General features: G+C 37.5%; 2 protein-coding genes and 2 long non-coding RNA genes across 16 annotated transcripts; 3 read left to right on the forward strand and 1 right to left on the reverse strand.

Annotated features, from left to right (window-relative positions):
- Window positions 1-20321: 20321 nt before the first annotated feature.
- Window positions 20322-22451, forward strand: LOC113308564 (3-oxoacyl-[acyl-carrier-protein] synthase, mitochondrial-like). 2 transcript variants are annotated; one of them, XR_003339905.1, is made up of 5 exons: window positions 20322-20704; window positions 21057-21211; window positions 21565-21692; window positions 21822-21893; window positions 22028-22451. XR_003339905.1 is itself a non-coding variant. In XM_026557027.1 (4 exons), exons 2-4 carry the CDS (start codon window positions 21648-21650, stop codon window positions 22178-22180), a joined length of 270 nt encoding a protein of 89 aa, XP_026412812.1. In that variant the 5' UTR covers window positions 20997-21211; window positions 21565-21647; the 3' UTR covers window positions 22181-22451. The 2 variants fall into 2 exon arrangements, 1 of the variants encoding a protein (XP_026412812.1); XM_026557027.1 differs by lacking the exon at window positions 20322-20704 and having other exon boundaries at window positions 20997-21211.
- A 1236-nt stretch (window positions 22452-23687) lies between these two features.
- On the forward strand, window positions 23688-28580 carry LOC113308413. Of its 12 annotated transcripts, none has more exons than XR_003339781.1 (12): window positions 23688-23993; window positions 24075-24139; window positions 24596-24716; window positions 24867-24940; window positions 25017-25503; window positions 25627-25687; window positions 25770-26243; window positions 26413-26764; window positions 26846-26934; window positions 27024-27234; window positions 27867-27920; window positions 28268-28580. It is a non-coding gene; the product is annotated as an uncharacterized LOC113308413 (long non-coding RNA). The 12 variants fall into 12 exon arrangements; XR_003339782.1 differs by having other exon boundaries at window positions 28248-28573; XR_003339777.1 differs by lacking the exon at window positions 28268-28580 and having other exon boundaries at window positions 26413-26498; window positions 26595-26764; window positions 27867-28104.
- Window positions 28581-30725: 2145 nt separating this feature from the next.
- On the reverse strand, window positions 30726-32829 carry LOC113308144. The gene is made up of 4 exons (XR_003339525.1): window positions 32563-32829; window positions 32053-32207; window positions 31372-31681; window positions 30726-31220 (listed from the first exon to the last, which is right to left on the reverse strand). It is a non-coding gene; the product is annotated as an uncharacterized LOC113308144 (long non-coding RNA).
- Window positions 32830-68420: 35591 nt separating this feature from the next.
- Window positions 68421-69634, forward strand: LOC113310421 (non-symbiotic hemoglobin 2-like). The gene is made up of 4 exons (XM_026559105.1): window positions 68421-68603; window positions 68698-68812; window positions 68901-69017; window positions 69102-69634. The coding sequence occupies exons 1-4, from the start codon at window positions 68503-68505 to the stop codon at window positions 69252-69254; spliced, it is 486 nt and encodes a 161-aa protein (XP_026414890.1). The 5' UTR covers window positions 68421-68502; the 3' UTR covers window positions 69255-69634.
- The last annotated feature ends 2455 nt before the right edge of the window (window positions 69635-72089 follow it).

The following is a 72089-nucleotide window of genomic DNA, read 5'->3' on the forward strand; positions in this document are numbered from 1 at the left end:
AGTTAGGTGAAAGAGAATTCTTATCCATCTCCATACACTTCCATTCCCACTGTTTTCATTTTCTTCACTACTTTTTCCACTTTGTTTCTTTGTCACTGCCTTTGGCTCACTGCCACTGAATTTTCTTGTTCACTGTCACTTGTTTCATCACTTCAATTCACACCCAAGTCTCTGTGGTTCGACCCTGCCTTGCACACTCACTACAACAGACCCTGTGCACTTGCAGGTATCGTTTCTGTGACTCTTTTAGGGAGCCACCAAGTTTTTGGCGCCCCTGCCGGGGACTTGGCGTTGTGTGTTAAGTTTTTCTTGTGTCTTGCATCATTTTTGCATTGCATTCTAGTATAAGCATCTTAGTATAAGCATTTTTGCATTTCTTGCATCATCCTGCATTCTTTGCTTTCTTCCCTGTTCACTGCCTCTGCTGCTGCTGGTGCTCTTGTGCTGCTGTGGTGCTCCTGCTTGTGCCAGGCCAAGACTCCTGTGAGCTGCTGGGCTTGTTGCTGTGCTGCTAAGGCTGAAACTTGCTGAACCAAAGCTGCAGCTAGAACCCAAGCCCTGAACTGGTGAAGCTGCTGAGCCTTGATTGCTGCTGCTGGTGCCAGAACTGCTGCCTGAAGCCTACCTGTGCTTCCTGGTGTGCTGCTGTTTCCTGCCAGGCCAAGCCTATTGCTGAGTTGATCTGGTGTTGTTGTCTGCTGCTGCTGTAGCTAGACCAAAACACAACTGGGCTACACAAGCCAAAGAAGAAAGACCAAAGCCCAACTGGGCCTTGAGTGTTGAAGCCAAAGCTTAGGATGATCCAAAGCCCAACTGGGCTTTTGCAACCAAACTGAACAGCTGGGCTGTGCTTCAAAGGTAAGCTTAAACCCATTAAGAGAACCCAACCTGTGGGCTTCCATTTTTAATTTGTGGGCTTGTAATAATTTTTTCCATTTTTTTGTTGGGCTTGTAATTTAAGTTAACTTTTGGGTTTGTATTTGAGCTTAACTGTGGGATTGTCCCTATCAAAATTTTGGGTTTCAAAAACCCAACAAACAACCTAAACAAGTTTAACTGAACCTGCCAAGACAAAAATGGGCCAAAACTAAATTTCAAAAACAAGGCTGTGCTTAGTTTTAAAAACAAATTTTTGGCTTCACCAACAGTGGGCCTACAAAATTCAAAGTTTTAAAAAAACTCCCAAACCCAACAGCTAGGGCCTCGATCTTTGGCTAACTGAGAGCCCAACAATCAAAAAACTCGCAGCTGGGCCTCGTCTCACTGATTTCAACTCGTTAGTTGGGCTTCGTACAAACTTCTCAGCTGGGCCGTGCATCCTCCATCAATGTGGGCTTTGCTCCCTTTAAAAAACCAAATTTTTTCTAAAACCCATTAAAAACCAAATTTCTTTTTCAAACCCGACAAAACCAAATGTTACCCATAAAAACCAAATTTTTCCCAAAAATCCAAACCCATTAAAAACCAAATTTTGGGCTTTGTAACATAGTTACTTAGCTTTTGAGCCCAATCATGTCTAGATCTTGGTCTACAGTTGGGGAATACAACAAATCCCTTAGAGAACTTGCGTGTGGACATACTTCACGTTATGAACCTCCCATAGACCATGATGTCAATAGTCATAGGAATTATTATGGACATTTTCAAAGTCCCGAGCCTCAATACATGAACCCTAATGACTATTCACACATGCATCATCCTCCACAACGTGAAAATGAACATTTTGCTAATACCTCACTCACACAATCATCTCTTGTGGATCAATTAGAAGCTCGAATCGCAGCTTTAGAAATGCAATCACATGAGGAATCTGTCACATCTAATTTTCTTAGGCAACCTGAAATCTATGCATGTCCCGCATGTGGTAGTTTAGACCACCCTGTTGAGAATTGTATATTTTGCATAATTTTAGGCAATCTAGAGAAAATCCAAGGTATGAAATGTCCATAAATTGTGAGGCTGGTAGTCATTGGGACCATAATCAAACCTTTGAGGTTGCGATCAATTTTATAAACCCTAATGACCATGCACACATGTACCATCACCACAATTTGAACATGAAGAATTTTGTACTCCCATGAACTTAGACTCCACCATAGAAGCACTAGTGAGCAAAACTTCGATAGATCTACATCACGAATTCAGGCATATTTAGATCAGATTTTGCTTCACCTACAAAAGGAGGAAATTCATGAGGAAATGTATGTTGTCCCTAATGAAGTGTCTAGTCCCATTCATGTAAATGATGTTGAATATGAACCTAATTTAGAGGAACATGAATCGACTAATGACACCACCACTGTTAATGAGGACCAATATGCATGCTACCATGATGATGATTATGATGATATGTTAGAAGAACATGAAAATATTGTGGAACCTGTTGGTTCAATAACATATGGCTTCTCGCCCTCGACCTTCATGAATGTTGTTTTTTCTAATACTCATTGTAATTCATATGATTTTGATATTGACATGGGATTCGTACAATTATTCTGTGAAGATGACATGACATAGGAGAAGTTGAATCTTCTGTAGACACTAATGTTATTATGCATGAAAATATAATTGATGTGTCTGATTCTCTACCTAGGTCACATTGTGATATTTCTCCTGATTTGCCGATGCATGAGAATAAATCTGTTGATGATGTTGATGACTCTGATTGTGATCTTGCCAATTTGTTTGATGATTGTGAGCATGTTGTGACACGTGTAGAAGACTTAGGAGATGTTGATGTGATTAATAATGATGTGCCTATCGTCCTGCCTGAGTCACAATCTAATGGCCTTCCTCCCAACCTAGATTTGGTTTGTACCCATATTGTCAAACCAATTTTCTGAAAATTCCTAATCTAGGTTGGAACTGTGTGCTTCCCAAGTCCTTTGGACTATTTTGCATCTAAATACAATACTTTTAAGGCCACAGTTGGAATTAGCATGTTTGCCCGTCCCTACCAAAGTTCATTTCGAGCTAGACCTTGTGCATGATGAACCCCCAAAACTGCGAGATTTTGTATCCAAAATTTTATCTGTTGAAAAATCCAGGTTTGGGGGTAGCTCATTTTGTTTCACAGTTTCACTTGCGTTTCTTTCCTGTTATTTTGTGTGAAGCTGTTGAAACCTCTACACTTCGTCTTTTGGGTTGATCCTCAACTCTTTAGATTGTTAGTGTATGGTGAATTTTTTGTATATAATCCAGTAGATAAAAATTTTAAAAACCCTTTTGTTCCTTTTGTATATATTTTGCTAATCCAATATGATCTCGGCTGAAAATGTTGGATTTTTGCCTTGAATAACGGAGTTCTAATCTTGCTTTCACCGACATCCGGGTATTCTCTTTCCTTTTTCTCTACTCAGAATCCTTCCATATGTTGTATTATAATTTTCATTTTGAAACATTGAGGACAATGTTTAGTTTAGGTTTGGGGGTATAGAGTAGATACATGATAATATGCCATAATTGAAAACAAGAACTCCTTTTTTGAAAAAATTGAAAAATTGAAAATAAAAAATTAAAAATGAAAAATCATAAAAATCGAGCTCATTTACCTTGAAATGTTGACTCTTGTGCAAATATGTAATTTTTAGGAGTCTTAGTCTAGATATTTAGGCACCCTGATTCTAGCACAATTCACATAGTGATAAGAAACTTGCACGCGCACGATCTACCAATACATGTATAGCCTCATCCTTGAGGTGTTCTATCGGAAGTTTTAGTTGCCAATCACTTTAGAATACTGAACGAAACTTGACTAGCTTGTTCTTTGGTTGGTTGGGATAGAAGGTGGAGGTTACATTAAGAAAGACAACCATCGAATTTAACTGGGTGCATCAAAAAGGGCTACCTCTTGCAAAGTGTCATGTAATTTTTTGTTTCCTTTTGTATATGTATCAAAAGTGTTCCTTATCAAAAAAAAAAAAAAAAAAAAACGATGTATATATCAAAAAAAAAAAAAAAAAAAAAAAAAAAAAAAAAATCAATCAAGTATTTATCAATTCCATCCTCTCTTGTTCCAAAAATAAAAGAGAGTAGTCAATGTAAATAAGAGTCATGTAAAGAGTCATTTTTGTTGTAAATAGTCTTGTATAAGCAAGGAGGGTGCATGCCATTGATGTACAACGCGTAAAGTAATTGTGAAATACCTCCAACTCATTCACAATTCTCGTGAAGTCCGGACAGCTAGCTAGATTTCGACCTGGTTCTTAGCCTGAGAAACTATCTCTTGGTGATTAGTAGTCATAACATCCGATCTTTCTTTACACATGTGTAGATACACTTTACACTCTTATCACATGTCTTTATTTGTTATCAGTGCTAGGATTGTGCCTTTGATAGCTAGATTGACATCTCCATTTTGCTGTGAGCTTAAACTGTCTTGCACATGTCACATTTGATGGAATATGAGCTTATATTTTGGCCTAGAACTTTGTAGGTACGTTCTAAGCAAACCTTCACGAGACTTCACTCGTCCACTAGGGACACTTAGTGGTTTAAAAGGCTTATTGCATTCGCTAAATGCAAATCGAGAGACCAGCGACAGTGGTATAGGTAGGATTTCCTAGTTTTTTTTTACTTGAGGACAAGTAAAATTCAGGTTTGGGGGTATTGATGAGTGCTAAAAAGTGCATATTTCATATATTTTTCTTGGCATTTAACTCATCTTTGTGCATTAATTCTACATTTATCCCATATTCTGTATTTTCATTGTTTTCAAGAATAAATATTTTTATTAATTAATTTTGCATTTTTAGGTACTAAATAAAGCTGGTTAACTCACGGAGCAAAAAGAGCAAAGAAACGGCAAAGACTCCCGCAGAAAGGCCGAAGAATGATGTTTGCAAGAGCCGGATCAATTAGAAGTGGGCTTGAAGAGGAAGAATTGTTCTTAAAGAAGATATGGGCTTGGCGTACCCAAGGCCCAAAACCCTTACCCAAATCCATTTCCATTATCCATACCCATTTCCATGAGAGCCGTCAGATTGGGTCCATCTCATCATCCAACGGCCACTTCATCATTGTGCATCAAAATCCAAAGCTCCTGTCAAACACCATAGTACCTAGCTCCATCTGTAGCCGCCGGTTTCGTTGTATCAATCATCCAACGTCGCTACATACCTCTTCATCTTAGCCGTTCGAGTCATCTATATGGGATCATCCAACGGATTCTCGTCGCCCGTACATCAACTCTTGATGTCTCCGCCTCACACCCTAGCATCAGAAACCTACCCTCAACCAAACGAACCCTATCCCATTCCATCGACTTCTCCCCCATCTCCTCATTTCTCTGCAACTGCTCCACCCCCATACCCTGCCATCGCCACCACCTCCACTGTCTCCTCTGGCGCAACCACTTCCCCTGCCCAAACCATCCTATCTCACCATACCCCAAACCATCATTACCACCTAGCCCCCTATCCTCCTAGCCGAGTTGTTCCATCAATCTCACACTCTTCCTCTCTGAACCCTAGAGTGTGCAGTTGATGACACAAATCAAGCTAGAAACGTAGCAGGAGCAGGAGGAAGAGAAGATAAATCATGGGTCGAGCTGAATTCGCAAATGGGTGAGAGAAATTGAAAATCCCCAAATTTTAGGGTTTAGAAATTAGGGATTTGATGTAAGCTATAAATAGAAACTGATGTAGAATGTTTAAAGTGTTCTTGGGTCATCCGAGATACCCCCTAATTGGGTTAATTTCATGTTTAATTTCAATTTCAATTCCATAATACTATTAGTACATGTTCTTCACTGTTAAATTTTGTTCTTATGTTCTAAATTTTGTTCTGATGTTATGTTCATGTTCTTGTGTACGTTAATGTTCATGTAATTCCCCTGTTTGACTCACATGTTCTTGTTTTGAGTCTTAATGCTTGACAAACATGAAAACTCCTAACTTCAGCATGTTCTAATTCACCACTAGGGTGAGAAGACCATTGAACCATGTTGGTTAGCCATTTGGGTTAGACCCTGTTGAGCTCAAAACACTTAGGTTAGTGACATTCCAAGGGTTCACTGGCTTGTGATTAGTGGTGCTTTAAACAGACCATTAATGCTAGGAGTTAGTAATAATCTAAGGGATGAACAAACCATATTAGTTAGAAACTTAGGAACCTAAATGACCTGTGATTGTTTATGCTTTAATCAGATAGGCAATGCTAGGGGTTAATCTAAGGATTTTAGGTAGTTAAATAGCCACATGACAAGCATTTATCCCAGGCTAACTAGATAGGTGAAAGAGAATTCTTATCCATCTCCATACATTTCCATTCCCACTGTTTTCATTTTCTTCACTACTTTTTCCACTTTGTTTCTTTGTCACTTCCTTTGGCTCACTGCCACTGAATTTTCTTGTTCACTGTCACTTGTTTCATCACTTCAATTCACACCCAAGTCTCTGTGGTTCGACCCTGCCTTGCACACTCACTACAACAGACCCTGTGCACTTGCAGGTATCATTTCTGTGACTCTTTTAGAGAGCCACCATTGCCCTTGTTCGTTATTACAAACAGTAATGGTTTCTTCATTCGTGTATGCTTGCCCATATTTGATATTTCCCCTTTTATTTAGGGTTTGTTCTTATTTTCTATCTGGTTCATGATTATGAAGAACTGGATGAAATTGGGTTTTTTGATTTTCGTTTATCTCCGCGGAAATCTGAAACTTGTTTGTGTATTACGCAGACATGGCTGACCGTCCGCGGGTTTCTTATCAAACTCCACCGCCGAGTCCGCATAGATATCCTCCGCGTAGAGATCATGATGTTTCTCCTCCTGGTGGAGGTTCGTCTAAGTCTTCCCAAGGTGATGCCCGAGTTCATTGGGTTTCGTCTTCTTCTGGTCAGACGTACTCATCTTCTAAGAAGGGTGAGTCGCAGAGAGGGAATACGCAGAAAGGGGAACGGACAAAAGAGGCTCCTGGTTCCCGGTATGCTATTTCTCGTACCTTTATTAATCCGCGTGATGATCCCAAGAAAACGCGGGATGTCCCTCCTCTTCGGTTAGTGGCGCCTTCTTCCGTTTCTCAGCAACATTCTCTACCTCCCCCTCCAGTGTCTCAACCCAAGGGGAGGTCTTCGAAAGAAGTGGTTTCGAAGACTGAGGCATCTAAGGTTCCTCAGAAGAGAAAAACTTCCGATAGAAATCCTTCGAAGGATTCTGCGCCTGATCCTGCGGAGGAGGAAGATATTTCTCAGGAAATACGCAGCGTCGCTGTTGGGGAGAAGAAAGTGACTTTCAAACATATTGATCTGGAGGTTTTCAAGGAAAAACATGGTCTTCAGCTATTCGATGTTCGTTTTTACGCTGCTGATGATGATATTACTTATGAGATGATATCGACGTATAAGTTTGATGAATTTCATCTGCTGACCACGGTGGGGGCCTTTGAAGCGGGTCTTATGTTGCCTTTGTACAAGTCTGGGGATTCTTTTTATTGATGTGGCTGGTCGAGAGGGCTCTTCGAAGAACACTCACTGTCGCTCTATTTCCAACTTCATGGGAATTATCTTCGTGCACTGAGGGAGTGTTATCTTCGGAGCAAAGGAGAGACAATGATGACCCTTTATGTTCCCAACCTGAAGAAAGGGAGTGGTATACGCCTGAGAATTTTAACAAGTCTTTTGGTGACTATGTTAACAGTAGGAATCGTAAACCGTGGAGTGTGAGTCTTCGTAATATTGCCGCTCCTCGTGGTGAGATCCGCTTCTGAGTGAAGTAAGTGGTGCTAAGGTGAAGTACGTCCCGGGTACAGAGAATTCTACTAACAAATTGGTGTTTCCTACTCGTGAGCGGATCAAGCGTGATCATGACTATGAGTGGCACGCGACTGTTATTGAGGTTGTTGGTCCCTGGGCTTGGGGGTGGGTTCCAGGTCCGCAAGGATGGCGTCCTACCGCAGATAGCCAGATACGTGAGGCTCCTCCTGCTCGTTATGGGAATTTCCGTCCTTGGCATTTGAATTTTGAGGGCATGAATTTCCAATATGCCCTCGATGTTGTTGATGGAGATGACGAAGAGAGTTCCGATGCTGATCTTCAACGAAGAATGCTGCGGTTGTCAAGGTAAGATTTCCATATGCCTTGTCTTCTTTAGTTGAGGCAGTTTTAATTCTTTTCAAAGCCAGGGATTTTTATTCTATATGCCTTGTCTTTTTAGGCGACGAAGAAGAGGAGGATAAATCCCAAGCAGTCCACCACCGCAACAATCGAGGAGGCGGAGGTTCATGAAGAAGTTAACAGTCCTGTGACTGAGCTTGGAGGGATGAAGATATGTCTGATAGGGGGAGCGTACTGATACATCCCCTCCAGGTCATGATGATGAAGAATTTGTTGAAGGGAATACTACCGCTGGTGGCGGTATTGGTGGTGAAATTAATCCCGCAGGTGCCATGTGCTGGTGCCGAAGCTAATCCCGCGGGTTGCAGCGATGCTGGTGATGATAACATTGCCTTGGTGAAGGGTGTTGGTGGTGAAATTCCCGCTGTGTCTCAGGAGTTTTCCTTTGGTCGGATTTACTCTGGGGAGGTTTTGATATAACGCTGCCCTGGGCCTGGCTTCTGAGTTCAACCTGCTTTCCCCAAACGATGATTGGGATGTGCTTGGTAACTCTAGCAAGGCGGATGGAAAGGGCAAGGGAGTCGTGAATGCTAGTGATATTCCAGAGGGGAGCGGTGCTAGAGATCTTCCAGATTTGGATGCGGGAGTAGCCTCGAACTCTTCGGGTGCTAAGTTCACAGACATGGGTGGGGCCTCGGTTGGGTCTTCTGGAGATGATTTTCCTCAGTCATTGATCCTTGAGGGTGATGATGCCATCTTAGCTTGGTTTAAAAAGAAGAATTTGATGTTCGTACCCAATCCAGCTGTGGTGGAGGGTGAGAAGAAATCTGATGCCTATACCCGTAAGATGATGCAATTGTCTCCCGAGGACCAGGTGCAGAAGCGTGGGATAAGAATCTTCGGGCCTTGGAGGCTGCTCTAGTGATCGACGCTCCCTCGACTGTTGCTGATGATGGCCTTGGCTGATGGGTATCAGTATGGATTCCCAACAAGCGGATGTTAGAAGTGAGTTTCTTATCATTTCCTTGTATCAATATTTAGCAATTTTAGAGTCAGGGTGTTCTAATTTCTGATTCGCAGATGATGAGGAGTGAGCATTGCAACCACATGTTGTACCAGTTTTTTAAGGCCAAATCCCTCAAGTTGGAGCTAAGCTTCGTCTTCGGGAAGAGGAGCTTCGGCTGAGACTGTATCTGATAGGGATAGGGAGATAGGTGAGTTGAAGAGTCTCCTCAAGGCTAAGGAGCAACAAGGCAAGGAGGAGGAGAAGCTTCGCTTGGACTTGCTATGGCTCGTAGTGAGTTGGAAGAGGCCAAGAAGAATTCTTCGGATGTTACAGGTTGATTATCTTTCTCTTCCTTGCTGTTGTCCTTTACTGTAATTAGTGTTCTGTCTGAGTCTCCCCCCCACCCTATCTTCAGTGGGTGGAGTTCCGAGTTAGTATGGCTTCGGAAAGAGCGGCAACGTCAAAATCTCGCATCGCAGAGTTGGTAGAGAAGATAAAGAGCGAGGCTGATAAGTGGAATGCTCGTGCCGATGAACATAATGCTCTGGCAGAGGAGTGGCGGGGCAGACGAGTCCAAATGTTGATATGCAGAACAAATATAACAATGATCGTCTTGTTTAATGGAACGTTGTTGTGGACGCGTGATAATCTTCGTGAATCCCGAGAACAGGTCTCATCTTTAGAAGCTAAATCAATCTCTTGGAAGAAGAATTGCGTCAAGCTCGTTCTTCTCAGTCTTCTGATGTTAGAGATTACATTCAGCGTCTTGCTAGGGAGAGAGATGACGCTAGGGCTGAGGCTGGTGCTCTTAGCAAAGCTTTAGCTGCGTCTAGGGCTGATGTGGTACGCCAAGCTGAGTCTGAGAGAAATCTTGAAGTAAATATGTATCGGCTCAACAAGGGTCTGGAGGTTTAAACAAGAGGTCAACCATCTTCGTCATTTGGATTCAATGAAACAGGTAGAATTAGATGCGAGTCAGTACGCCTTTCAACCCTTCAAGCGGATTATAAGAAGTTGTCAGATGAGTATGACTTTCTTGATGAAGCCCGTGATGCTGTTGTTAACGAATATGAAATAGCTTCGGCGAGAGTCGAAGGTATATGCTTATATTATCGAGTGTGATTCTGTAATTTCCTGGACCTAACCATCTGCATTTTTCTTTTCCTTGCAGAGCTCCAGGGACAGCTTCGCACTGCAAATGAAGAGCTTGCGAAGGCTCAATCTAAATTAGCGCATCAGGAAAGCCAGATTAATTATCACAAAGGTTTAGCTACAGCAAGGGACGAGGCTTCCCAAGCCGCTTCGAAGGAAGTGAGTCGCCTTTCCTCGTTGTTGTCAAAGGCTGAGATGATGAATACTGTTATTACGTACAAGGCTCGATGTCAACTAGTGGAAGAGACTAACAAGATTCTGGACAGCATCGAGTATGATCTTAAGACCGAGCATGGCCTTATCAAGGGCTATCCGCGCCGTGAGAAACCCCTTACTCCTACGTCTGGTTCTTCAGGGCCTTCCTCGGGTGGGAGCGTACCTTCATCGCAGAAGGGGAAGACTGCTAAACCTACTGGTGGGGTTGAATTATCCAAGTAGATTATTGTAGAAAGTTGATCTTTGTTGATTATAAGGCTTCGTGAGATTCCTTTTGTATTTTCTTGTTCCCGCGTATCATTGCCAAGCCTGTAATCAACTTTTAATGAATTGATCATTGTTTTAATTTTATCTGTGTTGTCCGATTTCCTTTTAAGTATTGTTAGGTTAATTTGGAATATAACTGAATGTAATCAAGGATAGCGAAGTGTTTGAGTGCGAACCCGAAGATATGTGTATCTTCGTGAACGTCTTGAGACCTGTCACCCCGCTGGCTAATCCTGGGCCAGAGGATTCCCAGACGGTGGGGGTCGGGGCAGCGTTCTAGGATATGAGTTGTTTGGAATGTACATTCATTCCGTCAACCCGCTGCCATAAGATTGGTTGGGTATCTTTCTGCTGGATGCCTTCCCCATGGTCCTACACTTATAGACGCTGATAGGGGAGTCCCGAGAGATTGTAGGTGACTACTTTCCCCAAGTAAAATAAACAACAATTAACACAAGTATTTACGTGGTTCGACAGCAGAGTGTCTACGTCCACGGGTGAAAGAGGGTTAAAGTGTCTATTCAGTTTGTTGAGTTACATTTAGAAGAATTCCATTGATGGAACCTCTGAGGTAGTAAATAGCAAAAAATAGGAATGAAGTATTGACGCGGAGGTCATTTCTCTGTATTTACAGGTGTAGGGTTCTCGTGAGGTGTTGTATTTACACGCGGTCGTCTTGTTACTATGTTGCTCCATGTTTTGACTATTTTTTGCCAAAAGTTTGCTTGATTGATAGGTTGAGGTTTGCTATTCCTCTCTCAGAGATAGAAACATGTCGATCGCAAGCGTCTTTTCTTCTGGTGCTCTTCACGCAGATGCAGGTCTGCGTTGCTTTCTACGGGTAGTATGGCTTGAGATATTTTGCATTCCATGGGTGTGAGGATCTCCCCTTTTAGGTTGCGCAGATAATAAGATCCATTTCCTGCAACATCATGTATGACGAAGGGTCCCCCCCATGTTGGTGCTAATTTTCCCCACTTCTTTTCTCGTTGGTATTGGGGAATGGTCCTCAGCACATACTGCCCTTCTACGAAATTTCTAAGCTTAACCCTCTTATTTACTCCCTTGCTAGTTTCCTTTGATAGTTTTCCATTTTTTGTAGTGCTGCCTCCCTCCTCTCTTCTAGATCATCCAACCTTTCCAACATCATGTCCGCTGTGAGGTTCTTCTCCCATGCTTCAGTCTTCGTAGTTGGCATGATTATTTCTGTTGGGATAATAGCTTCGGCTCCATAGGTGAGTAAGAATGGGGATTCTCCCGTGGCTGATCTTCGAGTTGTCCTATAAGCCCACAAAACGTTGTGTAGTTGCTCACAACGCTTCTTGTATTCGTCCAACTGCTTTTTGAGGATGAGTGCGAGGGTTTTGTTTGTGGCTTCTGCCTGACCATTGCTTTGAGGGTAAATTGGTGTTGACTTGTTCTTTCGAATTTTGAAAGTATCGAAGAGTAAGTCGATGTTTTTTCCCTGGAATTGCTTGCCATTGTCAGATACAATCTCAGCTGGTATGCCAAACCTGCAAATGATGTTTTGAAAGATGAATGTGAAGACATCTGCGTCTCGGATCCTTGCCAGGGCTTTAGCCTCTACCCATTTGCTGAAATAGTCCGTGGCCACTATCAAAAATTTCTCTTCCCTGATCCTTCGATTAGGGGACCCACGATGTCTATGCCCCATTTTGAGAATGGCCAAGGGCTGTCTACTGGGTTCAACATTGTTGCGGGTGCGTGGATTTTTTTGGCGAAACGCTGGCATTCTTCGCATCTTCGTGACATTCTTGCAGCGTCTCGTATCATTGTTGGCCAGTAATATCCTTGAGTTTTCGCCTTATCTGCTAGGGATCTCATTCCGCTGTGATTGCCTGCGTCGCCGCGGTGTATGTCTTTCAAAATCAAATGCCTTCGGATCTGGATAGGCACGTAATAATGGTCCGAGAAAGATTTTTTGTACAAAATTCTTTTCTCAGATCATATCTTCCTGCCTTTGACTGTATTTTTCTGGCTTGCTTTAGATCCGAGGGTAGTATTCCTTTTTAGGAAAAGATGAATCTCAGATCTCCAATCTTCTTCTTTGCTGAAGTCTTCATCTTGGTCTGCCTTAGTCATGATGTCGTCTTCTTGGAAATCATCCGCGATGAATTCTCCCACGTCATCATCTGCAATATCTTCTTCTGCGTTGTTCCTTGCTGTGCAGCGCAGAATTCTTGAATATCAATTGAAGGCTCGTAAATCCTGGTTACTTTGATTGCTTTGACGTCCTCGCTGAGCATCGATGATATGTAGGCCAGGGCGTCCGCGTGCCTGAGTTCCTTCCTTGCCAGGTGTCGGAATTTGATGTTTGGAATTTGTGATGCCAGTGTTTGCACCAATTCCATGTATGCTGACAATGTTCTGTCATAAACATTATATTGCAACCCTATTTGTCGGATGACCAGCTGCGAATCGCTTGTCAGACGCACGTCAGTTATGCCCATTTCTATTATCAACTGAAGGGCATGCACCACTGCTTCATATTCAACTATGTTGTTGGTATGCCCCTTGAATTCTAACCTGAAAGCATGTATGATCCTGTCTCCTGTTGGGGTGGTGATTACGATGCCTATCCCCGCCCCTTCTTTATTTTTCGACCCATCTACGAAGACTTCCCATTGCCTAGGATTTTTTGGTTCCAAGATGTCTATAGGGTCTTTACCTTCGTCCATTTCTGGTAGTCCTGCTGCCTTCGTCCTTCGATGATGACTTCTTCGCAGTTATCCAACGGTAAGTCTGCTAGGAAATCTGCTAATACTTGTGACTTCTGAGAGTGTTGTAGCTCATGGATGATATTGAATTGATCTAGGTGAGTATTCCATTTTGCAATTCTGCCTACTTTCCTGCGTTTTTAAGGACTGCTTCTAGCGGAGCTTTGCATGGGACGCGGACGTAGTGAGTCAAAAAGTAAGTTCTGAGTTTCAGGGTTGCCCATACTAATGCCAAGATGAGCTGCTCGATCTTCGTGTAGTTCCTTTCTGCTTGCGTTCAGAGTCTTGCTGATGTAATAGATGGGCTGCTCTATCTTCGTGTTGGTTTTAACCAATACTGCGCTGACTGCATCTTCTGTTGCTGCTATGTATAGTGCCAACACTTCATCAGGGTCTGGTTTTTGTATAGGGATCTCAGCCAGGTATTCTTTGATATTTCGAAAGCTTCCTCGCACTCTGCCGTCCATTCGAATTTGCTTCCTTTTTTGAGAATGTTAAAAAAGTGCTTACATCTATCCGAGGACCTGGATATGAACCTCCCCAGCGCAGCCAGTGAACCATTGAGTTTCTGAACCTCTTTTAAATTCTTTGGGGATGGCATTCTTACGATGGCTTCAATTTTAGCGGGATCGACTTCAATGCCCCTCTTCGTCACCAAATATCCGAGGAACTTTCCGGAAGTGACACCAAAAGTGCACTTCTCTGGGTTTACCTTCATGTTGTGCTCTCATTGCTTGGAAAATATCTTTTAGGTCTTGGTGATGATCTTTGCGCAGCTTGCTTTTGACGAGCATATCATCCACATATACTTCCAGCGTACTTCCAATCCATGGTTTGAAAATTGCATCCACCATTCTTTGGTAGGTTGCCCCTGCGTTTCGCAGTCCAAAGGGCATTCTTACATAGCAATAGAGGCCGTGTGGTGTATAGAATGTTGTATGTTGCTGATCTTCTTCTGCTAGGAATAATTGTTGTATCCAGTATCCATCCATGAATGACATTTCTTCGTATCCTTCGACTGCCTCGACAAGTTGGTCAATGCTTGGCAGTGGATAGCTATCTTTAGGGCAAGCCTTATTGAGGTTGGTGAAGTCGATGCATATCCTTACTCCGCCATTTTTCTTCGGTACGATGACCATGTTAGAGATCCATGTTGGGTACTTAACTTCTTTGATGAATCCTGCGTCCAGTAGTTTGCGGAGTTCCACTTCAACTGCTCGATGGTATTCTGGAGCTACTTTGCGCACCTTCTGCCTAAAAGGGGGGGTACCTGGTTTTATTCGAAGTTCGTGATGAACTAATTTGGGTCAATTCCCGGCATGTCCCCCAATTTCCAAGCAAAGATGTCCGCGTATTCCTTTAGAAGTTTGATTAGCGCGGCTTCTCTTTCTTCATCCATCAAGGTGCCTATTTGATATCTTCGGGTTTCCCTCAGTACCTATGTTGACTTCTTTAGCTGCTTCGACAGGTGTAAACGTGGGTTTTGGTTCCCCAAGAGAGGAACATTCTTTGATTGCTATTTGGTGGGCTCTCCGTCTTCTTTTGTCGCGGAGGTGCTTGCTTCTGCGCTGCCAGTGGTGCTTACGTTCAGAAGGCTTTTTCCGGAGATTTCTTCCAGATATGTATCTATGGTTATTCCTTATTTTTGGCTCTTCGGGACTGGTGTTTCTTCCGCTCATTATTGATCTGATTCTGTAAGGTCTGACATTCCCGCGCAGTTACTTGGTCTCCTTTAATTTCCATGACTCCCAGGGTGTTGGGAATCTGAGATATTGATGGTAGGTTGCGCTACTCCCTTGAGCTTGTGAACCCATCTTCTTCCGATGATGGCATTGTAGGTGAAGGTGCATCTACGACGCTGAATCGAGTGTCCACTTTCATGGGCCCGCGTCTACTTGTAAGACAATGTCCCCTAGGGGCTTTGTAGCTGCGCCGTTGAATCCGTAGATGGTGTAGTAAGATGACAGCAGTTGCTCGTCGTTGAGTTCCATACGTTTGAACGTGTCATAGAACAGGACGTTGACTGAGCTTCCTCCATCGATGAGAATTTTCTTGACATTGCACCCTGCTATTGGGAGTGTGAGGACTAGAGGATCATTATGGTCTTCCATGTCTTCTTCCACATCGTCTGCATCGAAAGTCATGGGCGCGTCCATCCATTGTTCGTGCTCGTTTACCTCTTTCCCATCGATCTTATAAAGCTCACAATAATCTTCGAATTGTTTTCTCAATCTCTTCCCAATCTGGGCGGTTAGGGATGGTCCTTGAATCTCTGAACATGAAATCGTGTTGAGGGTGCGGTTGCCTTCTGGTAATTGAACCTGCTTGCCTCTCTTGGTTCTATCTTCGTTATCAATCTTCTGTATATATTGCTTCAGGTCTCCTGCGTCGATTAGTTTTTGAATCATTATCTTGAGATTTTTGCACTTTTCTGTTTGATGACCGTTGAAACAGTGGTATTCACAGTATTCCTTGGATTTTTCTGATCTAGGAGGCTGCTTTCCCTTGGACCATGGCCAATCGAAGTCTCCTCCCTTTGATCTCTCTCAGGATGCGCGAATAACTGGTATTCAGCTTGGTATAGATTTGATCTTCAAATTTTCGATCATCTCTTCGTCTATCATCCCTTCGTTCTTTCCTTTCTTCGTTGGGACGTTCTTCTGTGATTCCTCTTTTGGACCCGCTGGCTTGATCCACGGAATTTGTGCGTGTGGGACGTTGAGTATGAGCTCTGGGATTTTCACGCTGAATTTCTTCTAACCTTGCATGCTTTTCTATGATTATCCGGAGATCTCCTTCGGTGGTAGGGATGGTTCCGTGGATCTCGACAAATAAAGGACTCATCCTGTCCATCCCCCATTTGTAGCAGTTGATACTAACCACGGGATCTACGTTGCCAATAGCTTGGAAAATCTTGTGCCATCTTAGTATATTCTCTGATGGTCTCTTTGTATTTCATCTCCAGCGAGAATAGCTTGTCCATGCCGGTATTGACAACCTTGTTGTACATGTATGTTGCTAGAAATTTTTCTGTGAGTTGGTCGTAGGAGTCGATGGAGTTTGATGGCAAGTTATCAAACCATGACAACGCGGACCCTTTTAAACTTGATGGGAAGTATCTGCACAGTATGGAGTCTTCGTTATCCCAACGGGCCATCATTCGATTATAATATCGAAGATGAGCCGCAGGATCAGTTGATCCGTCATAGCAATCGAAGCAGGAACCGAACACTTCTGCGGTATGGAAGCCCTGGCCAAGTGTGCGTCAGCGGGGTAGTGTTTGCTTCCTTCATCACTTGTTCTAGTCTTCCGCCTCCCTGCCTAGTCTTTAGCTCCTTGATTTCTGCCAGCATCTCAGCACGCAGATTTTCCATTGCGATCTGGTGCTCTTCATGAATGGTAGATTTGCTCGTAGGAGGGTGGTACCGTCGTAGTAGTCCGAGTTCTCAGGATTGTAATCAGGGTCTGATCTTTGGCTGCTCCTTGCTCCTCTTCGATTCAATGGAAGTGGGTTGTTTGCGATCACCATTCTTCTATCTTGATTAGGTGCTAGCCTTGGAGTTAGCTTCGTCGCGTTGGTTTTCTACCTCTGCGCTATGAATGATTCTTTCCTTGAGTGTTTGGTTCTCTTGTGCTAATATCCACAAGCATCTGCGTATGCCTTCTGGTTCTTCCTTAATTCTGTCAGCTCGGCCATCATCTGAGCGGAATGATTTGACCCTTGATTTGGTGTTCCTGCCCGCAATTGCTCATCAGCGGCTATGGTTTGTTCCTCATCCACGATCTGTATTACTGGTTCTGGGGGTCTAACGTGCACCTTGGGACCCGACGGTTGTTGTGAGGGTTGACCTGCTATTAGAAGCGGTTGCTTGGCTGGAAAGGGTATGTTTGTTCGTTGGTTAAGGGCATCCCATAGAGGGGTTGTTGTATTCCTGACTCTGCTACGACTTCCTGATGTTCCTGTAGTTGAGCATTGGTTACTCTGGGAGCTCCAACTTTGGATCCGCCAGCTCTTGAAGCTCCTGCTTTGGCTGCCGCGGCATTTACTGCGTTTGCTGCGATGATGTTGGCATTGATGGGGGCCATGCTTTCTGCATTATCCTGCCCTATCCGCTGCCTTTAGCTTTTCACCTCTCTGCTTACTCCTAGTTACAACTGGGGTTGTCCTTGGCATCTCTTTTGACGAAGCTTTTGCCTTCCCGACATCTTTGCTTTTCTCCATCTTTTAATTTTTCCTGAAAGAGAGAGAAAAAATCACGAAGACAATGGGCCCCACGTGATATCTATTAGTTTTGAGTTCTCAAAGGTGTAAAATCTTGAAAATACACAAGGCGCCCATCTATGTAGATGACCGCAGATCTGTTCGAAGTTTTGATTTTCAAAGATGTGAAACTTAGAAAATGCATGGAAAATCAGATCTGCTTAGGTAAACATAGATCTGTTCATAATTTTGGTTTTTTTTTGAAATTATGTACGAAAAAACCGTAGTGTTCCATGCATCGTTATTTTCAGAGAACGAAGTTTGAAACAAGTCACAGGAGAAGATAAATCTTTTACCGGGATGAAGATCCCTGTTTCTAGCGCCAGATTGTGAACACAAAGATCATTGTCATCTGAGTGTTCACAAATAATGCGCGCAGACTCATGACAATATAGTAAATAGGCTGCGCCTGAAGGGGATGAATTGGTTATGTAGAATCCTTGATTCAGAGTCCTAAAACTCTTCCTCGTCTCATCAACTACAATCATTGTTCTTAGCTCGCATAATAAGATAAATAATGGATGAAGTATAAAACGTACGAACATGATGTGTCATAAATATCGAATCGAACATGTAAAGTATAAATGCATGAATATAGATGAAACGATTAACTTATATGATTCATCACTCAGATCTCTGTCTGTGGGTTTGGGTTTTTCATTATATGTATGATGGTTACAGAAATAGTCGAATGACTTTGAGATCAACATAAGCCTGCGTAGCAGGAGGAACTTCACTTACACTTTCTCTATCTCTATGTCTCTCTCCTATTCTCCTCTCAATGTTCTCGGCTCCCCCTCTTCACTTGGGAGAGAGGGGTATTTATAGGGTGGTTACGTGGGGTCCACTTCTAAAGCCCGTTATAACCTTATACTCTTGTGTCTTGTGCCGCTTACGCAGAAGTCTTCGTGTTCTCGGCTCTGTCTGCGTGTTCTGTCTGAGTATGTAGTGCTATCTGCGCTTCCTCCACAGGCTGACTGACACGTATGCTGTTTGAGGGTATTTAATGCGGGTAGTTGAGATGTCTGTCCGCGGCAGACAGCTGTCTTCTTCCCCTGTCTTGTCTGCGTCAGTCGGACTATCCCCAGCCGTAGATCTTAGATCTTTCTGGGGATAGGATAAAGTGACTCTTGGCTGTCCACGTGTGATATCATATCTTGATGCTCTCAGCCGCATGTCCTCCACGTGTGTCTTTGTGGACACGTGGCGGAAGATGAAATATGTACCTACAATTAATATCACTTTCGCTTTCATCGATTAGTATTTCTTTTTTGTTCATATCATACAACTTGTTTATACCAAACGGTATTGTGCTTATAGACTTGTTGATCAGCTAGGCCTAGGAACCACAATTTTCAAATATAATTGCTTTGCTAATCCTAGTTAGCAATTTAGGATGCTGCAAACCTACGGTACGGCAAACGTACGTGTATTATTCGGATTTGTAAAAATCAGATCCGGTCAACGGTCCGTAGGTCGGCAATAGTTCGGAACGTCATACGTACGTGTATAATACGTTTTAGGGATATGAATTTGGAATGAAAAGTTCGGCTTAACATATGTAATAAATTGATTAGAATTTATCACCTTAAAAGATTTATTTTTATATATATTTGGGAGTAAGGTTGGAAAACACACTTTAATGTGATTTTGTTGTAGTAAGATATGAGAATTTAGTTGTGTAAATAGAATATCTATCAAATAAATATAGCATTTAACAAAAATAGAGCATCAGAACAGTGGTTTGGTGCCTATTATGGAAAACCAGATGCTCCGAGTCCGGATCATCCTTGGCTTAACATTTTTTCATCATTTAAGTAAGCATGGCAATGAACGTGTGTTAACGTGTGTTAACTTGGTTAACATGGAGTCAAAGCGAACCGAATCAGTGACGAATTGTTCGCGGTTCCGAATAATTCGCGTATTATCCGGGGAGCTCACATTTTACACGTATTAGGGTCGTGGTTTGACCCGGACGCGTATAGTTCGGAATAATCCGTGAATCATTCGCCGAATTGCTAGCTAGGTTGCTAATAATTAAGTGTTTTTTTGCAAGAAGGAAATAAAATTCGGAAATGATAAAGCTATCGAATTTTTATCCCGACAAAAAATCCCGCGTGAAACAAATTCTTGGTGGGCCAAAATCCACCCCTATTATCTCTTGTGGGTCCCATGAATTGTGTCTGTCGGGACACAGCTCGGGACTAAAAATCGGTAGTTGTATCATCACTTAATAAAATTGGCCTGGCTTGGATTCTGAACACATAAAAACAAAATTTACTATGGAATTTGAGTGGGCTTAATGTTGATGGGTGCAAAACCTGAAAAAAAGGCCTTGCACGGGGTAAGGAACTACTCGGTGCAAAGAAATTATTGTTTTGATTAATGTAGAAATTAACATTTAATCTCAAATTAGTTGGCCTTTAGACACTCTAGTCCTCTCCTCTTAGGCCTAGTACTAGGAGGTCCTAATTTTACCAACTTTAGAACGGGTTAGTCCATTCACTAACGATTCAGTCCAAATCGACCCTTTACAATGTCGAAAATAGTATCGCTTCACCATCTTCCTCTCTTTAGACATAATACCAGCCGAATCATCTCTAGATTCCAACAATACCTTCAAATCAACACTGCTCATATGGACCGGTAAGTCCTTCAATCATATGGACCGGTCCATTCTAGATTCCAACAATACCTTCAAATCAACACTGCTCATAATCTTAAACCTTTGGTTCTTCTCAAATTGACCGGTAAGTCCTTCAATCGTTTTGAATTCACACACAGATGTTGTACCATCTGAACATCAAAAGTGGTATCCTTCTCCATTTGGTGTAAATGTTGATGAATTCGGTGATATCTACGCGAGAGTGGTCTGGTTTTCAACCGACTCGAACTGTTTATTTGTTTTTTGTACCTGATGAAAAGATTGGTGGTCATGATGGTGCAGAGAAGTGCGCCGAATCGGAGAAATTCAAGAAGATGACTGTTGGAATCGTCCTCTACAACATTGGTAATCTCTTTTCAATTTCAATTTCCATTTTTTGATCCAAATTTGTCTTATGTAGTCGATCCATGGAAACATCATGAGAAACCTTTTATTCATTGATTCACTTTTCATTATTCAGCATCAATCTCAGTTCATATTCATTTTTTTTTAAATTTCAGTTCATTTTGACCTGCAAAATTCAAATTCATCTATTTGGTTTGGTTTATAAATTTTACTTGGTATTAGTTAGATGCTTTATCATTTTTTAGACCTACTGATGATGAATATTAATTTCCACTACAGTAATTATGTGTTTGCTTCTACTAATTGGTATTACACAATAGTCAAGTTTCATATTAAAGACATACTGATGCAGGTCAAGAAATCTTAAGAAGGGATCCAAATTACACAGCAAACTCACCTTCTCAAGCACACATTACCGCACAACAATTACTTGAGAAAAGTTTAAAACTGAAGGAATTTGTTAATGCTTAAATGGGTATGTCATATTTGACATCTAAGTAACTGGAGGTAATTACTACCTTGTGATGTTTCGAACTTATGCTGTACTGATCCCATTGTTTAACTAATTAATCTTGAAATTCCATGATTTAGTACCCTTAATTTTCTAGGCCATAGTTATTGGACAAAAGAGATTGTAGGATTGTACATGACATATACATCAGATCCTATTAGGCGATAGACAGCGACTGGCATTCCTCTAATTTTGATTTCAAATTTTATGTGGACATAATGTCGGTTTGTGAGAACTAGTTGCTGCAATGTTTTATTAGCTAGTACAATTCTTGTTGAGTTGTATGAAAAATGAGAAGGATGTTCTGGTGTCATATGAGCTAATATAAAATGGTTTTCCATGTTTACAGTTTCTTTTGAATTCTTAGGACCATAGGTCTATGGAGAGATTTATAGCTTATGCGCTGTGTTCCGCGGATGAAAGATCTAAGAGATGCTAACTGACTGCCTACTGAACTCAGAGAAGAAAGAAAGGACGGTAAAGTTTACTCGTTATAGATAGTTTTTTATCTATATGATTATAGTGTTTGGAGAGTTGGGAAATTTACTTGATGATTTTCTTACTTGAGTTTTTATGACGAAGCATGTCTTTCTTGTTTTTTTCTAGGGAGTTTCTATTGTAGCAGGCACTGGATGCATAAGTGACATTTTGTATGCAGCAAAAATGATCTGTGAGAAGGTTGGTTTGAGCTGCCCTCTATGGATGAACGTATTTATCAGATTATTTGTTGACAAGGCCTTCATTAAGCCGTGTTTATGAGCTTCATGGTCGGGGCAATAATGTATTGTGAGTTCTTTGTTTTCTTACCACAGCGACTGCGCCAGCTTAGTCCATTTTTCATCCCTCAGATACCGATCAACATCGCAGCAGGTCATGTTAGCATGAGATATGGATGCAAGGTGCTTGGATTAAATCTTCCAATTCCCGTTCTTTATGGGTACGAAGTAGCCTGGTGTACAATCTAGTGCACTAGCGTATTTCCTACAAGAAGTGGCCTATTTATGGGCCCGATACTTGATTTCATGCATATTTTTTAGGTGTGTACATGCTTGTGCACCGATTTATTTTCCATGCACAAAGTAGTTCCGAAAGAATGACTTCATGCATGTTTTATAGGTGTGTACAAACTAGTACACATGTGAAAATAATGACTATATAAGCTTATGCCTGCATAAATAACTAGTGTATACAAACTAGTACACATGTGAAGTTTGTGACTCCATAAGCTTATATATGCAAGGCTAAAGTGTACAAACTAGTATACATGCGAAAAATAATGACTCCTTAAGCTTATGCTTGCATAAATAACTAGGGTGTACAAACTAGTACACTTGTGAAAAATAATGACTTCATGAGCTTGTGCGTGCATGAATAACTAGGGCGTACTAACTAGTATACTTGTGAAATAATGATTCTTTAAGCTTATACTTGCATAAATAACTAGGGTGTACAAACTAGTACACATGTGGAGCGTTACTTTGGAGCAAGACATTTTTTTGGACCGTTAAGCAGGTTATGTTTCAAAATATTATTTTATCTCTTGTATCTTTTTATCTGTGTATTCTCTTTTACTAAATTTGATCCCAATATTTAGGGAAGAATTAAAGCTCTTTGGACTGGCGTTGGGCCAAACAATACAAATAACCCCAGTCCAAAGAGCTTTAATTCTTCCCTAAATATTGGGATCAAATTTAGTAAAAGAGAATACACAGATAAAAAGATACAAGAGATAAAATAATATTTTGAAACATAACCTGCTTAACGGTCCAAAAAATGTCTTGCTCCAAAGTAACGCTCCACATGTGTACTAGTTTATACACCCTAGTTATTTATGCAAATATAAGCTTACAGAGTCATTATTTCACAAGTATACTAGTTAGTACGCCCCAGTTATTCAGGCACGCACAAGCTCATGAAGTCATTATTTTTCACAAGTGTACTAGTTTGTACACCCTAGTTATTTATGCAAGCATAAGCTTAATGAGTCATTATTTTCGCATGTATACTAGTTTGTACACTCTAGCCTTGCATATATAAGCTTATGAAGTCACAAACTTCACATGTATTAGTTTGTACACCCTAGTTATTTATGCAGGCATAAGCTTATATAGTCATTATTTTCACATGTGTACTAGTTTGTACACACCTATAAAACATGCATGAAGTCATTCTTTCGGATTTACTTTTTTCAAGGAAAATAAATCGGTGCACAAGCATGTACACACCTGAAAAATATGCATGAAATCAAGTATTCGGGCCCATAAATAGGCTACTTCTTGTAGGAAATAGGCTAGTGCACTCACTACACCATTTTAAGGTTTTAGCCACCCAGAGTAGCAACAACACTAATGCCGTTGCTAATTTCCGTTGCTAATATTTCGCAATGGCGGGATGTGGTTGCTAACTTCGCAACCGCGAGCTTTCGGTTGCTATTTGTTCATGCATGCGAAGCACGCGTGTGGTGGGGAACACTTTGACTTATGTTTACGCCCAAGTCAAAGTTTGGTCAAGCACTCTTCTTTTTTTTCCACCCTTCAGCATTATCCGCCTTATCTTTCCATCCTTAAAGAGATTTCTGAGCCATATTTTTTTTCATTCTCTTTCTTCTTCGAGCTGAAGCTCTGAACTTCTCAAGACCCCATCTTAGATTCAAAAGCAAACCCTGGTCTCTTCTTCAACTGACTTCTTCTTAATCAAGAACATAAAGTCATCAAAATCAGCTTCAGATACCCTATCACAAAATCGATTGAACCACAACAACCCTAGTTCGATAAACAGGTAATAATCATTTTGTTCTGTGTATATGTTGGGTTTAGGTTTATGTTTTCTAATGGATTTCATTTTGAATTTATATTGCAGTTGGAAGCATTGATCTGAGCTTTTAGGTCATCTGTGACATTTGAAAGCATCGATCTGATAATCAGGTAATAATGTCATCTTTTTGTTCTACTTTTTGGATTTGGGCCCAATTTTTCGATTTAAGGTTTGTGAGATTTAGGGTTTGTTTTCGATTTGAGTAAATAACTAAGAAATCATGATAAGTTAGATTTTGGTTTCTGTTTCTGTTTTTGTTCTATTTCCTCATCTTTGTCTAAAAAAATACTATCTGTAATTAGGGTTTTTTTTAGTTTACTGTCTAATGTAATTTTGTGGGATTAGTTATGTCAAAAATAGAATTAGTTAGCATTTATTCTGATTTTTGCATGATTCAGTTTGTAGCTTATTGGAGTTCATAGTTGCCCTGATACTTAGTGTTTTTGTAGACTGGGGGTTAATTTTTTCTGTGTATTTTAAGCTTTTATAACATTGTTCATGGAGATTTGTGTATGGATTGATGAACTAGTCCAATTTTTTAATTTTTGTGTTGTGATGAATGGTAGATAATTCACCTGGTAATCAATTTCCCTGTTATTGTCCCCGCGAGGATGAAAGATGTGGTCGAATCGTGAGGATACCGAAGCCATTGGCTCAGATTATGATCGTTACTTGCGTAATTGAGGAGTAAGTGAAATTACATTTTATTACATAAGAGTGTTTTTTTGGATATTTGGTATGGTATCTTATGCTGGATTACTGAGTTGCATGATTTTGAATTCCATTTAGCAAGCTCCGTAGTTTAGATTTGCCTCTGATATCAAGGATCTTGGCCAGCTGCAGATAGGCTTTGAATTAGGTTCACCATTCAAACCATTCAATCAGCTGATGGGTGTCTTTCCAGCTGCAAGGTTGTATCAGTGTTTTCTTCCTTTGCTCGAGATATTCTTAGATTATAGTTTTTCTGATGTCCCAGTGTTTGTGCAGTTTCCTTGCGCTACCTGAGCATTATAGGAAATTGATGAGCGACCCAACTTCACCGATTATTGATTTTTATCCGACTGGTATGTTCTATGGTCTCACAAATACGTAGTGTTAAAGTCGTTAAGATTGGCAAGAGGTTTGCATGGCAGGTTAGATTCTTAAATTTCTTGTGTAGAGTGCTGGATATTTGGGTTCTTGATATCTGTTTTATGGGAGAGTTGAAAATCTCATTTATACCAATTACTCGAGATTCTCTTTTTGTAGGGTATCCCTAAACTACCATTCATCGATGAAAGTCATCTTCTTACCAAGCGTAGTATATATTGCTTTGGATCTATTACAGGGTTAGCGTAGTTGCTATTGCCAGGTTCAATGAATTTGAGGAAATGCAAGAAACGGCTTCATGCAAAATATGTTGTTCATCCAGATGCATCTAACACTTTATTTGTCGAATGGTTGCCTGCAAATTGTACAAAACGTGAATTCTCTCGTATCCTTTTTATCAGCAGACTTTATCTTCATGTCTTTTTTTGTTTATTGAGAACTTTTCCTCCTCCGGACGCTTTTTTTCATATATCATCTTCAGTTGATGGACCTTCACTTGGGTTTGCAGTTATCTTGCTCCTTTTGTAGGTTTTAAAGAAGTAACACCTATGAGCAAGGAGTCTCGTCATGTAAGTTAATTCGTTATCATTGCACATAGTTAAGTTTTTTATCTTCCTATTCGTGGTCTCAAGCTAGTTTTGTTTGTTGCAGTCTGGAGGAGATCCACTTGTCCTGTGTTTTGTTGATATTATCAATCTTGTGCAAGTAGCAACGGTGTTGGGCGCCTTACAATGCGAACACAAAAAGCTTACTCTTTTTCTTTCTTCACTTTATGTGAAGCTTATCTCCATTTTCATACACAAATTTACTTTACCATGTCTCCTCATTGTTGCTGCTTGCATATGATTCCAAAATAGTATATTTGCATCGCGATGGAGCATCATTAGTGCACTTAGGTTGAGTGATATAGTTTTCCATCATTTCTTGGCTGTTTCTGCCATTTTTATTTGAATTGTGGTTTTGTTTTCATTTTTATTGTAAGAAGATATACTTAATGACTTAATACCCCTCTTGCAGGTTACAGACCAAAACCTTGATATTTCGCAGAAGACACCTGCTTGTGTACCTTATGCTTTGCGGCATTATTATTATCAGTATTTATTGTCCATCGCTGAGGCTGTTGAGGTATGAACTTAAATGATGATTCGATAAATTGTTAATTGACAAGGATAAACTTTTTGGTGAGCTTGCATCTATGAGTGCAAGGTGTAGTTCTTGTTCCGACCATATATGCTTAGAATTGTTAAAGCAAGCAAGATGTTGTTAATCAAACTGGTACATGGATAATTTTCAGATACAAATTTGAATACGTTAACCATAGAGTGCAAGGCCAGTATGTCAGAAACATGTTGTTAGCAGTCGCAGTCATCTGGCTAAATAGTTAAGTTGTTGCTTGATTTTATAACCTGATTATGCCTATTTTAACATGCTGATTTCTCGACTCTACATATAGTTATTTCACCTCCTGTATTGCAGGACAAGATCTCAATTCTTAGAGAAAATGACACATTACTAAAAGCAAAGGAAAAGCTGAATCTTTAGATGGATTTTTGCTGAAAAACAAAGATTTAGCTGACGGTCAAATTATGGCACTAACAAAATCATTGGAAGCTCTTCAAAAAGATCTTAAGGACCGAGAGCTTCAGGTAGTCTCACTTGGTACTGTATTTTTCGAAGCAGCTAAAATTTCAGTCCCTATAAATAATGTAATTATGGTCTTCTTTCAGGTACAAGATTTGAAGAAGTCATTGGAGCTTCAAAGACAGGAACTAAATGACTGCAGAGTGAGATCACTTTACTAAAAATGCACATAGAGGTAAGCTTTTTGTATGATAACCTGACCATCATAGAACTTTATGATCAGTATTATTTAATACTGAAAGGATTTTTTTTTTCCTCTCTCAGGGGTAGAATATTCTATGGAATCACATCTCCGCGCTTTTGGTGAAAGAGAACGCTGGAAAATTGAAGTTTTATTGCGGATGTTGACAAAGCTGCTTCCATTCGTGCACTGAAAAGTGATTGAGACTTGCTCATTTCCCTCTGCAATGAGATCTTTTACATCTTCTGAAACATGGGAATTCTTCATAATCTCCTTGTTCGAATTGTACGCAGGGTATGTTATACTTTCCTCTCACATTTCTTGTTTATGAAGTACCGATTAAGTATGCATGAAGTCCTTTTATCATTGTACTGCCTCCATGTATACGTGTTTATAAGTCAGCCAACATAAGAATCTGCGCTGACCTCCACATGTGTTGTTTCTTATTTTCCTCTAAAGATCATCTTTAAATACATTATTCATCTGTGCGCTATTTTGTTCTTCTTTTTCGTTTTGGCCTTGACTGTCCTGTATCAGAGTTTTTGGTATGGTATTCACACCAAACCCTTCGATTGTAGCTATTCCTTTGGATTAGGTAAACAATTCTAAACGTGGGACTTCCAATTTTTGATCGAAATTGTGGCAATTTTGCATTTACTTCATCATCAGTAACATGTCAATCCGTGGATCATCTCCATCTGACCAATTTGTCCTCATAGCTAGCCTAGTGATTTCCTAGGATGCACTTGAATGTTTTGATAAAGTCTTATGTATGAGCTAAAAGTGTTGGTGGCCTTATGAATTCATGATCTCTTAAATCTTAAGGCATTTGAGTTCTTACTAATGTCCGTGCTCTCTGGTCCAGTATATCTATGCAAGTAGAAAACAAGGGAATTTGCTAACTCTATATGAATCTGTTCTTGTAGGATCCCCAACAGCAGATTGCACTCCTAACAGCGTTCCTGGCAAAGGTGAATAAGGTAAAGGCATTTAGTGTATTATTGTAAATAAAATAGATTTAGGCCTTGAACAATGCGTGTGTTAAGGTAAGGGTATGTGTGTGTGGGGTTGGGGAGCCTGGGCAAGGAATGATTGATAACATCTATAACAATAACTTTATGTTTCATTATTTCGGTCTGCTACATCGAATTGAAAATTTAGACATTACTGTCCATTATTTGTCAACTAATGCGTCTGGCACAATAGAGACTGTATTATTGTTCTTTTATTCTCATACATCTCCATTTAGTTCACTTATAACAGAGTTTGTTGATATTTGCTTTACATGGTTTTGACTTGTGGTTTAGTCTTTTGTTTGTGACATTAGTACTGAAACATCAAGTTGGTTATTATGCGGGTATTTGGGCTTAAGTCAAAAAGCAGTACTCTGGTGATATTTTAGAAGCAGTTGAATCTTTGCTGAGGAGATTGGTTAAGCAAGCGGAGTCTGGTGATACTTCTGGTGATATTTAGTCTTTCTTTCCCTATTTTTCAATGCCTCTGTCAGTTGACACAAACTAGGTTACCCATCCATTTTAAAAACATCACATAGATCGAATATTGTATGTCAGTCACAACATACATAAGTTTACTTGTGTACATTCAATTGAAGAATCCTTTCTTTTATGATAATATTACCAGTGGTGATTCTCAACTACATTTGTATCAGTTTTGTATTGCCATTGTAGTTGGTATATCTGTGTGGATGTTGAATATGGGGAACTGGGTAATTGCAGGGGGGGGGGAAAATGTGGGGTAATGAATTTTGACTAGGTCAATAAACATAGACTTGACCTTTTTTTTGTGGTTGCAAAAAAATTAGCAACCTCAACTCTCTGTTGCTAAATTAGAACTATAACCAATAAATTAAACCAGAACCAACAGTATCTAGTTCCGGGTAAGGGTATTCCTATAATTAGCAACAGAATAGCAGCAACAGACTGTTGTTTCTAATAAAAAATGTAGCAACGGCAACTTACGTTGCGAAATGCCGTTGCTGATTGGGATTCGCAATAAAGCTTGTGCCGTTGCTAAAAGTTGCGACACCGTCATTAGCAACAGCGAAAGCCTGTTGCGACCCTGTTTAGCAACATCTACCCCATGTTGCTAATACCTTAAAAATGGTGTAGTGACTAGATTAAACGTTTTTTCAGTCCTCCAATGGAAATGTTTTTTTTTTCAGTCCTCCAATGGAAATGTTTCCAATCATCATCCTTTAGGGAAAAATAGGGTTTAGTCCAAAAGTACAATTTAGTCCATCCCGAATCAACTAGGTACAAATTAGTCCAAATATGTGGAAAATACACTAATAGCCCTTATTACTTACAACTTAGTCCAAATATTTGCATTTTAATCCAAAATGACTCATGACTATGTCAACAGTTTTAAATAATATACAAATAATTAAAAAAAACATTTATCTTTCTAGCCGCTTGTCCAAAATTCACAAACTTTACATATTCGGAATGCTTTTTCCGAGATCTACAAAAAGAGTACCCATATGACTATATAATTTTCACATTTAAAAATTTGTAATTCACACTAGTGTACAACTATGTACTTATCGACAAAAATATAGAAATCCAACATTCATATAACCGGACTGCGAGTCTAGTCTTATGAAAAATAATGACCTTGTGAAGTCATTGTACAATAAAATATTGCATGAAAGTTGAAAACAATACACATAACCCCGTGAGCTTTTGCTAAGAAAGAAACAAGAAAAATCTTATGAGTCCAACCGACGATAAAATGGTCAGTTTAGAGATAATCATAATACCTGTTTTTCCTTGGAGCTCCTTCTCATCTTGCCAAGTCTCCTCTTTCTCACAAATGAGCTCCTCTTGCCTCTTCAAAACAACAACCTCTTGATATGCCTACTACTTCAGTTCTATTACTGTAAAATGAAATGGAAGAGTAGGTTGGTGATAGTATTCCTATAATAATAAGGTACATAACAACCAATATGTATAAAACTATGTACACATTAAGAATCTATATATGTACAATTATGTACACATTAAGAAAGAACAGGTATACAACTATGTACACATTAAAAATTAACATGTGTACAATTATGTACACATGTAATCAAAACAGATATACCCAAATGATAGAATTATTTTCATGTTTCCCTCGACCATCAATCAACAAGCGACCTATAACATAATATCGCAACAACAAATAATACAAACCAACAGGAAAACCTTATTCCAAGTTCCCCTGCCCCTAGACTAACAAAGAGATGGGTAATAGCATATTATCTTTGTAGCCCAAAAGTTTCAACGTAGTCTTGATTGGAATGAAGTAAGTCATATGCAGGAGCACAAATGTTGATAAATAGATAGGCCACACAAAATGAATTGACCACTCAAAATTGAGATTAAGTACTCTGAGTTACCCGTTTAATTTGATCATAGCTAGCCAGTTTAGCAGCATTTATAATGGCATTTCGACTACGTTTGGCCCAACGCCAGTCCAAAGAGTTTTAATTCTTCCCTAAATATTGGGATCAAATTTAGTAAAAGAGAATACACAGATAAAAAGATACAAGACATAAAATATTATTTTGAAACATAACCTGCTTAACGGTCCAAAAAAATGTCTTGCTCCAAAGTAACGCTCCACATGTGTACTAGTTTGTACACCCTAGTTATTTATGCAAGTATAAGCTTACGGAGTCATTATTTCACAAGTATACTAGTTAGTACGCCCTAGTTATTCATGCACGCACAAGCTCATGAAGTCATTATTTTTCACAAGTGTACTAATTTGTACACCCTAGTTTTTTATGCAAGCATAAGCTTAAGGAGTCATTATTTTCGCATGTATACTAGTTTGTACACTCTAGCCTTGCATATAAAAGCTTATGGAGTCACAAACTTCACATGTGTACTAATTTGTACACCCTAGTTATTTATGCAGGCATAAGCTTATATAGTCATTATTTTCACATGTGTACTAATTTGTACACACCTATAAAACATGCATGAAGTCATTCTTTCGGAACTACTTTTTTCATGGAAAATAAATCGGTGCACAAGCATGTACACACCTAAAAAATATGCATGAAATCAAGTATTCGGGCCCATAAATAGGCTACTTCTTGTAGGAAATAGGCTAGTGCACTAGATTGTACACCAGGCTACTTCGTACCCATAAAGAACGGGAATTGGCAGATTTAATCCAAGCACCTTGCATCCATATCTCATGCTAACATGACCTGCTGCGATGTTTATCGATATCTGAGGGATAAAAAATGGACTAAGCTGGCGCAGTCGCTGTGATAAGAAAACAGAGAAGTCACAATACATTATTGCCCCGACCATGAAGCTCATAAACACGGCTTAATGAAGGCCTTCAAAAAATAATGATCATGTCAACAAATAATCTGATAAATACGTTCATCCATAGAGGGAAGGTCAAACCAACCTTCTCACAGATCATTTTTGCTGCATACAAAATGTCACTTATGCATCCAGTGCCTGCTACAATAGAAACTCCCTAGAAAAAAACAAGAAAGACATGCTTCGTCATAAAAACTCAAGTAAGAAAATCATCAAGTAAATTTCCCAACTCTCCAAACACTATAATCATATAGAGAAAAAACAATCTATAACGAGTAAACTTTACGTCCTTTCTTTCTTCTCTGAGTTCAGTAGGCAGCCAGTTAGCATCTCTTAGAGCTTTCATCCGCGGAACACAGCGCATAAGCTATAAATCTCTCCATAGACCTATGGTCCTAAGAATTAAAAAGAAACTGTAAACATGGAAAACCATTTTATATTAACTCATATGACACCAGAACATCCTTCTCATTTTTCATACAACTCAACAAGAATTGTACTAGCTAATAAAACATCGCAGCAACTAGTTCTCACAAACTGACATTATGTCCACATAAAATTTGAAATCAAAATCAGAGGAATTCCAGTCGCTATCTATCGCCTAATAGGATCTGATGTATATGTCATGTACAATCCTACAATCTCTTTTGTCCACTAACTATGGCCTAGAAAATTAAGGGTACTAAATCATGGAATTTCAAGATTAATTAGTTAAACAATGGGATCAGTACAGCATAAGTTCGAAACATCACAAGGTAGTAATTACCTCCAGTTACTTAGATGTCAAATATGACATACCCATTTAAGCATTAACAAATTCCTTCAGTTTTAAACTTTTCTCAAGTAATTGTTGTGCGGTAATGTGTGCTTGAGAAGGTGAGTTTGCTGTGTAATTTGGATCCCTTCTTAAGATTTCTTGACCTGCATCAGTATGTCTTTAATATGAAACTTGACTATTGTGTAATACCAATTAGTAGAAGCAAACACATAATTACTGTAGTGGAAATTAATATTCATCATCAGTAGGTCTAAAAAATGATAAAGCATCTAACTAATACCAAGTAAAATTTATAAACCAAACTAAATAGATGAATTTGAATTTTGCAGGTCAAAATGAACTGATTTTTCTTTTAAAACAATGAAGATGAACTGAGATTGATGCTGAATAATGAAAAGTGAATCAATGAACAAAAGGTTTCTCACAATGTTTCCATGGATCGACTGCATAAGACAAATTTGGAGCGAAAAATGGAAATTGAAATTGAAAAGAGATTACCAATGTTGTAGAGGATAATTCCAACAGTCATCTTCTTGAATTTCTCCGATTCGGCGCACTTCTCTGCACCATCATGACCACCAATCTTTTCATCAGGTACAAAAAACAAATAAACAGTTCGAGTCGGTTGAAAACCAGACCACTCTCGCGTAGATATCACCGAATTCATCAACATTTACACCAAATGGAGAAGGATACCACTTTTGATGTTCAGATGGTACAACATCTGTGTGTGAATTCAAAACGATTGAAGGACTTACCGGTCAATTTGAGAAGAACCAAAGGTTTAAGATTATGGGCAGTGTTGATTTGAAGGTATTGTTGGAATCTAGAATGGACGGGTCCATATGATTGAAGGACTTACCGGTCCATACGAGCAGTGTTGATTTGAAGGTTGGAAAAAATACGGTTTAGTCCAAAAATCAGTCCAAATGTACGGTTTAGTCCAGCCCGAGTCGACTAGGTACAAATTAGTCCAAATATATGGAAAATACATTAATAATCTTTATTTACAATTTAGTCCAAATATTTGCGTTTTAGTCCAAAATGACTCATAATGATGTCAGCAATTTTAAATAATATATAAATAATTAAAAACCAATTTATCTTTCAAATCGCTCGTCCAAAATTTACAAACTTTATATATTCGGAAAGCTCTTTTCGAGATCTACAAAAAAAGTACTCATATGTCTATATAATTTTCACTTTATAATCTTTTTTAATTCACGCTAATATATAATTTTGTACACATGGACAACAATAGAGAAAATTCAACACTCATGTATACAATTAATTCACATACAGACAAAAATATCAACCACACCAAACTCTTGTTGTATCGTGGTCGGTTTCGCATCTGCATCCAGGACAAAACAATAAAACATAAGAAACCACAACTTGAAAAAGAAGTGATATGCTTTCACCAACAACCACATAAGAAAGAAAGGAAAGAAACGATCTAATAAAAAGTTAGGCGATTATTAAATAAAGAGACACAATCCATTTGGACCTAACTGCATAAAATTAATATGGCCTCATACGATCCCAATACAGTGATTTATTACACTTTTATTGCACTTTACCGAAAAAGGAGATTATTAAATGAACATGTTTCCACTTTCCATGTATCAATCACTAATGTTAATGAATCATTAGAATTCGTGAGACAAGAAAATATGCACATGTTTGTACACACACAACTAGAATCTTGTACCTTAAGCACCAATAATAGCAACATAAACACTATTACACGCTTATATCCCTAAACTACTAGGTATACGAAGCAAAATTGTGAAATAGTAAGCTAAAAAAGAATTCATATCAGCAAAAACGAACCAAAGTTTCCCTTCCTTGACAAATCAGTGACATGCTTCAAACCAAAGTGAAATATTCTAGGGTTCAATAAAACTTCTACAGCACAGAAAATATAATATCAACGAAAAAAGAACCATAACCTTGACCACATGCATAAAGTCGATCATTCGCAACCACACACACACACACCTATTTTTCATGGGAATTACACAGGTGCACCAATATGTACACTGTTGTAAAACATGGGAAACCTATTTTTCATGCAAAATACACAGGTGCACCAACATGTACACCCCTGCTAAACATGCACAAAACAATCACTCGTAACCACCCAATACACAGATCCACCAATATGTACACCACTACAAAATATGCATAAAAAAGATCATTCATAACCACACACAAACCTACTTTTACCTGGGAATTCCACGGGTGCACCAATATGTACACCCCTGCAAAACATGTATAAAACCTAATCTTTCTGCTAAGATATCCTAATACACAAAATCATATTATCATCTGAGACCAACATTAAGGTGGGCATAAAAAAAGGAACAAGTATACAATTATATCAAATACCTTTCATCGTGTTGCAACATCTTGGGTTGCAAGCACAGTAGCAGCATGAAGCGAGGACCCATTTTTATCAGTTTTGACCTTCATTCCCCCAGCAATTGAAAGAAAGAAAAAGGTTGGAAATTTGAGACATATATATTTTACTAATGATCTAATGCCTAGACAATCATTTGATCCCATCCACATCAAAAGGTTTAACATATGAGATAAGTAAAAGACAAACATAAAAACAAGGCTCTAACTTACATGGGTCAACAAATATCTCATAATAACAACATAAACACAACTACATGCATAACACTGAAAACTACTAGGATAAATGAAGCAAAATTGTGAAATAATTACCTAAAACAAATTCATACCAGAAATAAAAATCATAATTTCCTTTCCTAACAAATCTGTCACATGTTGCAAATCAGGTTGATACATACTAGGGCCCGATACAGGTGTACAACCATATGCACATTAAAAATCAACTTGTGTGCAATCATGTGCACAATAACGATCAACATGTGTACAATAATGTACACATTAACTAATAAGTGTACAACAATGTGCACATAAAAAGTCAATATGTGTACAATAATATACACATTAAGAATCAACATGTGTACAACTATGTACACATTAACAATTCAATATAAAAACAGCTGAAAGTCATATTTTACATGAGACCTGATTCATTCATAAACAAAATCTGATTTTGTGTAACTTGTTTATAACATTATTGCAGTTACAAAGTAGAGGTGTTTATGGGTTCGATTTGAGACCATCCATAAAAATAAAAAAAAATGCCACATTCTTTCTGCTTATTTATGAATGAGTGAACCACAACAAAAGTAAATCCTAATTGATATCTTCTAATCAGATGCATTTCTAAGTCCATTAATTGATATCTCCTAAAAGTATTTTTGCAATCTAAACGGCTAATTTGCAGCAGATCTAGCTAAACAAATCATTTACCAAGCCTGTTTGTCACGATCATAAAATTCATTATTACAAAAAGAGGGACACGCATAAGAAGAAATATCAACAACACCTAATTTCTAGGAAGTCATCCAAGAAGTATCAAAGATAACTCTTCTAGAGAATTTGTAATAGAAAACCAAATAAGCTGGAAAAACAAATACCACGACGATGCAACCAATTACTACCAAGGAAAAATTATGTGCACATAAACGATAAACATGTGTAAAAATATGTCCACATTAACGATCAAGGGTGTACAAATTAACGATCAACATATGTAAATTTATGTACACACTAAGCATCAACATATATGCCTTCTGTTACACCCCATTTTTAACAGCAAAATAGATAGGATGTTAACACAACAGTAGAAGGAAACGAAATCATAGGAAAATGCCATCTTAAATGTGTTATCTTCTTAAAACCAAGATTACGGCTAAGCATTTTCCAACACTGGAAGCACATAATCGGTAATTAAGAAGCACTTGAAGAGCTGATGTGGTCTACTTCTAAGACATAAATAAATTAACAAAATCTTATATTTTTGTACAAACAAAGAGTTCTCATGAAATTAACCGTATCAACAAAACTTATACTGGGTCATAGGCAACAAATTTGGAAGTACTAAAAGAAAAATGATGACAATACATTATCTCTATAAATATATATAAAAAAGAAAAAAAAACTAAATTGCAGAATTATGCCCAGCCTTCAAAAAATAACATGTGTAAAATTATGTACACATTAGTAATCCAAAAATAAATAACACACAAACTAATAAGGCAAGTGTTTGGAGTATCTATAAATTGTAGAGAGCCAGATAAAAACTTTGACTAGTGATCTATCTAACGTTTGATACGTTCATTTAGCAAATAGGTGCTACCTTATGAACAATATCTTAATGTGACCCATAAAAATTACAAAAAATACTCGTGTGCGGCAGTTGCCTAATTATGTCGAGGGACTGTACACGTTGCGTGAGCTAGCATTCGCAAAAATCATATATGGTTACATCTAAGTATTTATTTGTCAAACTGATTGTAATACCTGCCACTCAATGCTTCAATAACCAGTTTGTAGCTCTTTCTTTAGATGGACTAGCTCTCCGGTATTTGAAGGGACAGTCTCCCATTGGTAAAGAGTAGATTGTAGTTTGTCAATCAGACCAAAAAATCTTAAAACATTATGTTATAGGTCATTGGAAGGACATTGAAGCAATCATGAACAAATCTTCAAAAATCTAAAATATAAAATATATGGAAGATATCACCAACAAAGTTCTCATAGCTTTGCAATTACAAAGGATATCATTTATAAATAATGTAATTTCTCTTTGATTAAAGGAAACCATATATAGACCGAAACATGGCATGTTATCATGTAATTAATATTTAGGGAGAAAAGGGAACAAGCACTACAAACCTCTTTGGCATCAACCAGGAATTCAGAGAGCACTGAGATCCAAGTTGTCAAAATTGCAAGTTTTATTATGCATTTACAGATCTCAGGAACTTCATCATCGTCACCAACACTGACTTCCCCCTGAGTTAACATCACATATCACGTTAGAGATAAAAAAAAAAGTAAAAAAAAAAATCTAATATAGAAGATTTTTGTATAGTGAGAAGCATGTGTACACCTAGATACACTGAAGCCTAGAATGTCAATACAATTAAACTTCGTTTTGTTTCAAAAATTGTAAGACAAACACCTGCCCACATTTTCAGTTGAACAATTTGTGTTTTATGACCAACTTGGATGAAACAAGGACGTTACTAACAATTAGACTTCTAATTTGTTTATCTATTTTTTAATTTTCTTTGGTCTTTATTTTTCCCCTAATTTCATTAACAGCTCGTATCTTCTATAGAGCGTGATGGCATCGACTAACAACGATGATGAAATGAACTCCTTAAGAGAAACCTAAGAATCTTGAACATCTCTGATTAGTTGTTTAAGTACTCATAATCTAGAACATGCTATATGACAATCTTACAAACTGGTGCTATTAGTTCACCTGTTGATTGAAGCATTTAACTTATCTTTCGTCTTTATTTATAAATTATGGATTTTGATATTAAATCCTAGAGCTCATTCAGCTACGATCATGTGCTGCAATTACTTAATTTTGAAGTCAACGTACGTATTATGCTATGCTCAAAGGATGTAGTACTCATCTATAAAATTTGCTTGCATGAACTGCAATTACTACATTTCTAAGTCTCATTACTATCAAATACAATAAATTATATTCCCTATATATCATAAATTCCTAAGCTACTATATCGATGCATTCACAATTAAACAACACCAACCCAGTTGTAAAAAATTTAACCTACTAATAAAATTCAACGATGACCTTAACAAATTTCGAATCCGATGCACAAAAATGAAAACCAAAAATCAAATTAGGGTGAGATCTGAAATTTTTTGGTTATTACTACTACTACTTACATCCTTGAATCATAGGAGTCCAATATCTCGTAGATAAGAAACGACTCTATGACAAATGACATCTTCTCTGAAAGCATTAGATCCATGCTCAATAATCTGTCTACGACCTCCATTTTCCATCAACCAAAATAAAAACTATTTCTCTAGATCTTCAAATTTAATGGAAAAAAAAAGTTTAAAGGGTTTCTCTCTCTGTTTTCTATGGGAGGGAGGGAGATACACTCAAATTAAATGATAAAAACATGTTCTCATCTTTCAAATCGCTTCCAAATGATGAAATCTTCAAACTGATTTGCCAAATTTTTTCGATTTTGAGTTACTCTTCAATGACGACGATTTAGGTTTTTCAAAGATGAATCCATCATTGTTCGATTATCATACAAACGACAAGATTGAAATTTCATTGAAACGAAGAGATTTAGTTTTGTGATTGTTTTCTTCGCTCAGGAAAGCTATTTTCTATGAAATGAAAATGAAAAGATGGAAAATGAATCACGGATAAGTGATACTACATTTAACTGAAGGTTTTTTTTGCCCACGGAAAAAATAGTTTTGGACTGAATCGTCCAGGTTTGGATTAACCCGTACAAAATTTGGTAGATTGGACCTCCTAGAACTAGGCTTGAGATGAGAGGACTAGAGTGTCCAAAGCCCAACAACTTTGGGATTAAACGTTAATTTTTACTTGAAGGTATTGTTGGAATCTAAAGATGATTCAGCTGGTATTATGTCTAAAGAGAGGAAGATGGTGAAACGATGGTATTTTCGACATTGTAAAGTGTCGATTTGGACTGAATCGTTAGTAAATGGACTAATCCGTTCTAAAGTTGGTAAATTAGGACCTCCTAGTACTAGGCCTAAGAGAAGAGGACTAGAGTGTCTAAAGCCCAACTAGTTTGGGATTAAACGTCAATTTCTACATTAATCAAAACAATAATGTCTTTGTACTGAGTAGTTCTTTACTCCGTGCAAGGCCTTTTTTTCAGGTTTTGCACCCATCAACATTAAGCCCACTCAAATTCCATAGTAAATTTTGTTTTTATGTGTTTAGAATCCAAGCCAGGCTAATTTTATAGAGTGATGATACAACTACCGATTTTTAGTCCCGAGTTGTGTCCCGACAGACACAACCCTGGGACCCACGGGAGATAATAGGGGGTGGATTTGGGCCCACCAAGAATTTGTTTCACGCGGGATTTTTTGTCGGGACAAAAATTCGGTAGCTTTATCATTTCCGAATTTTATTTCCTTCTTGCAAAAAAACACTTAATTGTTAGCAACCTAGCTAGCAATTCGGTGAATGATTCACGAATTATTCCGAACTATACGCGTCCGGATCAAACCGCGACCATAATACGCGTAAAATGTGAGCTCCCCGGATAATACACTAATTATTCGGATCCGCGAATAATTCGTCTGACTGATTCGGTTCGCTTTGACTCCATCTGTGTTGACTCACCACGATTTGACTTAACCAAGTTAACACACGTTCATTGCCATGCTTACTTAAATGATGAAAAAATGTTAGCCCAACCAAGCATCTTAAAAATTCCTAAATGATCCATAGTATTTTCTAAAACTATATAAATGCTCTTAATTTAACGGATATGGATGTCCAACGGATTTTCAAAGTTGCATCTGGGACCGATCCGTTATCCGTTGGATTTCAAAAATTCCACCCGCATCCAACCCATTAACGAACGGTCCGGACATCCATCCGCAAATGAACGGTTGGTCCCGTTTAAATCCGCGGATTACGGGCCAAATGCTCACCCCTAATCTGAATGGCAGATAGTAGATTTTAACCAGCGTCCAGCCCATTAACCGTGACTTACATTCTGATGCACGGGACAACCTAGATGCTAGCTGATGCATCTGCAAAAAAATGGAAAAAAAGAAAAAAAAAATAGAATAGAAATCGATTTTCTTTTAGTAATAAAAGAAAGTAGGTAACCAAAAGACTAACTTTTCAACGAGAAATATCTCCATCATCCACCAATATTCCAAGGTACAATCACAATTCCTTGTAACACCATCCCGCAATGGAAACAAATGGCTTCTCTTATACTTTCTATAAAAAAACATTTATTTCACCAAATAGGAAACGGTTCGGATACACCTATCCAAGCTAATTGGATTCCACACTTCAAAACCTTGATCCTACCCAAATGCTACCCTATACAATATGTGGTTGATTTAACTGACCCCTATTCTCATAACTGGAGACATGAACAGCTAAACAACCTCCCTCCTAATGACGTCCAACACATTATAAGTATCCACTTTCCTTCTGACACCATTCCAGATAAAATAATTTGTCCCACTCCAAATCAAGAAAATACACAACCGCATCCGGGTATAGTTGTCTAAGACAACAACATAACCTCGCACATCCAAACCCCTTACCAATAACCAAATTTTTATGGACCTTACCATGTCCTCCAAAAATTCAGCTTTTCTTGTCGAAAGCTAATAATAAAGGTTTACCAACCTTGTCTATGTTACATCACATCAACCTCTTCACTTCCAACCTTTCCCCCCGATGCAACTCCGAACCAGAAACAGCTGAACGCATGCTTATTCACTGCCCGATTGTTATGTCCACTTGGACCAGCCTCTCTCACCGCATATCAACAAATCCATCCCAGGGTAACATCCAACCAATAACCTTATACCCCCAAACAAAAATTTCACAAATTCTACAAACACATGGCTATACCTCTTCTATCACATCATGTTGTTTTCTTCTTTGGTCACTATGGACGTCCAGAAATGAACTCGTGTTCAATCAAGTGCAATGCACTCATACAAACATCCTGAAAACATCATTACCACAACAACAAGAATTTGAATGGGAGAAAAATATTTCTCCACCAGTTCTCCCGGGGGTACCACCTCCCAGAATTACAACAAACATAACCAGGACGACTATAACCATTCAGGTAGGTTGGTTCCATCCAGCACAAGATTGGATTTAAGTTAACACTGATGGGAAACTAGAGGCCACCCGGGTATGGCGGAAGCAAGATTTATTTTTCAGAGATTCCAACGCGTAAACGGCAATGGATCTTGCACAACCTTTAGGAGTAACCACGACACTCACGTCATAGATATGGACAACCGTGTTAGCAACCATAACCGCGAATGAACGAAGATGGACTAAAGTGTTATTTGAGACAGACTCAGAGAATATCATGCACTTCATTAGAACTCCAATAGAATCCTCTTGGTGTATTTCAGAAATGATCGCAGAATTTAAAAGCCGAATGCGTCAAATTCCATTTTGTGCTATTCAGCACAATTATAGGGAAAGAAACCAAGCAGCTGACGGTCTCGCAAACTATGTGGTAGATGGTAGCCAAGCCGGAAACTACTAAACAACAATATGGGACCAAATGAACCCGGCTTTTCTTAACCAAATTCTATTAAGCGACTCTATGGGAGTCACGTTCCCACGTATAATAAAAATTTAGTTGGTTTTTTATATGCATGCTTCAAAAACAAACAAACTTGGTATTATAACTCAGAACATTGCATTTTAAGAGTATTAAACCATTACGACATAACAAGCTAAAAGTTTATGATAATTGATTAATGTGGCCAATGTCTTTCCATCAATTAAAATAAATAATTAAACTTCCTTCCGGTCAATCCAAAATAATTTGGATAACGTTATTGTGCTCGAATGTTGTCTGTTACTTGCAATAAGTCGACACTACCTACCTGAAAATAATAATAATTAAAAACGTATATAAACTTAAGACATACAAGAATACCTCAAGAGATTTTCCAATTTTATCCATTTACCTAAACCTAACGGGTGCATGTGTCAAATGTATTTCAACCGTTGCACCTAAAACCAATCCAATATTTGTTGGATATTTAAAAATGCACCTATCCCTTGTCTATGAACGGATGGGTATCAAACCCGCCAATATGTGATGGATTAGGTCAGGTTGACAGGTTGGATGAACATTTCCTAGTTTGGTTGTCAAGTTTAGTTCCAAAAATCAGAGTCGCTTGATTTGATTATTAGAGTCAACTAAAATACAAACCAATCACAGCTTGCATAAGCCCATGTTGTGCAAATTCATGTGTCCAGGAATAGTATAGTTTTTGATGCCTAAAAGGGATTGAATTATTTATGCTTAGGTAAACTGAAAAACTTGACTAAAATATGCATAAAGTAATATGGATCGGAATGAACTGCACCTTAAAATATTATAAAGACTAAAGATAACATACCATCTCACTTCAACACTACCTAATTGTGTTGAAAAGTGCATCCTCTTAATTAAGATGACACTAAGATCCCTCATAAGCCGTAATAGGCATAAAGTAATAGGGAGAACGACTGAAGCTAAATTGCTCGGAGGGTCGATTTAGTCTCAACTACATTCCATTCTGAAATCTGATAGTAACGGCTTAATACAGGGCGGTATCCAAAACTGGACTAGGTCTCGGGGTTTTTCTACACCTTATGTCAAAGGATTTTGATTCTGTAAGAGAAAGGTGCTGGATAAAAGATGACGTGACAAGAATCATTATCACAACACCAATCAATCATCTGGTTATATAACCTTATGAACTTGGAGATATTTCTTGGAGCAAAAGGTTCAACAATTAGAGAAGTCATGTATTGTCTCTTGGGAAAATGGAATTCACTTAACAAGTTCATTAATTAAGAGGGATATCTTGAGGCGAATATGTCCGAAACTTCATAACTTGAGTAAAATAGGAATCAAGTAATAAAGATCATAACGGACTACCCCTTAAGAGACTCCTATTACTAAATCTATAAGAAATATTTTTTACTTAGTTTTGCTTAAGTGGGAGTGAAATTCTGGGGGTTTACTTGTACAACAGAAGATATAAACTTTTAGAATAGACAATAATTGCGATGATAAAGATAAGATTCTGGATATATATCAAGAACTATCAGGTAAAAGACAGTCTTATCGGGCTTCACGAATGTCTTAGCGAAGACTTTGAAAGTAGTAACCTAATAAAGTTTCACGAAGAAACCTATGTCTTTAGAGGATAACTGTGGCCGTAACTAGGACACAAAACCATGATTGAGATTCTGGTTTGCAGAGAGTCTGAAATAATGAAGATACCAAGTACACCACAATATTTTCGATATCAACCTGTATGACACACACCTTGCGGGATCTAATATATATAGGGACTGTCAACAAGATAGAAACTACAAGATGTACACTTGGTATATAGTATAAGTTCGGACCAAACCAAGTATGAGATCAATATAAGTTTTTGATTAACGTACAAGTATATTTACTTTAATTATAACTAAGATAATAATTATAATTGTGGAAAGAAAAGTAAATCATACGAGTTAAGATTTTGTTAACGAAGAAACCGCAAGTGCAAAAAAAATCTCGGGATGTAGTTCAGTTTTGGATACTCTCAGAATTAAGCCGTTGTACAAAGTAAACCAACTACTTATGGTTAATACCAAGTAAACTGATTCCAAGTTACCTAGTTCCTTCAGCATTCCTGCAACTACTACCAATCTGGTCAACGTACATGAATCCTAAGATAGAGTCTATTTTCTTAATTTGCCTCACCAGTTATGAAGACTCATACCACTCAACTCCTACAGATCGTATTCTGAAACAGTGAAAGACTAATTTATATTCGGTACCCGCTCTAAATCTCAAGAACTAAAATCAGAGATATTTTGTTGAGTTATACAAAGGTAGGGATGGTCATGGGGCGGGTATGCCGATCCCATTCACTGCCTCGTTTGTAAAAAAAATACCCATACCCGCCACGTTACCCACATAAATTGGGGCGGGGCGGGGTATGTGGAATACCCATATGGGACGAGTTTCCCATGAGTTACTCGTAATACTGAGTTAATACATAACTTTGTTTATAATTAAAACTTAAATATGATTCAAACATAAGAATAATGCATTCTAAAATTTTAAATTCAGAAATTCATCTTGAAGTTAACAAAAGAATCTTTAAATGACGTATTAGTTTTTCAACTTTTTCCTTTCTAATTCTATCTTCGTCCACGTTAACCATTTAATTATCTGCATCATTTTCTCTACTTTAACTTTTAGAGAATGTGTCTGATCACAACAAAAAAGCGAAAGTGATGAATATACAAGAACGATAAAAAATATAATAAAAGAAAGAAATATCGACTAACTGGTAGAAGTATAGAAATTCGATACAAATTCCTGCATAAAAATCTAAACAATTATAATATGAAAGCGATGGGGAAGGTATGGGGCGGGGACCTTGAATCCCGTCCCCACCCCATCCCCGTAGCTTAGGTTCCGGGTATTACCCATACCCGACCCTATCCCATTTATACTGGTAAAACCCTACCCAAATGGGGCGGGTTCCCAGGGGGATGGGTTCGGGTGGGGCAAATGGACATCCCTATACAAACATTCTTCTGTTTAAATAATATAAACTTCTTTGTAAGATTCGGATCCTAGCTCAACCTATCAGATTCATATCTTGAAGAGGACCACCAAATGATAGATCATCGATTTATACGGCTAAATATAAGATGTATATCAAGATAAAAAAAAAGTTATGTCAGATCCCAACCAATCAAGTGTCCACGAAATATATTACAATTATCAGAAATAAATAAGAAATCTTCGTGTCTTCAAATCTTCGATCTTCAATGTACCTGCATAATAAATCAATTCCCTTATGATCAATCACGTACAGAACGAAGTATGTTAATAAAGGATGATCACAAGTCAATTATCTTAACTTTGATGATCCTTGATCTAGTTTGAGTGACCTAATATCAAAAGAGAAGGATCACGGAATGAACAAACTATTGAATATCAAGGTTCAACTACCGTTAGTCAATCAAACCAATAATAAAAAACTAAAATAAAAATACGATTCTAGTTTCCTACCAACGGCACTTCTAAACGCTTCTTGATCCCACAGAAGTCTTTCAAGAACGGACATAAGAGATTTCACCAAATTATGTTACACTCCTCTTCAAGATAGTATTACGAATAATACTAACAGTCGGCTATCACATTGATTACAAAATGAAGCGCGTGTGTCAGGATAAGTTTATAAGAAGAACAAACTTCATTATTTATAGACCAAGGTAGATTAGACACCAAGGAATTTCCATAACTAAAAATATCAAAAGATATGTAATAAATACCAAGTTTTTGTTTTGTCTAATATTCTGAAACCTCTCAAGGATGACAACCAAATATTAGCTAGCATACAAGTATATTTTACTAATATACTCTCCAGAGATATGTTATATGTACTGGGAAAGTAAAGACATACAAATCCAAAACCCTAATAAAAGGTTATCAAATATTTCGGTTCGGCGATCTCACCTTGAGTATCAAGGAATATCTTTGAACAATAAATAAATGAGATTTTAGCACATGTTCAAATACTCATAATGTTAACATAGTAAACTTTCTTAAATAACAACTCGTATTCTGAAATCCATGTAAACTCTAAAGTGTATAGGGAAACCGGAAATGCAATTATTATTAGGGATCAGTCCTGCAAGTGATCTCCAAGGTAGGGATCGTTACTGCTAGAGATCCCAAGGCATGGATCGATCATGCTAGATATCCCCAATAAGAATCGTACCGCCAAATCCCTTTGACCCCTTTCAACTACGAAACAAGTTTTGCATAAGTCTACTTCCTTAAACTCATTTAAAACATAGTTTTGTAGGCATGGAATTATCTCAAAGTTCATCACACAATCTAGTAATGAAGTGCAGATATAGTGTTACATCGCATATACGAAGTTTAAAATATAAACGTTATACTTCGTATTCTCATATACCAAAGTTGTAACACAACTTCTATATTCTTCCTTGATACTTTGATCATATATATAACTTCACATGTTATGTTTTCAATATAAATGACTTGAAAGCAACGTAGATAAAAATGATAACAAGTCAAGTCTTGTATTAATAACCTCAAACATAAGGATGATTTGTTCGTTGATGTCGGTAATTCTTCAGAGTAATACGAGTTTGTCTCAACATTTTTATACTTCCTAGTCTAACCTAACAAAGATGACTCTAGTAATTGTAATAAAAAACTCAAGTTTTGGAACTACAATAAGGCAACCAAATTAACAAGCCAACACTTAGTGAGTTCAACCGAGCAATGCTCTAACAATCTCAGATAAGTATATTAATCCAGTTATCGCTTGGTAACGGCGAAGGATTCCTTAATCATGTCTTTTCTTTATTATTGTCTTTATAATTATCTTAAAACCAAAACCCCCCTTTGTTATTTACTTTATCTTGCTGATCAAATAACCTATCAATTACAGAGATCCCTATGGGAACATCTCTTACTACCGCTACATTACCAGTTAATTAGTGGGAAATATCTTTATTAATTTGTTGTGCCTACCACAACCCATACAAATTTTGGCGCCGCTGCCGGGGAGCAGTCGCTAATTGATTTGTTATTTGTTTAACTTGTTTTTATTTTTTGTTTTTTGTTTTTTGTTTTGATTTTCTTTTTCTTGTGAGTCGTCATGTTTCCTTATGGAAATAACATGTACAGAGCACAAGATTACACATACAACAGTGGTATGGTTTTCAATCTCATTCTTATAACAACTACCAACCATCCTATATGGGTATAATCAAAACCAATCTTTTGGCTATGATCAATATCCTACGGAGCCTTATGAATATTCTCATACATGTCAACAACCTTATGATGGGCATGTAAGTGAAAAATCACAAGGATGGGGGGATAGTTATTCTTCTAATCGTTAACTTCTAATGATGAGCAGAAGTTGAATTGGTTAATTCTTCAGTTAAAGACAAGTTTATCCACGCCGGAACCACTTAATGAGCAACCAAGCGCGGAGAAAAATAACTCAACCGGACCTTACTACATATATTTAACCAAACTCCTGATCGTTTTTATGATCATTCGCCTATTCAAAAAGGGGAGACTTGGTTTGGAAATAGTGTGGTGAGTGAAAGTGTAGGTTCTAAAGAATGTCTTGACCAACTGATCCAAATGATGGCTGAGAATCTACAACGCCAAGATATTTGGGAAGGATCACATCGAGAAATTCAAAGGAATTTAGAGAAACTATATGAACAAATTGCTCAACTTGGTAAAAATAGGGATGATGAAGAAGTTTGGCGTCAAAACCAAAACAATTCTGAAATTTCTGAGGACGAAAACAAATATTTTGGAGATGAGCAACCTTTGGAAATTTCTTATAAAAGTGATGAAGTTATACCAGCTCCAGATCGTAATTATGATTATTCGCCTATTCAAAAGGAGGAGCCTTGGTATGACCGAACCATTGTTATGAACGGTGTGACATACTCAATGAACATCCATATTACAATGTTTTTAGGCCGGTTGATTTGCAAGAAGTAGACACGATTATTCCCTCAACGGAAACTCACACAAAATACCACAAAATCTATACTGAAGAAGAGTTCTTGAGAGCGGAATTTGATTCGGATGATGAGAGTGTTGAAGAGATAGAAATTTAGAATGAAACCGAATTGATTGAAATTGTGGAAGACCCAATTGATCTAGATAAAAATAGTCTGATATAGGACCACGATATACTTGAGGTAAATAATTCACTGTCAATTACGAATGAGGATCCGAAACAAGGTTTGTCTAATCCTTTGCATAAGTGTATATCTATTGATCCTTTCCATCCAATTGAAGTAGCTTCTCAAAGAGTTGTTAACCCAACTTTTAAGAAAATACCTCACTTAGGATTGGAGTTATGTGCTTCTAAAACTTTAACGAATTATTTTTCTTCTAAGTATCCACCACTTGATATATTTGATTCTAGTATTGCGCAGATTCACCAAGCTGAGGAACCTTTTGAAGTTCCCGAATGTTATGTTCTCTATACACTTCCGAGTGTAGAAAGGACTAAGTGTGGGGGAAACTTCAATAAAGTGATAGCTTTTATATTTATGTTTTTTTCTTATGTTTTCGTGAAGCTGTTATTTGAATTGCATATTGTTATTCGGAAGGACTATCAAATTTTTAGATTTTTGGTGTACGGACGATAACAATAACGTCGGGCTGACGACGTTAAACCAAGCGCTTAATGGGAGGCAACCCATCGGTTTTGTATTTCTATCCCTTTTTTTTTAGTTTTCTTAGTTTTTTCATATCATATATTGCATTCTCATCTTAGATTTTACAAAGTCCTATATTATAATGAAAGTTTTGACGAAACTATTCTCGTCAGAAAAATTCTGACTGCGCAGTTGTTACGAAAACAGCTCTCGAGACTTCATACGGAGTCCGGTTTGAGTGGTTGACCCCAACTTTTAAAGAGGACAGACTCACCTTTCTTCTCCAAAAAGAAAATCGGAATTTGGAGTTTGTTAAGTTGGAGCGATAGGCCTGGACATTTGAGTTTCGGTATCTTTACAAAACTTTTTCAGATTGCATGTCTGTCAGTCCGGAGGCCAGAAAAGTCAGACCATTTATCGAAATACTTTGACCTTTTGACACCTCGTAGAAAGACGTGGGCGAATAACTTTCGTTTAGGATGTTTTTCCTAGTTCCCTACCCATTGGTACATTTTTTGAGTTTTTCAGGGTTGTTATGTCAGAAATCAGAATTTTCGGTTTTGAACATTGAGGACCATGTTGAATTTAAGTGTGGGGGAGCATTTAGTATCTACTATTTGCATATACACATAATAAACAATACTCTTTGATTTCTTGCATTCTTGAGACTTCATCTTTTGGAGTTAATTATGACCTATTTAGGATGACACTCTAAACCTTTTCAGGTTGATACAGTTCTTACGGCTATAGATTGAGTTCCACTTTATCGTTCTACAATCCTTAAACATACACGTTCATAATTGAATGCGAAAATAAGATATGGTAGTCGTTTGAAAGATTCATCCTCGCAAGTAATCATTACTGAATCACTTTCTTTTTATCTTTGCAGTTTTATGTTTCTCTAAAGTGATTTGGTGGGATCCTGATACTACCGTGGATGTTGTAGCAAGGTAATCATTGGTTGAGTATTTGAAAGCCCCATAGACAATTGTCTAACACTCATAAATAGTGAGCCGAAGAAATATATATATATATATATATATGTATATATATATAAGGCTCCTCTTCTTTTATCGACACTAAGAAATGATAGGTCCGGAATTTCGGACTAATCATAGTCGATGAAAACAAAAACCATATTATTATATAGCAAGCTTAAAAAAAAAGCAAGTCACAAAGACTATTGATGAGGTTCTTGACACTTGAATAGCAGTATATGTGAAACGTTGTCCCTGTCTCCGTCGCCTAAGCAAGCATGGAGCGCAGGATCCAAGGAAACTATCACGTACTTGCTGAAAAGGAACATGCACTTAGAATATCTAATCATGTGGTCGAGTTAAATGGGTGCTTCTCTCAACTATTGCGCTATAAATAAGAATCCTTTGACGACATTCATACAAGTATTGTGGGTAACATCTTTCACTTTAGTCAACATTTGCACACTTCACTTTTCTATTTCCATTATCTTATCTATCCATGTGATTTTAGTATGTGAGTGTTGTGACGAACGTTGCAACAAGTACGATGACTATCTTAGTAGAGTTTTGCAATCAGGTTGAATGTCATACGTAAGTAATTGCTTGTGTGTGATGATTGGAATATTTGTGGGATGTTTGCAGCTAAAGAACATGTGCAAGCTAATTATTTGGCTTTCTACTTTGTGTATATCCTTAATGGTTCTTACAAGGCGAGAAATTGGAGTAGGTTTTGTGGGTATACCTCTTGTAAACCCTCACGAGACTATAACTCGTCCACTAGGGACACCTAGGGGTTTAAAGGCCTGTTATACATGCTAAGTGTAACCGTTTTCTCAACGACATGGAGTTGTTGTATTTAGGATCAGTTTTATTTAGTTTTCTCGAGGAATAGAAAAAGCTAAGTGTGGGGAAATTTGATAAGTGCATGATTCATATGATTTTAATATCCATTCCATACTTGTTTTAGCTATTATTCTTGCATCTATTCATATTATTACTCTTGTTTTCTCTTATTTGTCTCTAATAGGTGAATCATCCAAAAAGGAGCTACGAAGTGCTTAAAAGAGATATGAAAATAAGTATTCCAAGTATCTAAGTGCCCAAGTCCAAGAGAAGTGGAAGAAGTGCGACGAAAAGGAGCAAAACGCTCAAAATCAAGAGAAGGGACAAAGACCGATCTTAACTCATTCAAATTAAGGATTTATCATCATCATCTTGAACATAATTGAAAGATAAAAAGAATGCAAAAAGAATGAGGTCATTCCGAGTTCGGATGAAGAAGTTGTGGCCAAAACAAGCTTTTATTCAATACCGAAGACAACAAAGTTCGCGGACGGGTTTCATACTTTAATTCCGAAAATTTCTGCTGGAATTTGAAGTTCGCGTACTGGGTTTGCGAACTTAGCAAGTGGAAAACGTGTATTAATACCTTGGAAAGCCTAAGGGCACGTTTGGATTCGTTACTTCGTATTTTTGGGTCGGGTTCTTGAACCGAACTAAATACTTGGAGACCAAGCAATGTAAACATATAAAGGTATTAGGTTATGTAAAATATCATCATCGAATCTCATATCACAAGTTCTATATCAAAACCTATGGTTTACCCATTTAGGGGGAAACCGGGTAATTGTATAATCATGAGAAACTAATCCCTTGTTGATTAAGGATGAATTCAATGTTCTAAGCGTGAAACTTTATTAATAATACAAATCTATTGAGAGTTTTTATCATCATCGTTTGTCTTTACCATATCTAGGGTTTATGAGTGATTCTTATATTGATTTGGGATGCATACTAGATTAATTTATTGATTGTTCTATCGCTAGTAGAAGTTATGAGATAAGTAATCGTCGATTAACTCTCTACACAAGTAGAAATCGCGAGACCTTACAGAGGCATTCTGTGGAGGAATCGTGTGTGAATACAACACCAACAAGTAAACCTTGATCTAAGAGTTTAACTAATGGGATCAACCTAAATTCACAAAGCTTAAGGCGTTCGATTGGATTACACCTTGAGTGATCTACTACTTGGTGGTTCGTTGGACAGAATCTGGTAATCGAGAACTTCCGTATCCAGTGATTGAAGGAGTTTTGGGGATAACAATGATCTATCTGTTATTCTACGGTTGGTGATGAATGGTTCTTACGAAAGATAGATAAGTATATTAATCCAGTTATCTCTTGGTAACGGCGAAGGATTCCTTAATCATCTCTTTTCTTTATTATTGTCTTTATAATTATCTTAAAACCAAAACCTCCCTTTGTTATTTACTTTATCTTGCTGATCAAATAACCTATCAATTACACAGCTCCCTGTGGGAACGACCTCTTACTACCGCTATATTACCAGTTAATTAGTGGGAAATATCTTTATTGTGCCTACGACAGCCCATCAGATATCTCATTGTAGCACAATAAATCAACTCAGTGAAACAATCAGACTTCCTTTGTAGTTTTTTCATAAAAGTTTGAGAGTCAGGGGAAATCACAACAGTGGAACATCATGCACTGCCCCCCTCATTCTGTCAATATTTCCTTCATCCAAAGGCTTTGTAAGCTTCTTTTTAGAACTTGACAATGCAATTCCAAAGGTAATTCAAATTCTTGTGATAAGACAAGGAAATAAAGGAGTTATTTTTGATCCACGATGAATAGAGATTGTTTGTCTAATGATAAAGCCACAGAAGTAAAACATCCTTATACCTCCAACGACGTCAATAAACAAGTTCAGCAACATCTCTAATCCATTTGGTTTTATGCATGTTGGCAGGACAATAAGGAAAGCGATGCAACAATCTTACCAACATTTTTGAGATGAAATTCAACATTGTCAATAAAGAAAGAGTTACCAGACCATTCCCCGCCAATTTTTGCAGATATAATATTTTTCTCCACTCGATATATCGATTCAGTGGATGTCAAAAATGTATCTTCAACGAGATACTGAAGAAATGTCGATACAACTTGTTTGTTGACTTCAAACATTTGTTTCCAATCATTATTCAAAAACTGCAACCCTCATAATTTGGTTCATGAATATATGCATAAAATACATTTACCAAGTCTAAAGAGGCCTTATATCCAACCAAAGAATAAGACCTTATACCTTAGAGTTCATGATCGAATTTTAATAGTGGTAAGAAAGGTTTTCGTTCATTCCATGTGTGCTGCAATTCCCAACGATGTAGCCCAGCTTAGATGAATCATATGACTATACCAGCTCTGTATAAGCAAAACATGTCCATACCAATCCACTGAAGTGATTGAATCTCTCCAGAAATCTCCAAAATCAAAACCAGCAACTCTCGGGTTTTCAAGCAAAACCCCTAACCCCTTGTTTCATTCAAACTTGATCATACAGCCAAATCTAATCGATTCTAAAGACCATGCCCTCTTTGTTATGCTTAAACAGAACTTCCCAAACAATTTCAGCCATTGAATCTCACTGAAAGACCTTCAAAATCCGAATCCTAATTCTGCCACCATTTTTCCGCCATTTTATGATTTTGAATTTGAGAAGAAGATGTCCTCCCCATAATCCTGTACGGACGTCCCTTTAGCACTTGCCGTCCTGGGGTGCAAATAGTAAAGAAAGTGCCCCTTATAAATTGAGGTGTTCCTTAGTAATTGAGGTGCCCCTTATACAACATTGAGAGTCCGAATAACACGTTTCCTCCGGGTGCAAAAAACATTTTTTCGAGCCGATTCTCCACAAGAGCTTATTCTTCCGAAAACAATTAAAACGAATTTATTAGAGAAATAATGAGTCCAAGCTAATGTATTTATGGGTTAAAATGTGTCGCACTTTCGTGCTTATCAAATTCCCCCACACTTAAATTTTGTTAGTCCTCGAGCAAAACAAAAGAAGACCCTCTACACAGCTGGTCATAAAATAAGAGAGAGAGAGACCCGCTACACATCTGGTTTTTTTTTTTTTTGTAGACCCGCTACACAGCTGGTCATAACATGCAAGAAAGAGAAAAAACCCGCTACACAGCTGCTCATGACATGCAAGAAAAGACCCGCTACACAGCTGGTCATAACCCTAACAATCATTATTTTATTTTTTTTTTATTTTTGGACCCGCTACACAGCTGATCATTCATATTATTTTATTAATTTTTTTTGAGACCCGCTACACAGCTGGTCATAAAATGCAAGAAAATTCCTGAAAAATAAAAAATAAAAAGTCAACCACTCCCCCACACTTAAACATTACGTTGTCCTCAATGTAATTGAGTCATCCAGTGCAAAACTTAAGATGGGAAATCCATAAGATGCAAAAAAGTAAACGAAAATATAAAAATAAAAATACACCTACTGGAATGTACAAAAAGGATCCCATAAACTAATAACCTGAAAACTTGGGGATCGACCCAAAATACAATATTTATAAACGACAGCTTCACACTTATGTCATGAAAACGCAGAGACGCTGAAACTATCAAAAACCAAGATTTACCCCTAAACCAAATTTTTACTGCACAAGGAAGTGCTTAAAGAACAAAATATGGGGATTCTATTGAGACTGGGGAGTTATCAATAGGCTTATGCATTGTATCAGGAATAGGCAAGTCCTCTGGGTATTTAGATGCAAAGTACTCCAATAAAATTTTAGATGCACACAATTCTAACCCTAAATTAGGAAACTTTCGGAAGTCTAGGGGTCTAGAAACAACCTCTAAGTCGGGTGAATGACCTTGTGAGGTAGATTCATCTATGGAATTAGGCAAATCATCCACACAATCATCCATAGGGTCATCTATATGTTCTGTTTGGAACATAGAGTCACTACCAGATTCATCATCATCAGCAAATAATCTTTGACATTCAAGAACTCTCAATCTTTGTTCCAAACTAGGCGGTGTGTGTTTGTAATACTTCTCATATATCTCTAGAGGAGATTCTTCACTTATCTCATGTGGAGCAGAAACTCCAATACCATTTCCTACGTTTATATTCATCAAACGTCATCTCAGATGAGATTTCCTGATAATTTGACTTTCTACGCTTATATTTCGCTAGCGTCATCGTAGGTGACGTCTCCTCAGAAGAAGTCATCATCCTCAAAATGTCCTTGAAAAGAAATACAAAAAGAAACGCATAAAAAGGAAAAAATAAAATCTAAAAAAAATGAAAATACTGTACAAAATTAAAAAAAAATAAAAAAAAAATAAACCTAAAAATTAATCTAAAAACAAATCCCCGGCAGCGGCGCCAAAAATTGATCGAATTTTAATAGTGGTAAGAAAGGTTGTCGTTCACTCAGACTTGTCGGATTGATTTTAAGTTTTAATAAAATAAAATACTAAAAATAAGAAAATATTTATATACAAAATAAAGTTACAGGATGAAGAGGGACCGAGACTCGGGATTCCACTGCTTATCATGTTCATGGGATTCATAAATTTATCCTAGACATTTATAGCTCAAAACAAAAGAAACAATTACTCTATTCTTTGCCAAAGTAGATTTCGTAAAACATCAATTGTAAATTACAAGCATAGTGTATTTAAAGCACCTAAGACTAAGCATACACTATCTAACAAGATAACAATTAATTAATAGAAATCACAAATCATTTAAAATCGGTGCAAAAAGTAAATAAGGAATTAATTAAATTACCCCAAGGATGAAATCCAGCTTCCTCCGTTGTCCCAGTGATGGGTTCTAGCTCCACATGGTGAAAACATACTGAAAGGAATTTTTTATTGCTCAATAGGTGTTTACAAAGAGGAAAATATAACTCAGGAAATTCGCAACACTGAAAAGGCGTTACAGAGATCACCGTTACAATAATTGTTACAAACTGAAGGTAATCGTTAGAAACTGGCCGTTACAAACTGTTAAATATGCGACCCTTAAAACGACAGTTTTATACGGTTTTATGTTCTTCAGGTTCTTCTTCCCTGCAGCAGCAGAAAAATCTGCTCTGCAGCTTCCTATTCCTCTCTGTCGCCTCTCCCAATTCTCAATATCCTTCTCTGAGTCATGTATCTCCTATTTAAACCCACAGCAACATCAAATCTTCGAGTTAATTACCACATATTCTCCATTATTCTTTTTTTATTCTCCTCGGTCTCTGACGGGAATAACTTCCCTTTTTATTCTCTTTCCACGTCTTCTGGTGGTGTACACGATCCAGACACGTTTGTTACATGACTCTTGGATGAGTTAAACTCTATTCAGCCACACGCTACTTCCAAAAATATCGCAACAGAATACCAAAGATATCTTACTCTGTTTTCCTTCAGTCCACGTAACTTTCCTTTTTTTTCTCCTGCACACGTTAACTGTGAGCAACGATCATTCAAACAGGTTCCATACACCCTGCCAACGCACCAGATATTGAGTTATCTTCACTGCAGCCATGTGAAATCACAAACAAGCCCGTGTAAATCTATTCTCCCTGTGTGCTGCAGTTCCCAACGATGTAGCCCAGCTTAGATGAATTAGACGACTATACCAGCTCTGTATAAGCGAAACAGACCCATACCAATCCACTGGAGTGATTCAATCACTCCAGAAATCTCCAAAATCAAAATCAGCAACTCTCGGGTTTTCAAGCAAAACCCGTAACCCCTTGTTTCACTCAAACTTGATCATACAACCAAATCTAATCGATTCTAAAGACCATACCATCTCTGTTATGCTTAAACAGAACTTCCCAAACAATTTTAGCCATTGAATCTCACTGGAAGACCTTCAAAATCTGAACCCTAATTCTGCCACCATTTTTCCCGCCATTTTCTGATTTTGAATTTGAGAAGAAGATGTCCTCCCCCTAATCCTGTACGGACGTCCCTTTAGCACTTGTCGTCCTGGGGTGCAAATAGTAAAGAAAGTGCCCCATATAAATTGAGGTGTTCCTTAGTAATTGAGGTGCCCCTTATCCAACATTGAGAGTCCGAATAACACGTTTCCTCCGGGTGCAAAAAATATGTTTTCGAGCCGATTCTCCACAAGAGCTTATTCTTCCGAAAACAATTAAAACGAATTTATTAGAGAAATAATGAGTCCAAGCTAATGTATTTATGAATTAAAATGTGTCGCACTTTCGTGCTTATCAGTTCACGAACTAATTATAACTTTTCTTAATTATTCAACAAAAATTCTCACCTTCCTTTTAAATTCGAAGTTCTAGATCCGTAAAATTCTTTTTACATAATTTCATGCTTCATTCTTCGAGAGCTCTAAAAGTTTTAAATGCTTGTACTTTATTATTCTTTCTCACTTCTTTATTTTTGATTTTTTTTTTCTTTCTTCATATTTCCAAATGGCGGAAACTATTCTTATGCTAGTTCACGGTTTATATTCAAAATATTTGTTTCTTTCATCTAGTGTTATGGGGATCAGACTCCTGATTCCTCCCGTTAAGAGAGTTGGTACCAGTCGTATTCCTGGTGAATTGTTAATTTTAGATACTCATTTTGATTGTTAAAGCATTGCGCGGTTGAACCCACCAAGCATTGGTATGTCAAGGTTGGTTGTCATATTTTAGTATCAAAATTCATAAGTCGCTTGATTAGATTACTAGAGTCAACTTAGTTAGGTTAGACTAGGAGAAGTCTAGAAATGTTGAGACATAAGTATTACTCTGAAGACCTAAAGATTCTGGGGACGTATCGACATCAATGATAACATCATCCTTCCTTTTTAGGTTAATCATACATGACTTGACTTGCTTCCATTTCTATATCGTAAAATTTTTCAAGACGTTTCTGATTGAAAGCATAACATGCAAAGTTATATATATGAAACTCTAGTATAATAGACTTAATTATCATATTGTGATCAAAGTGTCAAGGAACAATGTAGCAATAGTGATAAGTACTTTATATTGGTATATTGGATCTAAGAAGTATAATGCTTATCTTTTGGACTTCGTAATTGCGGCATCGACATAATCTTTGTAACCCGTTACTAGATTGTGTAGTGAACTTTCATACCTAGAAAACATGTTTAATTAAGGAAGTAGACTTATTAACTTGTCTCGTACTCGAAAGGAAACTAAAAGGATTGATGGTCCAGTTTTCATTTAATACGTTAAGGTTTGACTGATCCTAAATTGTATACGGAATCAAGGTAAAACCGATCCCTAATTATACTGGGAGTCAAGGTAGAACCGATACCTAATTATATTGGGAGTCATAGTAGAACCGATCCTAACTTTCTTTAGGAGTCATGGTAGAACCGATCCCAATAGCAAAAACCGATTTCTATCAGTCACGTACACTTTAGGGTTTGCAAAAGAAGAAAGTTCAAGATGTCGATATCATGACTAATTTGAACATGTGTTGAAATATTATTTATTAATTGTTCAAAGATATTCCTTGTGAGAACCCAAACCGAAATAGTAGAAAATGTTTTTGAGATTAATATGTTTTGTTTTACCAGCAATCAAAATATATCTCTGGAAAGATATATTGTTAAGTGCTAGCTGATATTGAGTTGTACATGAAGATTTCGGTTATAGAGTTAGATATTGGTTAAAATTTATAAAACCGAATTTAGGTGATTTATTGCATATCTTAAGAATATCTCGGGTATGGAAATTCCTTGGTGTCCAAAATACGTTGGTCTATATATAATGAAGTTTGTTCTTCTTATAAACTTATCCTGAGCCAGGCAAACTTTATCTTTATTGTTTCTGGTGTAACCGACTAATAGTATTCTCTTAATACTATCTTGGAGAGGAGAGTAACCTAATAAGGATAAATCTCTTACGTCTTCTAGTTTAAAGACTTCTTTGGGATCAAGAGGCGTTTATTAGTACCTTTAGTGGGAAACTAGAATTGCATTGTTATTTTAGTTTTCGATTATTGATTTGCTTCACTAACGGTTGTTAACTCTTGATTGCACCCAGTTTGGTTATTCTTGAGAACCTTTCTAACATAAGGTCACACAAACTTGATCAAGGGATTAATGTTTACTTGTGATCATCCATTGTTAACAGACTCCGTTTTGTGCGTGACCGATCATAAGTCAGGAATCAAGTTTGTTATTGTGCAGGTACAGAAGACTATTGAAGATTGAAGACAAGAAGATTTTTTATATAGGTTTTATATCTTTGTGATTTGATTCTTGCAAAAACTTGATCGACTTGGATCCTATTAGATCTAGTTTATCTTTTGATAGACTTATTATTGACTAGTTGTATTTAAATCGGCAAGATATCATTTGGTGGTACTCTTTAGTATCTGAATCTGGTAATGTTAATTGGCTCGATCTGGTTAACTTGTTTAATCCATATCTTGGAAGATCTAAAACCCAACAAAGGAGTTTATTTGATTTTAAACAGAAAAGCCTTTGTGACACAAAACATAAATTATCTATGATTGATTTCCTGAGACAAGAGAGTGGCTACCAAAGAGTGTAGTCCTTTATTGTTTGGAAGACGATCGAAAGGGTTAAGTGCTTAAAATCTTCTGAAAGACTGAAGAAACTTAAGATATTGGACTCTATCTTAGGATTCACATGCATTGGACGGATTGGTTGTAGGTGTAGGGACACATAGGAAACTAGGTAACTAAGGGTAGTTTACTTGGTCCAACTATATGAAGTTGATAGTGTCTTTGTATAGCAGCTTAATTCTGAGAGTGTTCAAAGATGGACTAGGTTACGGGTTTTCTCTGCACTTTCGGTTTCCTCGTTAACAAAACATTGTTGTGTGATTTACTTTACTTCCGCATTATAATTATTGTCTTGCCATAGTAAAGGTAAATTACACTTGTAACTTAACTAGGCAATTGGTATTGATCTTATAGTTAAATCAGTCTTGTACAGTAACTATTATCAAGTGATCATCTTGTTGTTGTGTTGTCTAGACTTCTTTTTCCATTGACAATCAACACAAGGTGTACTGTATTCTGACACTTGTATTAGTCTTATAGCTAGGTTCGGTTTCAACAAATAATTATATACTAAGTGTATACCTAGTTGTCGTCATCTTCTTGACAATTTCTGTGTATATTTGATCACACAAGGTATCAGACTTAGGTTGATATCGGAAAGATTGTGGTGTAATTGGTACCCTCGTATTTTCAAGGTGTTTCCTTTTCTAGCAAATGAGATATATCAAGTGTTTTTTTCCCCAGCAAATAAGATATATTAATTTTTTCAGAGTTATGAGCATATGTTTTACCGTTGTAAACGGTCCCATGATATCAAGCGCCCATTGGATGAGGAGCTAGCACATTGTGTTGTATTTCATCTGGTGCAGGGATTTTATTATCATATTTGCACATAAAGTTTGGTTCTTGACTTCATGATTCATTGTAGATATTTCAAATGAGCTCGTATTCATTTTATACAGGAATTATAAATACCATTTTTAGATAAGGACTGAGTTCAAGATTATCTCTGGCATTTTGTCACTGGTCTGCTTAATCAACTTTGGAGTTTTATCCATGTTTGGCCAGAAGTATCCCTGGGATCTTGCTTTATCTGTTAGAGATAGCTTGCATGCATGATTTCCACATTCTCCTGAATGGATTTCATTCATTATTTGTTTTCCTCGATGTTCTTTTCCACATCTTAGCAAAGGTCTCATATATGATTTTCTGTACAAATTATCGCCTACCAGCGGGTATCTTGCAGATTTTGTGACCACTTTCCTTTATTGAGTTAGATTCAAGCTCAAAGGATATATATATATTTCATTTATGATTCATTTATGTCATCTTGAGTTAGATTCGAGCTATTGATATGTGTTTCAAAAGTTTCCATTTCAAAGATTGTTGGTGCCTCTAGAACTCCAATTTTGATTGCTCTTCTGCATGCTCCAGGTATTGCAGATCCTAGAAGTGCTTATGCATCTGCAAGTCGAACTTTCTAACTACTTTTCTTATGCTTACTTTGTCGAAGCTGTCAAACAACTTGTTTAATAGATTTTTATATTTTATCATAATAGTATTGTGAGCTTCAAACTGACCTCCCAACTGTTTTGAAGTTTTATGAGAGTCTGTATAAAGAATAACTCTTTCAGATGAAGACTGTTTGCAGATAAAAGTCCTTGCAGCAGTGCTTCGTACTCAACTTGGTTATTAGTTGAGCTGAGATATAAGAATATTCGTACTTAGCTTGTTCATAATGAACTGCATTATAACCAAAGGAGGTGAGTTTAGCTTGGTGAAGCTTTTGCTTACCACTCTCTACTTTCCATATGATTGTATTTTAAATTTAATCTTTTTCAAAGTCTTATTAGGAGAATTTAGCAAATGGGGTCTTAGTGCCAGTAGATGGTCTAGGTGAATAGACTTTGTGCTCTGGAGCTGTGACTGTAGGTGTTGCCAGGTTATAATACTCTCTCCTGACCCATTTGTCTAATGTGTTGTAAACTTCTTCAAGAAAAGACATGATTGAGTCAGTGAAGGAATCCCATATCTTAGCCTGTAACAGAGCATTTTTGAAGAGAACACATAGGATTTTCTCTTGTGTCTTTTCAACAAGTTTCATGGCCGGCCACGAGATCTTGCTTCCCCAAAGCGACAATAAAATTGTTTTCCCATTTTGCAGCTTTACAGAGAAGGTCATACTAATGAAAAAGTGTCAATTACAGCCAAAAAGCTATGTTTCACATACTGTGTATGTAACACAGTATCCTCGTTGAATAAACCCAAATGTACACCTGTGGCTTAAATTCTCCATATCATACAGCCAAAGAACAATGGTGTGTTTGACCAGAACCTCCCATAGCCAAATGCACAGCTATTCCTTTCCTACCAAAGATTCCAGATAATAGCATCATGCATATTCTACCAACTTCCACCTCCATTTGAGTCTTAATAATATGAACTCCCCCCCCCCCCCCCCCCCCCTCAAAATGCAATTAATAATATGAACTGAAAATCAAAATATTATATTAAAATTAATTATAAAATATAAATGATCATCTATTCTTATGATCGAATTGAGGGTTTACTTTTACTTACCGTGGGGATGGTGGCTTAAGTATAAGTGAGTGTAGGGTAAGAAACCAGAAACCAAAGGAAGAAGAGGATGCTCTTCTCGAGAATCTAAGAGAAAGAGATTGGTATCTCAAATATATATGAGACTTTCTATATATTTAACACTAAACCGTTAAAGTAACTCATTATCCATAATATGCCCCTAAATCTTTTAGGAATAGGTCATTTTTTTGAATTTGTATTCACGGTTTAGACTTTTAGTTTTATATTTGACACAAAACCACCCTTGTGTGAAAACTAATTTTGTTGCCCCTGTACTTTGTTGTCCCAAAGTCAACCATCGTTGACCTTCCCTCAGGCCGACTGTGACAGATATTACTACAGCTTTAAACCTTCCGACAAATTTCATGAAGGTTTCGTCTTCCGGTTGGGTCACTCTGAAAATACTTTGAAGCACATCAGCTTGTTTGATGTTATAGGAGTATTTTTGTATGAACAATTTTTAATGTTATGGAATGTGTGCATTGAGTTTATAAGTTAGATTTCTCAGGAGAAAACCTGTCATGATCAGAGTGTTGTCGAGATACAGAGCCATTTGTTGTTTATAGTGGAACACGTACACGTTTGGGTCTGTATCTCCTTTGAAGCATCTGAAGTTAGGTAAATGGAAATTTTCTAGTAGCTCATCCTCCCTCACTTATTTTGAGAGTGGGTCATCTTTAAAAGTATAAATAGGGTCGGCCTTGGCTGGTTGATCAACAATTTGAAATTTTTTCTTGTTCCTTAAATATCCTCTCCATCTTCGAGTCGACTGACTTTTGGACTGTGTAACGAACAATTTGACTTGGCTCTGAGGTCTCTCCTCTGGAGGTAGATAAGTTCTGATTGTACATCGAGTTGTAGTTTCTGAACTGTTCTCAGTTGGTCTTGTTGGTTACTCCATGAAGATGTAGTTGGTTGTTGAGATATGTTCCCCGCTGAAGATGGTTGAGGTACACTAATAGTTGGAGTTGTTGTATTCGGTGATGTTGGAGTCATTTGATTGACTTTCACAGTCAGAGATGAGAATGACTTTGACAGCTCTTGAAATATATCATGCGGTATTTGCACAATTGGATTGGCGGAGCTCTTGGGAGATTTAATCTCTCTTGTTGTGGTGTGATCACTGGCCGAACCAAAACAACAATTGAATTATGATATGGTTCTAAGACAGTTGATGGCGTGAGGGGTGTTTCACCTTGAGGTGTTCTTTTTTCAGGTCGAGGTTGAGATTGCGAGTTTACTCGACCTGGTGGACATTTCATATGGATTGAGTTTTCACATCTTGGATAACTGGAGATGTAGAGGTAGTTGCCCGACCTAGTGAAATTACTCTAGGTTGAGGTGGTAAAAATCTTCTTGGTGTTGGAGTTGTCATATTTTCTAGTTTTATACAAGATGACAAGCGACATGCAAGGTTTCAAATCTATAAGTTGATATTGGATCTTTTAAATCTGAGATTATTTTTTCTTCTCCAAAAGAGAAAGATTCATAAATCAAGCTTGTTCATATCAACCAATCATGCATATTTTTATGTTTTTCGAGTTCATAATTTATATTTTACCAGATTTAGAAGGTAAAATATGGCGTTTCCATAGAAAATTCGAACTTTATCTTTTAAAAAGAAACTTTCTTGTAAGATCTTGTAGATGGGGAAAAACGATTTGCTGGTTTTTAAGGAATTGAGGAGACGACCGTACGGAGGAGACTCCTCGAACCGAGCGAAATGTTAAACCTCACACAGATGCACCGCTGTAAAGGGGGTGCTTTAGATTCGAGAGATCAATCTGTAGTACTTCGTCCTAAATCAAGACAATGACCGTTCCAGAGTAAATTCGGTCACAAGAGAGGATGGATTGATCTGTAGGAGGGAAGCTGAGAAATGTGTGGAATCAATGGTAATCAAAGATTGTGGGTGTGTGAATTCTGAATATGATAAGCTCTGAATGATTGAAATTGCTCAATTGAGAGTAGTTCCTCAATTGATGAGTTGATGATCTCGTGTTGTCGATGAGACATGGGATTGATGATGTTCTGTTCATGTGTCCTTCAATCATGATTCAGAGACTTATTTATATTGCTGGAATTGTAGACACCATGATCCCATGAAGTGTGACAGTTGATGGAATCAAGGAGTGGGTAAGTAGAGATCGTGTTTGAAACTAGTTGCTCAACGTGTGGACACTTGGTCGATTCTCCACCCACTACCTCGTGAATTCCTTCAACTTGATTGCACGACTTGCTCACATTCCATCGTGCATTTGAACACACGTGTCGTAGACCGCCAGACCAAAACCCTAATTGATATCCCCCAAAGTGACACGATTGACGTCTCGTGGTTTGTTAGTCAATTGATGACTTCGTGGTTTGATGGGACGATGAGTCCATGTAGTTGTTGAGTTGAACATGATGTTCTGAAACTCATGAATTGAACATGTCATGGGACAAAGGTATAATTCTTACGATGAAGTGAGCAAGTATTGCTCATTCGATGGATCGTTGAATATTGATTGTCGAACCAATATTACTTGGTTTGAGCAAATATTTATCATCTGAGCAAGTGTTGCTTATGTGATGAATTGTTGAATATTTGATCGTCTGAGCATGCGTTGCTTATCTGATGGATTATTGGCAGCGTACCAAAAATATTAATTAAAATACTGGTCGTTGAACCGAGCATAATTAATAAAATTAATGACCATGAGGTCGTCGTAAAATTATTAAGGTTGGAATCTGGAATGATGATCCTTGGATTCAGAAACCCTAATTTGATCAATTGATGATCAATTCATGGTTCGTCGGAAGTTTAACCATGGGACGAAGGAGTGAGCGACTACATGGGACCGTATATCAACCATGTAGTGTCCATATGCTCACGTGAGCAAATACAAAGAACTCCTGAAGAGTTGACGATTTGTTGGTGAAAGAATGATTAAATGCTGGTTTAATCATTTATTCGAAAATGCTCGTCTGAGCCTTAGGTGAGAAAACCTAATTAATTATGACGGAGTGAGGGATCGACCATGGGGTCATGAAACCGGCCGTGGGTAGTCACGTGACTGCCTGATGATCACTTCATGAAAATCCAAAGTGTTTGGAAGAGTTTTGGACCTACTACGTGCAATTGTGCAAATTAGGTCAAAACTATGAAAATTGATGGGACCGGCTTCCGTAAGCCAAAGAGCTAATCTTGGTCGGTCAAGATAACGTGGTCGCGTCCCCAAGGCGTCCGCGTCTCAGTCCTGAGAATTTTGATATTTTTTGGCGTGCAATTGAGCGTCCATTCGAGAAAATATGCCAAAATTAGGGTTTTGCTGAAACGAGGGAAACTTCATGAGATGATAGAAAATAATTATAAAATAAGGAATGAGGATGCGTGGGACCGCCGTGGTCAAGGCATGATCGGCCGGTCGTGACCACGGTCCCGTGGTGCCTTTTCCTTAATTTTATAATATTTTGATGATTTTATGAAAAATTCATGAATTTTGAGAAATTTGATGAATTTAGGGAGTTTCCATGAATTGAAGGAGTTTTCATGAGTTCAGGGAAGCAAAAAATATTAAAATTATAAAAACAAGGGCGTGTCGGACCATGGAGGCATGGCCGGCCGGCTACAGACCGGTCCCACGAGTTTTCATAATTTTTTAATATTTTTTAGGTATTTTTGATGATTTGAGGGAATTTTTCATAATTTGAGAGAAATACAATGAAATCAAGGAATTTGATGAATTCAAGTAAAACTAATAATAAAATAATAAAACAAATGGGCGTGTGGGACCGGCTAGGGCATGGCCGTCCGGCCAAGGCCCGGTCACACAAGTTATCATAATTTATTTTATTTTATTATTATTATTTGATGATTTGTGCAAAATACCATGAAATCAAGGAGTTTTTTCATGAAATTAGAGAAATAATAATAAAATAATAAGGAACCGTGGGGTGTGGGGCCAGTTGGGACCAAGGCATGGCTGGTTGGCCAATGGTCACGCCCCACACTCCTTTCCTTAATTTTATATTATTTTTTATGGATTTATAGAAGTACCATGAAACCGAGGAGTTTCCTCGAGACAAAGGGGATTTGATAAAATGAGAGAATTTTCATCAAATCATGGAAAATAATAAAAATGCATTAAAATATAAAACTGGCATGGGATTGACCACGAAACGGTCGGTCGGTCGGTCGTGTGTTCGTGCTCCCAGCACCCTGGTCAATATTTTTATTTATTTATTATTTTCTTCCCTATTTTGCATAGGTTCATCGTTTCGTTGTATTTTGAAATACTCGTTCGTGTGGTGACTGTTAGTGCATCGTCGTTGAGTACACCTTCACCATTTGAATCGGGGCTTACTTAGAGGTAGCTCAGACGCCCGGTTGTTGATTATTTATTACTAATTGTGGAATTCAGTGGAGAATAATTCACAAAACTTAGTAATAAGATATTTATTATTAATTCATAGGATCAGCTGAGGATTCGACTACGAATTCGGAATAATAAAGTGAGCATTACCATTCCATGGGATCGTAGATTCGACCGTAGAATCATAGTAATTAAGATTTATCTATTACCATTTATGAGACTAGTTGTGGATTCGATCATGAAATCGGAGTAATGAGATAATACAATTGTTATTGGCATTCTATGAGATCAAGTTGTGGATTCGATCATAAAATCAGAACAATTGTTTATTTCCATTCCATTGGACCAGTCGTGGATTTGACCATGGAATAGGAGCAATTTTTATTGCCATTCCATGGGACCAGTCGTGGATTCAACCATGGAATAGGAGCAATAATAGATTATTCTGGGAATTCAGTAGTGAATGTCACAGCAGAATTAATCTTAATTAGGAATAATTAACTTTGTGGCTCTATACTAGCAGAGCAAGCTGTCTAGGAGCATTAATTATCCCGATATGAGCTTGTCGGTAAATCATATCCTTTATATAGTCAGGGTAAACTCATTGTTTTTTCCTGAAGACGTTATCGCTCTATACTAGCAGAGCAAGCTGTCTAGGAGCTGTCCATCTCGTGATACTATATAGAAATAATCATTGAAAGTGTTCAGTATTCATGAGATATGCCGTTGTCCAGTCGTGAGACTACATATCTACATGTACTCTGAGAGAAAGTACTCTCCGTTGAGAATTCGATGAGAGACCCGCGTCTCAATACTCACGTCTGATTGCTGGATCAGAGCTTCGTATAATTATGAGTTTACGATTTTAGCCCTTGTCGAAAATCCACCATCTACAGATCTGTAACTTCTAGATCCAGAATATTCATTAAAGCTATGTCGGTTAAAGATATCATGCTTAAAAGATGTTTAACATGTAAGATAGTGATAATAATGATTAAATCGATGAAGACCTACTAGATATATGTTAGTTATAACATAATTTCATGATTCATGAAATTTTAAATTAAAAGATATATTATACGATACATTATGCATTCAATATGTTAAAATAACAATATTATAAATATAAATATTCTAATTATCACCAGATTTAGATAACTATTAATGCTTTGATTTGAAAAAAATATGAAATTCAGATCGAGATGGGATATGATGATATGCTAATTGCAAATGATGTTAAGATGATTTTAACAAACAAACATATGTATTTTTTTTATCTATCTATATGATATATATGAAAATGGAGAAAGAAATGATATTATCATGAATCCATGTCGATATGTAGATGAGATTAAGATACATATGAAGAGATTATTAAACATGTATAATTAATAATAACAATCAGATCCATTATTTGAGATCAAGATAATCATATATTCGTTTGCAATTTTTATAGAAAATTTATTTTTCACGCAAAAAAAAGAAGATAATTATGCATCAAAATTATGTTCTAACCTTAGATTATGATGGAAAATCAAAATTATGATGCATCCCTTGTCGGCCAAGGAATACGCATATTTTTCTATGATGGAAATATGTACCTACACAATATTGAGATGTGGTTATTGATATGAATCTATCTCCTGACTTGATTTGACTATCGATCTTCGTCTGTAGGTTACTTAGTTCTAGGTCCAATTGGTGATTGTTGAGTTATCTCTAGGTCAGTAATCGCAGTTGAGTTCTAAAGGAAAGTAGGAGAGAAACACAGAGAAACGATAATTATTATTGATCGAGTTAGACTGAATATTATGTCTTGGATTATAAAGTGATGCCTTATTTGGTTTATATACAGTTAGTTAGACTGCGTACGAAGAGGTGACATCATGACCCATTCAAAATTTTACTTCGTTAGTAAGTTAGTAGCTCTGACATGTGATAATCATTATCTCGATCTTCAGGTTTTGACTTTAACAACCTTGGCTTTGTCTTCGCTTCCTGCTCTAGAAGCCTGGTCTTGCACGTATCATGATATTAATTATCTCGTTCTCAGTTGATTCATTATCTTTAATTTGTACTCGAGCTGAAAACTTATTATCTTTGGTTCGACCTGAACTTTTTCATTGCCCCAAGCTCCATAAGCCTTACAACAATCCGTTGTTAGAAAATGCTATATTTTATCATCTACCGTTCTCTGCTGGGATACATACGTGTTGTCCTGCCTGCATGTTCCCCCAGTGGCGAACTCGTTTTATTCCTTCACCTGGCTAAACAAATTTCTTTATTTGAATATTCATTTGAACATTGCCGTAGGGATTTGTCCAGATGCCCAATTTTCCATATACAACATATATCCTACCGTGAAAGATGGGAACCTAAGTGCGGCGTATCATCATTTGGTATAAACTTGCATCAACATCAAAAACACGAGGAGCCACGGTGAAGCAGACCAGGGAATCTCTCCACATAAAAGCAAGATCACACACTTGTGTGGTAATTACAGGTGCTAACAATTGGGCCCCACAATAATTGTACCACTGGTTTATGTTATATGTGGCAGCGCCCACAGATCCCTATTACGAAAAAGTGATATATTCCGTGTGGCCCGATAACAAAGTTTGAAAAAGAAAAAGAAGAAACATTCATTATTGGAAGTGCAAGAGTGCGTGTGGCTACCGCAAGTGACTTCCATCATGATATTTTTCAAATTTCCCATATTTTACCTATGCGAATTTTTACAGTGGCAGACAACATGAATTTCTGGAATTATATATCTGCTCTACAAAGCTACAGTCGTGCTGCAAACAAGGGTGCTCCCTATTTTTGGAGCACACCACCTAAGCAGACATATGAATTTCAGCATTTACAGAGAGTAGTCAAATTTAATTCAGAAAATACTCCGTAAATCCATTAGTGGTTAATGAAAATGTTGTATGGCTGCAACCATTGAGACTCATAACTCAAATCATCGGTCCAATTAGTTTGGTGCATAAGCAATAAATGATACATCCACACCAACCTTGGTATGTCCTTTCTGTACGAGTCTTATGCCTTTCAAAAGATAAGCCCTAGTCCTTAGCATGACGTCCCACGGAATTCTCGTGGATATTAACAATTCACAATCTACCAACAAAAAATTTAATCCCCGTCTCACAACTTTTTCCTATATATAACAACAAGTATGGGTGAAACTGAGAAGGATAAGAAGAAACAAAGTTATAAAAGATCAAACACAGAAACTAGGAAAGAACCCAGAAACCAACAACAATGGCTACTACTTTTACAGAGAAACAAGAAGCTTTGGTCAAGGAATCATGGGAATTGATGAAACAAAACATCCCTGAATTGAGTGTTCGTTTCTTCACCACGTAAGTTATGCACTAATTTTCATTTCTTTTTGATATTTTTCGCGATTTTTTAACAGTTAATTCTTTCTCTTATCATTTTGGTTAATTTAATCAGTGTTATAGAGATAGCACCACAAGCAAAGCCTATGTTCTCATTCTTGAAGGATACAGATGAAATCCCACAGAACAATCCTAAGCTCAAAGCCCATGCTATGAAGGTTTTCAAGATGGTTAGTAAACTAAACTCTTTTAACTATTAAATCATCCTTCGATTTTGTACCCAATTCCGAATACTAATTTGATTCAATTTTCTTACAGACCTGCGAATCAGCTGTGCAACTACGGGAGAAAGGTGAAGTTGTCGTCGCCGACAGCACGCTAGCGTACTTGGGTGCAGTCCATGTTAAGAAAGGTGTTATCGATCCCCATTTCGAGGTACACACGATTCCATATTAATTAGTGGGAATTAAATCTAGCTGCTTAATTAAGATTTTGTCATTAATGGAATGAATTAATTAGGTGGTCAAGGAAGCACTGTTGAGGACACTGGAATCAGGATTAGGAGATAAGTGGAATGAAGAAATGAAATGTGCTTGGAGTGAAGCTTATGATCAATTGGCTACTGCTATCAAAGATGAGATGAAAGAAGAGAGGACTAAAGCTGATGCCTAAATCAATTAAAACTTTCGCTTTTCATCTTAATTTGGAATTTGGTGATGATGCTTGTGCTTGTGCTTCATATTTCCAACATGTTTTCCTTTGAATAACGATTGATTAATCAAGATTTGGGTGTGATTCTAGATAGAGTTTGCGGTTTGTTCAAATATTTCTGTTTGTTTAATTCCGGACCGTCTTTGGGGACCATGGGGCTGGGGGTTGCGCCCTGTTTGTTTGTTACCAAATTCAATCAGTTGTGGGGAATGGGGATGATATTTTGAGGCACTGCCATCTCAAAACCTTGTGGTTTGCTTGAGCTATTTCGAGTCCACATATGTAAAGTGCAGACCAAATTACTGTAATATTTTCACCAACAAACAAAGAAGAGACGGCCACCAAAATGTGTTGGATAACACCATGTTATCAACTGTATGGGTCATATTGTATTGGCATCAATCAGTCTTATTCATTCTTAATATGCTACCCATTCTCCTTTCAACCTAGTCCTGTCATTTTTCTCATCCAGTCAACCTTTCAAACCAAGTCCTCCGATACTTCCCGTCTCTAGTAGCTGAAACAAAAACACATGATAGAAGCACATAATAGAAACAGAAATTAAGAATAGGAAAAAAAAAAAAAGGAGGCTTGGTGATACCGCCATAAATATTTTTGAGTATTTGATGGTTAGTCAAGAACCCAAGAGGAAGTATTTTTCTGAGTTCCTCAAGGGTATTTTGGATTTTGCTAGGTTGTATACGTGGTTAGTATTTTACTAAGTTCTTTATGTTTAGTATTTTCATCAGAGCAGTGATGTCCCGAACCGTTGAGCGGGAAATCTAGATAAGCAAGCAGACTTTACAACCCTTGGGTTGTAATGGATGTACCAGATGTGTTATTCAGCTTCTTCTTTTTTTCCTGACAAAGGACAACTGGTGCCAGCTATCCAAAGAGTGAAATCTTGTTAACAGATCCTCAGACTTAATTCATAATTCTTAAATCACCATCACTTAAAACTCTTCATCCTAACTACAGTACATTGGTTTTGATCTTGTTAGAGAACTGCTAAGTCGAACTCGCAAGCGTTGTTGTCTCAAGCTTGTTTGTCAAGTTTAGGTGATCAAAACTATAAGTCTTGATTTCTAGTTTACTTATAGCTATGTCTCGAACTAGGATAGAATGTGTAGTTGAGCTTTAGACTTCACGGCGTTCATCGATTGAAGACGCAGATCTACTGAGGAGGGCTTGGAGGAATTTCATCAACAAAAGGTATGTGGAGACTAAAACTTATCTATCACTCAGAAGTCTATTCTATTTTATCTCCTATTTAGACTAAGTCGTATAGCTATATGGACTTTCACATTATCCACATTTGATATTTCGAGCTGAGTTTAACTCGCTTATATTTTTCTCGAAATATGTGTTGGAAGCTTTTTGCTTTAGCTACATTCATCATTATTCTTGACGAGTTTAGTTGAAACAATTTATTTGTTGGAAACTAAAAAATGAGTCAAAAGATGATCATGTGAAAATTCCCTTGAAACATCTTACATGATTTGTGTGAGACAGTCATTTGATGTAGACTAGGAATGTTTCGTATTGATCATTCAATCACTTGAAAATTACTTATCTTTGTGTAAGACATCTATTGTCGTCTTCTAAGGATGTTTCAATGATTGAAATTGGAGTTTAGAAAAATTAACCATTGTCTAGATATAGCACATTATGCATACCAGTATACAAACTGTTGTGGTATGATTCAGGTCCGGAAACCAGTTTACATACCAGTGTGCGAACGGTTTTAACAATTAAAGTTCGGGAACCAAGTATGTATACCAATATGCAAACGGTTCTACCTGAGTTAGGTCCGGTACGACATTATGCATACCGGTTTGCGAACTGTCGTACAAGACCAAAGTCCGGAACTTAAGTTTGCATACCCGTTTGCAAACTAAGTTGGTTTATGTTATAAAATCGGTTAAATATGATTTCATACTCATGAATAAATACATTTATAAATTAAGGAATGCAATATTTGTAAACCGTGGCTTAATGTTCATGAATTGATTCTCTTGAATCAATCCCAGTTTGTTTCAATTGTGTCCTCTATACTTCTATGAGAATATAAACAATTGAACAACTCTATGAGTAACATAATTAGATTAATTTGATTATCATTTGATCTAGAAGTGTTAGATGAATGTGGTTAATACAAAAGTGTTCATATGGCTAACTTCGATTAACTGTTATTGAGCCAACTAAATGAAGGTATATTTCATTTGTGTGTAACAAGCTAAGACCATCTAACGGTGGATAGATATTGCTTTGGTTTTAAGCAAACTTAGCTTGAATCTTAAATCAGGTTTTCATCTAACGGTGGATATTGATTGCTTTGTTTCAAAGCTATCAAACCCTTATTTGAAGACTATATAATGGAGAACTCTAGCAACTGGCAAACCTAATCCCCACACCTCCTGCGTGATACTAGTTCCGTACTAGAGTCGATTCTCCTTTAACCTAGGTTTTTCCTAAAACCATTATAGGTTAACGACTTAAAGATTTCATTGGGATTCTGAAGCCAGACCCAACTATTTTCTTTGTAGTTGCGCGTTGTGATCTTACTTGTTCTATCGTATTGGGTACTATCTTCTCTAAGATTGGCTCAAGATTTATCTCCGATAGGTAAGATATAAAAAATAATCACAAAGTTATTCGTCTCATTCTTTGTGATTCTACAATAACTTGTTCTACTACCATATAGTTAAGTTATTATGAGGTGATTGATATTTATAGGTTATTCTTTAAAAATATAAGACCAGATTATCGATTGGTTCCTGTTCACCTTGATTTATC

This window comes from Papaver somniferum, chromosome 9 (assembly GCF_003573695.1).
Source record: "Papaver somniferum cultivar HN1 chromosome 9, ASM357369v1, whole genome shotgun sequence".
NCBI lineage: Eukaryota > Viridiplantae > Streptophyta > Magnoliopsida > Ranunculales > Papaveraceae > Papaver > Papaver somniferum.

What these genes read in the sequence shown, in the direction of transcription:
- LOC113308564 (XM_026557027.1), top strand. Translation starts at nt 21,648, where the DNA reads ATGCTAACTGACTGCCTACTGAACTCAGAGAAGAAAGAAAGGACG. An exon ending in CAGAGAAGAAAGAAAGGACG is followed by an intron (nt 21,693 to 21,821) that starts GTAAAGTTTACT and finishes GTTTTTTTCTAG; the next exon opens with GGAGTTTCTATTGTAGCAGG. An exon ending in CAAAAATGATCTGTGAGAAG is followed by an intron (nt 21,894 to 22,027) that starts GTTGGTTTGAGC and finishes TTCTTACCACAG; the next exon opens with CGACTGCGCCAGCTTAGTCC.
- LOC113310421 (XM_026559105.1), top strand. Translation starts at nt 68,503, where the DNA reads ATGGCTACTACTTTTACAGAGAAACAAGAAGCTTTGGTCAAGGAATCA. An exon ending in AGTGTTCGTTTCTTCACCAC is followed by an intron (nt 68,604 to 68,697) that starts GTAAGTTATGCA and finishes TAATTTAATCAG; the next exon opens with TGTTATAGAGATAGCACCAC. An exon ending in TTATCGATCCCCATTTCGAG is followed by an intron (nt 69,018 to 69,101) that starts GTACACACGATT and finishes TGAATTAATTAG; the next exon opens with GTGGTCAAGGAAGCACTGTT.